Genomic DNA, 72,089 nt, shown 5'->3' with positions numbered 1-72,089 from the left:
CATTATCTTACAAACATGTTTGATACACATACTATTTTACAACTTTTTCACCTCATACAAAACATAGATGTATTTAATTTGTAATATATTAGTCTTAAAACTTATATTTTTATGTTAGTTAACCATTTCTAAAGTTTCACAAAGAATTCCATGCTTTACTACCAGTTTTTGTTATTTTTTCAAATTGAAATCGAAATTTCCGTCAAAATTTTCATACTTTTGGAGCTTCGAAATTTGAGTCGAAATGGCCCACGTGTAGATAAGAAGTACGTAGGTGCCTGTGTGGGCCACGTACTAATATGTACCCAGTTGCTCTGTGTGGGCCACGTACTAGAACATTGGAAGACGAAGTATAAGTTGCGTGATTCTTGTGTGGATGTGTTGTGCATGTGAATTTAATTAAAACATAATAGTAATGGTGTAGCATATTGTGAATGCATGTGTGTGCATGCGACGAGGTAAACATACCACCGGGAGCTTGCTGAGAAAGGCGAGTGCTCTGTTAGGTAGTTTCTTGGTGTCAGTGCAAAGGGATGCTACTTGTATGGGCAGGTAGACATCCCAATCCTCAGAAACCTTCGCCTTTAAAATAATAAAGATGTGTGTACTGGCGGCGAGGTAATACTTCATTTGAGGGCTTACTGAGTAAGGTGAGTGCTCTGATAGGTAGTTTTTAGTACTAGAGTAAAGGGAAACTACTTGTATGGGCGGGTAATCTTCCCTATTCTTGGGAACTTTCGCCTGCATAAAAATTGTGTACTTGTGCATATTGGATGTGGGTATGATGTTAGATGTCGGGGATGTTATTAATGGTACATTTTCTCAGTTGTTATTGATATTACATGTAAAGCAGTTTATTTTTTATATGTAAATATTAAAACTCAGTTGTCACACACTGTTATAATTTATTTCACCCTTACTGAGAAGTGTCTCACCCTAGTGGATTAGCAATTTTTCAGGTTCTTCTGGAGACCGGGTTTGAAGGCCTAGGCTGGGATTGTATTTGGTGGTTTCTTTTTGGGATATTGTGAGATACTGAGATATATATATATATATATATATATATATATATATATGTATTTGTACTGGGTTATGTTTTAAATGCTGGATGTGGATATGGATATTTGGATGTTGTAGTATTCGTTTTTGGGTTGTTATATAGAACTCTGGTATTTATTTGAGGTTATTTATTTATGTTCCGCTGCGTGCATGTTAATTATGGTATTAGATGCAGGTGATTGGAACACGTAGCACCCGGGCCCCACTTGGCGGGTTTCGGGGTGTCACAAAAATTACATAGTACTTGACTATATTTATACAAGGCGAGAAGCTTAACTAACTATGATAATTAACTATAACTATAATAACTAACTCATCTTCTCCTCTTCCAGATTAACATGTGTAGCCTTAGATTTTAACTCCATTTGTTAAATTCGTGAGGCAATATTCCAACATCCCCCCTCCGCCCCTCTCAAGATGAACATGTATATTGAGAATGTTCATCTTGGAGAAATTATGATGAAATGGAAGAGAGTCGAGAGGCTTCGTGAAGGAACATGGAAGAGCTTGATGATATTTTGTTGCAGCTTTTCTCTAATAAGATGACAGACTATCTGTATGAGCTTTGTTCTCTCGTGTTGGACTGGATTAGTTGCAATAGACAACGCTGATTTACTGTCTATGTAAACCAAAGCTGGTTGTTGATGGTTGATACATAAGTCCTGTAGTGCATAAAGTCATTGAATTTCACAAGTTGTTGAAGAAAGGGCCCTATATTCTGCTTTAGCAGAAGATCTACTTATGGTAGCTTGTTTTTTACACTTCCAAGAAATTAATGAATCGCCCAAGAAGATGGCAAATCCAGTTACACTTCTACGAGTGTCAATACACCCTGCCCAATCACTGTCTGAGAAAGCCTTAAGCTGCAATTCTGATGAAGCTAGAAAAAATAAGCCTTGGTCAGGGGTTGCCTTTAGATACCTGAGAACTCGAATGGCTGCTTGGAAATGACTAACAGCTGGTTTGGCTAAAAACTGACTGAGAACTTGGACTGAATAGGCAAGATCGGGTCGAGTTAATGTTAAATATAACAACCTCCTAACTAATCTTCTATAGGCCGAAGGATCTTCATAAAAATCAAAATCTGAAGTAGTGAGCTTTAAATTCAATTCCATTGGAAAAGTTGCAGGTCTTGCACCAAGAACTCCAGCTTGTTCAAGTATGTCTAGAACAAAGTTCCTTTGACAAATTGATATACCAGTTTTAGATCTTGCTACCTTCAATCTAAGAAAATATTTGAGTTCCCCCAAATCTTTAATTGTAAACTTGTCATGTAGAAAAGTTTTAAGCAATTGTATTTCAAGCAAACTGTCACTGGCCAAAATAATATCATCGACATATACTAGTAAAGCAATGAAGGATGATTCAGATTTCTTGATAAACAAAGAACAATCTGAGCTACCTTGAGTAAAACCATAAGCAAGCAATGCTATGGACAGTTTAGCAAACCATTACCTAGATGTTTGTTTCAAACCATATAGACTCTTCAAAAGTTTACAAACTTTATTTTCTACTTTGACAACCAAACCAGGGGGCAACTCCATATAAACTTCTTCATGCAAGTTACCATGTAAAAATGCATTATTAACATCCAATTGGTGAAGATGCCAATTTTTAATAGCAGCTATAGCAAGCAGTAGCCGAATGGAAGTAATCTTTGCTACTGGAGAAAAGGTGTCAAAGAAATCCAATCCTTCTTGTTGAGTGTAGCCTTTAGCTACCAATCTAGCTTTGTGTCTTTCTATAGTTCCATCTGCCTTATACTTGATTCGAAAAACCCACTTACAACCTATGGTCTGTTTATTTTTAGGAAAAGTAACAAGTTCCCAAGTCTTATTTAACTAGGCATTTATTTCATTTTGCATTGCAGCTTGCCATTCAGGAATTTTCGCAACCAATTTGTAACTTTTGGGTTCCGTGGAGGCTGAAAGGGATACTAGAAAAGGTTTAAGAGAAGTAGACAATCGATTTGCAGAAAGAAAATCAAATATAGGATATAGAATACCTTTATTAGGAGAGCAATCAGCAATAACAGATGAGTGAGTTGCATGTGGAACCTGTGAAGTGTGAAGCAATACCACAAAAATAATCCTGCAAGTAATTTGGCATTCGTTTAATTCTTGAAGATCTTCTAAGTTGTGGTGAGGCAATATTCAGAACAGCATCATTGGGCAAAGATGGTTGATGGTTTGTAAGAGTCTGATCTGAGACGAGGTGTTGATTTGATGGTGGATGTTGATTAGAAAGAATATTAGAAGAATGAAAGAATGAAAATAGAAATTTGAAGTAGAATTTGTTAGAGGAAATAAGAAGGTATGTGTTTCAGGATTGGATGGAAAAGCCTTGAAAGGAAAGACATTTTCAGAAAAGACGACATTTCTTGAGATGAATACCTTATTTGTATTAAGGTCCATTAATTTGTAGCCTTTTATGTCAGAAGGATAATCTAAGAATAGACATTTGATAGCTCTCGGGTCAAATTTATGTCTATGATTTGTGAGTGTTGATGCAAAACAAAGACAATCAAACACTTTGAGGTAAAAAAATTAGGTGGTTTATCAAATAGCATTTCAAATGGTGTTTTGTTGTTGAGAAGAGGTGTAGAAACTCTACCCCGAAAAATAAGAGAAATAAATAAGAAAAAAAGAAAAGAAAATTTAAAAGGGCAAAGCAGCAGGACTCATCGACGAATCCCCTGTTTTCGTCTATGAGTTTCCTTCTGTGACTCATCGATGAAGTTCAGGCGTCGTCGACAAAGAAATCCAGAATGACAGGAAATTTCAAGCTTAAGGTTCGTCGACGAACATCCTTTTACAACTCATCGACGAAGGCTCCATTTCGTCGACGAACTCGGCCGAGTCAATGGCCTATAAAAAATTTTTAAGATTGCTTCTTCATTAAGAAACCTAAATACCTCTCTCTCTCTCTCTAACCCGCGCACCCCACCCCTTCTCTCTTCAATTTCTCGTCGTTCGTCGTCCGAATCAACGATTCGAAGTCACCACGAGGATCTGGGGGTAATTCTCTACAAGTTCACTGAACGAAATCGTGTTTAGGGGTTTTCCAGGCATCACTCCAAAGTTGAGGTAAGGGTAGAAATTGGCTATTTGTTTAGCATTTAACTGATTAAATGGAGTGTATGGGTCTGGGGTGTTTAATGATTATTATATTGGGATAGAGTTGTTTAAACTGGGGAAATGTGTTTTTAGGGTTTGGAGCCCGTGTCGTCGTGGGTTGGGCTTTAGGAGCGTCGTAGGAACTCTCTCAGCAAACAGGTAAGGGGATTAAGTTAAGTTAGGATTTTATTCAAGTTGAACCGATTAAATTGAAATATATATATATATGTATATATATATATATTTATGAATTCAAGGGTTATTTCGAAAATCGACCGTTCAAAATGAATTTTATAAATTTAGGATATATGATATGGTATTTTGGATAAAACGAACGGTGGAAAGCTAGGTTTTATCTTACGAACTTCAAACTATGTTTTCTTGGTTATTTAAATGGCTATATTCAAATATTGAAATTGTGGCAGGTGAATAATCGGTATAGATTATGGTATAACTGAATTTGGGTATGGATGTGAAATATTGAATTGTTTGTAAAAATACTGGAATTGCCTTTGTGAAATACTGGGTTGTATTTGATGGCTGTGAGTCGTGTTTTGTTTAACGACAGAGGGTTGGGTTGTATTTAATGGTTGTGAGCCAGGTTTTATTTAACGGCCGAGGGCTGGGTTGTATTTAACAGCTGTAAGCCGGGTTTATTTGACGATCGGGGGCCGGGTTTTGTGAAATGGCAGATTTTATGCAGAATGAATTTATACTACAGTTTTATTACTTAAATTGCATGATATGGTTTAAGAACCCTGAGGACCAGTTGTGAGCACGGTACCATTGCTAGGGTATTATTATTTGGCCATGTGCGCCCACACCGGATAGAGAGGTGTAGGGTGGTTTCAACCGATTAGCCTACGTAGAGGTGGTATCTTCCCTAGGGTCCGGACTAGGAAGTGGTAAGGCAATCGGACCTGCAATTGGGTTGCGGATGCCTGCAAGTGTATATTAGCAGATGGATACTATGACTTTGTTTGGGTTGATCCCCCAGGGCTAAGTTCAGCCTTCAGGCCGCACAATCCGTCATGGGGGTTAAGCAGGACGTTAGTCCTAGGGAGTGTCTTTTGCGCATATATGCTAATTTATGTACATGCTATCTCTAATTGTTGAACTAGTTTATACGGTGGAAATGAAAAGGGTATTTTCAAATGTGCAAAGTGAGTATAATGTATAACTGTTATTTTTGGCTAAATGGAGAATGGGATATTTTTTGTATACTCTAAAACTCATGTTGGCCACACACTGATATTAGTTTAATCTGCCTTACTGAGAAGTGTCTCACCCCAATATTCAAATCATCTTTTCAGGACCATCTCGAGGTCGAGTATAGCGAACTCTGGGGCAGGGTGATAGCCAATTTAGTTTTTTGTGAGTGTCTGTAAGAACTCTACTGTATTTAAATTATGTGTGAAGTTTTCTAATTATGTAATATGGTTGTACAGTAAGTTTTCTTTCTTTTGGTTGGAATGTAATATGGATACCAGGAGACTTTTATATATGTTAGCAGTTACAACTCTGGTAATGGATTTTGGAGAATGTTTTATTTACTCCCGCTACATTTATATAATGAATATGATATCTGGTACATAGACGTCACTAAAGTAGCACCCCGAGCCCCACGTGGTGGGTCGGGGCGTTACAAGAGGAGTAAGAATTTTGTTTATAATGTGTGCTACAGTTAACACACAGTCACTCCAAAAACTTATAGGCATGTTTGCTTGAAACATTAAGGCCCTAGCAGTATTTAATAAATATTGATGTCTCCTTTCCACAACTCCATTTTGTTGTGGAGTTTCCACACAACTTCTTTGATGTATAATGTCATTGTCATTATAGAATTGAGTCAAAAGGAATTCAGGGCCATTATCTGACCTTACTGTTTTGATAGGAATACTAAATTGTGTTTCTACCATTTTGCAAAAATTTTTAAGGATAGAAGGAACTTCAGATTTCATCTTGAGCATGCATACCCAAGTACAACGTGTATAGTCATCAACTATAGTAAGGAAGTATTTGAAACCAGAATAGGAAACAACATTGAAGGGACCCCATATATCACAATGGATCAAGTCAAACTTTTTATTTGAACTGGTTTGAGATACAGGAAATGAAATCCTTCTTTGCTTTGCTAACTGACATACATCACAAACATTTGTAGAACTGCAACATACAGATGACTCTAGCTGTCTAAGAAAAGGTAATCTTGAGTTAGAAACATGGCCTAATCTGTAATGCCAAGTATCTAATTGATTTAAGTAATAACTGAGACCAAGGAGGAAGAATGAAACTTAAATTGGTTGCAGGTAGCAGCTTTTGAAGTAGCTTGAGATAGGTGGTACAGTCCATGTTTCTCAAATGCAATCCCAATCATCTTCTTTGTCGATTGGTCCTATAAAAGGCAGTAGGAGTCAAAGAAAGAAGCACAAATATTAAACTGCTTCGTTAGTTTAGAAACAGATAGTAAATTGAATGAAAAACTAGGAACACATAACACATCATGCAAAGATAGTGTGTTTGAGAGACAAATATTGCCAATATGTGAGGCTGGAACAAAGTTCCCATTTGGCAAATTAATAGAAGTATTGATTGATTTAGGTGGAGAGGACTATAATAGTGGTGAACAGATCATATGATCCGTTGCACCTGTATCCAGAATCCATGAGGATACATCTTGTAAAGGTGAAGAAACATAATAGTAAAGGTTTGAAGGTTTACCAGAAAATTGAGAAGTAACAATGTTTACAGCTGGTGAAGTTGCTTGGGTGAATATTGGAGATGAAGTAGAATTTTCAAGTGCTAGCAATTTATTGAATTCCTCATAAGTGAAAGAAATCTTTTGATCCTCGTTACTGTGTTGAATGGAGACCTCAGAGGTTGACATAGCAACATGAGTAGTGGGTGGTTTCCGTTTCCCTTTTGGTCCAGTCCATCCAGGAGGATAACCATGAAGGTGGAAACATTTCGCTACTGTATGTCCATTGTATCCACAATGAGTGCACTACAGAGAAGATCTCTTTTGTTTGTCTTTGGAAAACTTCGATGGAACAGATGGAACAAATGGAACAGATGGCTGAATACTCTGTTTGGCAATCAGAGCATGAGTTTCATTGCTAACTGAATTTTTAGTTGTCTCTGACTTTCCTCTTGTAGTAAAGAGAATACTTTTTCCATACTTGGTAATAGTGAAACCATAAGCAATTGGCTTCGAATTGAAGCGTAGGAGTCATTTAGGCCAACCAAAAATTTTAACACATAATCAGACTGCTGTCTAATCAGCAAAAAATCAAACAGGTTGTAGGTACATGTTGCCATCTTTCCACAGCTACAGGTTGGGAATGTTCTGTAATTAACATACTCATCCCATAATGTCTTGAAAGAATTAAAATACTCAGTAATTGATAAAGAACCCTGATTAATAGAACTTAGAGATTTTTCAAGATGAGAAACTCTCGATTCATCGCTTCTTAAGTATCTTGTTTTCAACTCTTTCCAAAGATCAACAGTAGATGTAACATAAAGAAAACTATTCCTTATTTCCTTGGAAATAGAATTCATTAACCATGAGAGAACCAGATTATTGGCACGCAGCCAAGCAGTATGAAGAGTACACTGATTAACAGGAGGAGCAAGAATCGAACCATCAATGAACGCTGCTTTATTCTTGACTGTTAGAGCAATGATGATTGATTGACTCCATGCGATATAGTTATCACCAGTAAATATTTCAGAAACAAGTAACGCACCAGGATTGTCACTTGGATGCAAGTAGTATGGACTGAATCATCAGAAGGATTGATCGTGTGATGAGAAGTATGAGAACTAATAGAATTTTCGTCGGCAGAAGTCATTTTTGGAATTTCTCCAAGAAATGCAAGATAATATGTATGAGGAAAATACAAGAAATATTTTAGAACAAAATCTTTCCTTACAAAACCAAAGAAAGATTTCAGAGCAAAAATTTTCCTTTCAAAAATAGTCACAAATCCAATTCAATATACACTTAGGGATAATGCTTGCAGCTCGATACAAAGCCAATGCCAAACAGCAATGTCTTTTCATTTGCAGAAAACTTTAACTGCTAAACTATCATCTTCTCTACTTTTCTTCAGATCCTTGTGAGTATTGCATGCGGCTCAGTTGTTTTGCTCTGATACCATGTCAAATTTTAGATGATTTGAAAAAGAACTTCTAATATTAAAATTACAGAGTACTTGACTATATATATACAAGGCAAGAAGTTTAACTAACTATGATAACTAACTATAACTATAATAACTAACTCATCTTGTCCTCTTCCAATTTAACATGTGTAGCCTTAGATTTTAACTCCATTTGTTCAATTCGTGAGGCAATATTCCAACACTAACATTCTCCTACTTTGAACAGACAACACAACCAACAGACAATAAGGTCAAAAAGTCACCCCCGGGCATAAGATCGAGTGGCAAGGGCCCGTCTAGGGGGGCCGCTTGTAGGTACCCCAGGTTCGATTCCAATTGATACTTTATGGAGCCAGCAGTAGATGGTAAAGCAATATATTGTGGAGCCAGCTCTGGATGGTAAAGTGATATGTGTCCTAGAGTCAGGTTGAGAAGAGCCACTTGTCGATATAACCCTGAGTTCGATTCCTACCACTCGTGTTGCATAACTGCAATTTACTTCCTATGCTGATGGAGGGCACTTTTGGCATAGGCGTGAAATTAGTCTGATGCGTAAGCCCAGGACACCCAACGTTGTCAAAAAAAAAAAAAGGTCAAAAAGTTCTATCCAAAACATTCATTGAGAAAAATTGAGTTTTTTAGGAAATATTAAGAAAAAATAAAAATATATGGTAGGTGGTCCTAAATTTACAATTCTGAACTCAATCAATTTTTGGAAAGTCGGTTGAGTATTTAAAAAAAAATACAAAAAGCAACAGCTAGACTTTCCAAATTTTGATTCTGAACAAATCTATCCCTGCCCTTGCCGCTCCTTCCCGATGTCACTCTATGGGAAAAAATAATCAATAAAAAGCAATTGAACCGACTTTTGGAAAGTTGGTTCTGAACACGCCTCCCATGCCTCCCCTTCCCAAGGTCACTTTGTGGAAAAAAAAATTAATGAAAAAATCAAAATTGACTTTTGAAAAATCAATTTTGACATGCACTTATTCACTGGTTGGTTTTGCTTCCCTGCACCCCTCCCCACTGGCTCCCCGCGTACCCCCATTCCTCCACCCGTGTTCTATTTGTTCTCCATCACCCTCCCACTTCCCATTCATCCTTTCTCCTCACTTCTTTCAATCCCTTTTCCTCCTTTCTTCAAACGTATCAACATCTGGTAGCGAAGCTAAATTTTCTCAAAATCGAATATCAAACAGTAAATAAAAAACCAAAAAAATGAATGTTCAAATCCGAAAATGCTCAAAATTCAGAAAAATCGATCAACGCGTGGTTAAGATCAAACAATGAACAAATATAATAGAGCAGTAAACTGACAAACCAGACATTTCATAAAATTCAGAAATTAAGCAATATAAACACCGTAGACTTAACAGAAAACACTACCAAAATTCAAATACCCGAAGCGCAATTCGCACAAACACGCCACCGAGTACGCGAAGCGATGTCAAAGAAATCAGAAACAGAACAGGGTGACCTAACGTTGCTCACTGCACTTGTCTGAATCTGAAAAACTGCTGCCCGCTTACCATAGCTGTTTTTTGCTTCCCGCCACGCCACCTTTTTCTGTAAATTAATTAATTTTTCTCCAAATTTTTTTAATAATGATGTTTTTGGCTTCCCGCCACTTCACCTTTTTCTGTATCAATTAACTTTTTCTCCAAATTTTTTAAATAATTTATACTTACTTTTTCTTTGAAATTTTATAAGGTATTGAGTAAATGACTCCTCAAACTTTAATTTTGAGGAAAATAAAAAATAAAATATTAAATAAATTAATAAATATTTTTTTTTTATACACACGTATATATCTAATATTTTACTTTTTTAGCTTTAATTAAATAAAATAAACTTTTATTTTTTAATAACTTTTTATATCAAGAAAAAAATATAATGAAAAATGAATTTATTTTTTATTTTATTTTTTGGCTGGTCCGAACATTTCTTTTGAATCAAGGACTTGTTCGGAAAAAAAATAATAAACTAAAAAATATATTATTCAATATGTTTTCTCTCTATATCAGTATTATTAAGAATGAATTATATTTTAATAAAATCAAATCTACTAAAAAACATATAAATGATATGTAAAATTAAAATTTTGTAAGTTAATTTTTATATAATTCTTGTTCTTTTTTACTTTCCTTGTAACCAAATTTTATTTATTTTTTTAAATTGTTATTTTTTTATGTAATGAACAATGAAATATAAGATAAAAAATACTAACCTCCCCTTCGACAAAAATATAAAGATCTTTCTTGAAATTTCAAAATTTTTACAAACTTCTCTTGAGATTTTCCAAAAAGAATACATCTTTTAAAATTTAACAAAAGAATAATTTTTTTGACAAGTATGCCCTTCTTCTTCTTTTTTCATCTTTAATATCTAATCTATTATTAACCATTATATATGCTATGTTAAGTTTCACTAACAGCATTTTTTTGCAAAATTTCTTGTACGTACTTTTCAAAATTTTATATTTTTATATTTTTCTTAGACCAAATTGTTTTTGCTTTAGGTGTTTTTTTTTTTTTTTTTGTCTTGATGCTACCACTTTCTTTATTTGATATCCAACTTTATTTATTTTCATTTGAGACCTCTTTAATTATTTTTTTTAATAGAATTAAGTATCTTATTTCTTTTATCTCTATTATCTGCTGACCATTTCTTATCATTCTATATTTAAATTAGTTTGGGTGATAATTTTTATTAATTAAAATTAATAAATACATATCCTTGATTGTACAAATTAAAAGTAGGATAAAAGACACTAATTTTTCTCTGAAATTTGGTAAAAAGATAGGGACCTTCCTTGAGATTTCAAAAATTCATTGACCTCGCCTAAAATTTCAAAAATGTTACAGGCCTTGCCTGATATTTTATTTTTGAGATACTTACACCCCTCAAATGCTCTTTTCTTTTTTAACAAAATATAAGGAGAGATATATGTTTTTCCAGAAAATATCAAGGGAGTTTCATAAAGTTTTTAAAACCTCGGAGCAGGTTTCTAAAATTTTTAAAATGTCAAAAGAAATGTCAAACTTCAGGAAAAGTCCGTATTTTTTTACCCTTGATAGTATAAAAAGTAAAATAAATTTTAATTAAAAGTACAAGAATTAACTAATCTTTTCACTCTTTTTCCATTTAGGACCTACCATCTAGTTTTCTTACATTCATCTATGTTACCAATTCTCCTCCATTTGTTAATACATAAACACTAATACTTCTACTTTTCTACGAAACTTTATGGAATAACTTTATAATCCTTACATACTAAATACTCTAGCCTCTTATTAAAAAAAAAAAAATCTAGTTAATTTTTAGAACAAAAGAAACTAATTTTTCCTAAAGAGACCGTTTCTAAAATTTCAAAAATCTTATTGATCTCTCTAAAGATTTAAAAAAATCCAACAAACCTCCCTTAATATTTTTTTTACACCACTCAAAAAAATTATCTTTTCACCAAATACAAATGAATGCCTGTCTTTTTAACAAATATCAAGAAAGATTTACAAAATTTTTAAAACCCTAAAAGAAGTGTCTGTCTTTTTACTGAACTTTAGGATAGGTAAGTCTTTTACCCCAAAAATATTTTAAGATCTATATTAAAATATTAAAATTTTAAAAATGATTAAGAAGGATATACAAAATTGTAGTAACTATAGGAAATTTAAACTTTGAGATAGAATAAACTTTGAGAAATGATAATTGAATAGATTGAGATAAAAAGGAGGATGTCAGGAAATAAATTTGGTTTTATGGCTAGAAAACGGAAAAAGTTATATACCTATTTAAAAGATTCATGAAAAAATATAGAAACAAAAAATAAAGACTCGCACAATTTTAAACTCAGGAAAAGCCTGTGACAGATTATGAAGTCATGATGTTACTTAACAAATGAGAGACAAAGCATTATCTAGGTATATAAATGTATGTAAATAAGAATACACACACACACACACACACAACTAGGGGAGGGTATAAAATTTCGTATTGACATTCATAAATGGTATTTGATCATAATGTGTTTTGAGGCCAACTTTATATCAAACGTCATCAATGACATGTTAGATCTCCACCACTTTTTTGCTGAAATTAAAACGGCCAATGGTCATGAATCAATGAGAAAAACCTAGCTCGATCTTGGTATATCAGATGGAATAAACTGTAGTTGAAATAGAATGAAAATTTATATGATGAATACGTAAAATTATAAAGATTAATTTATTTCATTTCATTCTTTTATTCAGTGATCACAAAACAAGAGGCTAAAGACTTCACACGCTTAGACATACTATGTACAATTTCCATCGTCAATCACATGGAAAGGCTCCGCAACATATTTTAACCAAACAAATCCTCCGCACTGGCAGAGGAATCCCCCTCATCACCTGAAGAGCCATCTGAATCAGAATTAGCATTAAAAGTCAATAAGAGCTCCAGCAGTTCTCGACCTCCAGGCAAGTTTCCCCCAATGCGCTCCCGGCTTGTCCTCCGCCTTTGCAGTGAAAACAATTGCCACATCATTTCCTCAGGCGAAATGTGGGTAATCAATCGCCTTGCCTTGCACTTCAACTGGACACAGAATTGCAAAATAATCATCATCATTTACACAATCATCATTCATCCGCATCAACATCATCATCATCATCATCATCATCATCATCACCATCATCATAATTGTAGAAGTCATCATCGCCACCATCATCAACAAATTCATAGTCAACATCATCATAGTCATCATCAAAAACAATTTCATCATCAACGCCATCGTCATCATCATCATCGTCAGTATCATTGTCGTCGTCGTCGTCATCATTGTGGCCGTCATCATCGTCATTAGTGTCATTGCCATCATCATCATCATCATCAAAAATATCACCATCATCGTCATAATCATCATTGTCATCACCAATGAGAAAGCAATGTATCAGAACCTTTTCCAAACAAGTAACAGCAGAGAAATTAGAGCTTCCTCTGCTGCCAATCTAGTTTAAAGCATGGGTATCTTAATCTTAAATAATCAATACAACATCAAAATATAGGCATCCTGTGGCTGTGATAATGGCACCCAATTGTAGATGCTGGGAAAAGAAGGAGCCCCTCAGTTAGGGCTGCTGGGATGATGCCCAGGGCGAGAAACAGAGAAACCATACCAGACAATTTTTAGACTTTGGACCAAAAAAACAAAAGGCTTCCTTGAGACTATCATCTAAAATTGCTGTTTAACAGCAGTGGAAGTAAAGCAATTGATCAAGAAAAATAGAGGCTTCTTAAAATAGAGGATGGGCAAATGGGGAATGTCACAAAGTTGAGGGCGTCAAATGATTAAAACAAAAATTGGAAGGCCAAAGTCCCCTCTAATTCTTACTTGATACCTTATTCTTGCAAATCTTTTTGTGGTTTTTTCACTAGATATGATTCTTCTTTTCCACTCTAAAAACCCATTTGGAAGGCCAACTTCTCCCCTAAAATCAAGGATTTTATTTGGTTGGTTGCGCTCAATAGAATTAATACCAATAACTTGTATCAGGAGACCTTTGAAGGCTCGCTCCCTAGATGTTTGTGTACTTTGTTTTAACTGTTCAGAATCTGCTTAGCATTTTTCATATATTGTGATTATATTTGGCTTGTTAGGTGAATGTTGGGTAAGGAGACAGTGGACAACTTTTTGGAAGTTTCTTTTGTTGGTTTTGGCAGGAAAAAGGAAAAGCCAGCGCTCTGGCAATGTGCTTTCTTCACAATATTTTGGGGGGTGGATGGAGCGCAATGCACGCATTTTTTCAGGGAAGAAGTTGTCATATTTGCTGGTTTAGGAAAAGACGTATTATTTGGCTTCTCCGTGGTGGGTGGGTCAAGGGAATTTTAAGAGGGTGAACTTTTCAGATAGTGCAACTGGATGTATTTGCTTGATTGTTAGATTGCGCTGGTTTTATTTGTTCTCTTCAGTTCCCAATTTTTTCTCTGTTTTTGGTTGGATTTTTCCAGCCTTCGCTAAGGAGATGCCTTGTTGTCCTGGTTTTAAATTCTTAATTCATGAATAATATTCTTTTTTTCTATAAAATAAATGATTAAAACAAGAAAATAACTTGCACAAAAAATAATTGGAAACTACAACAATTAATTATCGGAGCATAATATATGAGGGATGCCAGCCACATAACAATCACCACAATCAATGCCCCAAACTCAACTGGTTTTAAACCCCAGTGAAAGTCTATCAACACAAACTAATCATCAGAAACTAACAAACAGATGTTTACATCCCATCCGACAAAGTTGAATGGCAGAGATTCAAAACAAAGACATTCATTAGTTGGTCTAATTCCTGTGTGTTCCATTGTCATGCATAAGTCACCGAGAAAGCATACATAATGACATCCTTAGTTCTTACTTTCAATCAAAATATAAGTTTGTAGTCAAAAGTTCAACAATAAATAGCCTGCAAGTCTGACACAAAGATTTTCTGAATACTTAAAACAAAATCAAGGATGTCAAAGCATACCTCCTGTTCCCGTTCAATGTTTGCGGGCAGCGTAGCTCTCTCCATGGATTTTGGTGTCCAAATTTTAATGTCACTATCAATTCCACTGCTTGCGAGCACAGTGGTATGAGGATGAGATTCAATACAATTCACAATTTGTGTATCTGCTTCCATAACCCGAATGAGCTCTCCACCCTTCTTCTTCCAAATGAATATCCGACCACAGTCTGATCCGCTCACAACATATTCACATCTAGGACCAATGAAATTCACACCTTTCACTGTATCACAATTTCTGTGCCCCTTGTAAACTTGGGGACCAGCTTTTTCATTTGCATGCATATCTGACAGAGATGCTGTTGATAGATGCTCAGACCCCATTTCACCTGCATTGTTCATTGACACTGAAGAGTTTGAAAATAAAGCGGAACCCGTTCCCATATCTCTTGAGAAAAGGTAGATGAACTCATCATAGTAGGAGATGAGAAGCTCGCTCTGGTCTGAGAAGGCCAATCCTGTTATTCCAATTGGATTGCAATCACGAACACGACCAATCAAATGTCGAGGGCAAAAGTAATCTATAGGCTGATCAAAATCTGTTGATGCATCCCATTTATATTTCCGAATATCATAAAGCCGAGCATACACATCTGATCCTGCAACTGCAAAGAAATTTGGATTCCTTGGATCTATCACAATTGCATTTAGACCAGTGATTGAGTGAGATCTCCCACCATCATCAATTGCATGACATGTGAAAAGTTCTGTAACAGCACTGGTCCTGAGGTCAAACTATAAGAAGACTGACTGCATTACAACAGTGTAAAACCAAACAAAATGTCTAAAATTAAAAATTAAAGATCATATTTATGAACCAGAGATGGTCCACAAGCATGATACAAGCGAGGTTACATTTATGCCAGTTCCATAAAAGAAAATCTCTAGGCTGAGAACCAATTGACCAACTGATTTTGAAGATTTGCACAGATGGAGAAAACAAGAAAAATAAGAATAGTAACAAAATACTTCTGGGAAAAAAAAATTCTCAGCGAGGTTCAAAATGAAAGCAATCAAATGGTCAACTATACCCTCACTTATTCATGACAGCATTTTTTTGCATGAAGTATTTAGGAATTCATTAAAGGATACCTAGACTGTCTAATAAAAAAATATATAATTTACAATTCAAAATGTCAAGGGGAATCATGACTTACATGCTGAACTAATCCATCTTCACCGCATGTATAGAATACATGTGGGCTTCCAGGCTCAATAGCCAACTTGTGAGCTCTTCCTCGATGTTTAGCCAGCAAAGAAGAATCCAGTCGGCCACAATCTGAAATCTGTGCATGTCTCACCTAAAATTGTACATTGGCAACTAATTAAGAAACACCTTAACATCAAAATATACAACAGACACAAATCTATATCAGCATTATGTAAGCAGGTCAAAACAAGATGTTAAATCCTTTTAGAAAAAGAGATACATGAACCAATAGCCTGTGTAACAGGCATACCAGATAGTTATAAATATCATCAATTGGTCATACCAATCTTCAAGTCCATCAGCTCATATGGACCAAGGCATTTCCTCTATTTAGTGTACAATGTTCTTTACAGTATAAATAGAATCTCAGCTTGTGTAATATATGGTCAATACCACTATTTTGATGAAAGGAAAAAGACAAAAAGTAGAACAGACCAACAAGATTTACCAAGAAAATCTGTAATTTGGTAAATTCCAATTTCCTTAACAAGTGTGGATTCTTCAAGTCAATTTGTCGCTCCTTGTTTAATCAAAAAAATTACCTGACCATCTGCGGCACATGTTACGATGCTTCGTTCATCAGTGTATGGCATAATCTTTGCTTGAAATACATTGTCATGATGACCTGAATGGAATGAGAGCTTTACTTGCCCAGTTTGCCAATCCCAAAGTATAACACGCCTATCATCAGAGCCTGATACAAGAATGTCGCCATCTGCACTGAAACTTACTGTGTTTACACAGCCTCTGTGCTTCTCCAGCTTCCTAGAAACATCAAGTCGAAGCACAAGATCCTGAAGCAAAGGAAGAAGACGGTAACTATTTAAACTTTGTACATGATGAAAAAATATATTCTCAATTAATAATTGAAACTCAAAAAATATAAACATTAGATTTGGAGTATATTAATAACTGATGGGCCTAAACCAAGGTCCATACCAAATCCCTACCTTTTAAAAGCAGCTATGGCAGACATAATAGTAGTTTGATATTTAAGTCTCATGATGTATGTGTTTGCTAATGACATAACAGTCAATGAGACTAATAGAAGAAACTCAAAAATATGAAACATTAGTGATGAGGACTAAAATAGTATATAAAAAACGTAATAGTAATAACACAAAGCATTAGAACAAAGAGGACTAGAAGATGAAAAAACAATTGACTTGGGGATCAAGGGATACTTAAAATGATGGCTTCCATTACTGATGGAAGGATTGGAGAAGACATTCCATATAAAGCTTAAAGGCAGATAAATAAGAGTACAATGCAGTATAAATATTATGTGATTGCAGAATATCCCTCAAATTGAAGATAAAATTCTATCAACAAACCAAATTGTTTGCAATTAGGAAAAGATTCAAATAAAAAAATAAAAAGCCACAGAAATGAAAGTTTCAAGATGGAAGAGTGGGCATACAAAACAATATATTCAGAATTGTAATGAAAACCAGCACATGCATCCACAGTGAATATTGGAGTAAGGGAAGGTTATAACAAGGACGGGAGGACACTAGGATAAATGTGACAAAAGATCAAACGAAATCTGATTTACAGAAGAAAGAACCTAAATTAAGTTAAATTGCTCAAAAGTTCCATGTCATCCTCTCTCAGGATAGCAGACTAATGTCCACCAAGAAAATTCGTCTCGCGATTGAACCGAAAATCAACTGAGTAAATTCTAAGGGTTTCTGCTGAAATCTCATCAGAGCAGAAGGCAAAGAAAGAGCCAGAAATGAAATGGAGAAATCTGTTCGCCGATGATTCAAACTCTGTAAATGATATGAGATACTTTCCGCCAGTTTTAAAGATGGAGACCAACTGCTGGTTTATCCACCTGCAGAAATCTTTCAGAATGGAGAAGATAACTGGAAAGATACAGTTATAGGCCAATTTTTTGGTAAGCTACCACCTTACACTTATGTTCATAAAGTAATTAAGAAATTAGAAGAAGGCAGGTACCTTTGACATTTACTCCCTCGCTCATAGATCCTTTATCTTCAAACTTTGAAGTGTTGAAACAAGTAATTGAATTCTAGGGCAAGAACCATGGTTTTTTGGAAATTCACCAATGTTTCTAACAAGTTGGGATTCTTATAGTGAAAGACAGCCTCTGAGAAAAGAGAAAATACCAATCAGGATTAAATTCCTTAACATTCCATCCATCTAATGAACACCTGAAAGATTGAGCTGTATTGCAAGCTCTGTGGGTGTCCCATTGACAATGGATACCTTCACAAGGCAGATGAAGAATCTCTCCACTGAGCGAATCTGTGTTGAAATCACACAGAAACAAATATAAATGATAATTTGCCTGATATGATTGAAATCTTATCAACGGAACAGATTTTATTCCAATTGAATTGAAATATGTTTGGAAAACACTAAAAGGCAACCTATGTGAGGAATTTGGCCAGGCTGGGAAAATTGAAAAAGCAGAAGAAAATGGATTGTAAAGGAACAGAAGAAGGGAGCTGTGATGATGGAAAATCCATTCTGCAGGATAATAAATTTGAGAATCTACATAAAACTGGGAGCAGCTCTGATGAGATTCTACAAGAATCCCAAAAGAAGGTTGAATAAGCTGTAAAGGACAAGGAGGAAGAGTTGCATAATGTAGATGAATAACTCAAAAGAAATTTGAACAAGTAGAGCTACCAGAGAAAATAAATCCTGTATCAGAAGTAGTGTCATCTGAAGCTCAAAAAGTGGATAAAGGAAAAAATCTTGTCAAGTTTCATCTTCACCTACAGCTAGTCACTCTGCAATACATGCAGACCTTTGGTAAAGGTACAGGTAGTGCTCAATCTTCAACTGCAGAGAGTTCAACTTCAAAAAATCCTGAAAACAAAAGGAAAGGGCACAAAAGCTGTAAAAAAGCTCTAATTCAGAGGGGGAAAAAGGCAAGAAGAAAGGACGGCCTTCCTAAAAACCAAGCAAAGCTTGAAGCAAAAGTTCTGTAAAGAACTCTGAATAATATAGCAAAATATTGGATGTTGGAACATAAGGGAATTGATTATTTCCTGTAAGCAGAAAGAAGTACCAAAACTAATTACAGAGAAAACTCTGAGCATGTTGGGGATTTGTGAAACAAAGGTGAAAGCTGTAAACTTCAACCTGATTTCTCAAAAAATAACCACCCGTTTGATTGCAAAATGAAACTGAAGCGAGAAAGGAATCAGGGAGGAATGGAATCAAGGTAGGACTGGGATTGCTTCTGGAATGCAATTACCAAGTTTGGTTAGTAACACAGGAATGTCAGTAGGAATCCAGTTTCAATTTCTTTCCAACATTTGGTATCCTTCAATGGCTTCTATAATGGAATCAATTTCTTTCCAACATTTGGTATCCTTCAATGGCTTCTATAATGGAATGAAAAATAAGTCATTTTTTAATTAAAAATCCCTAATAAGTAATTATTTATTTTATATTATTATTTTGTTTTATAATAGTGATTTTTATTATTTTTTAATATTTTTATTATTATTGTTATAATTATTTTTTATTTTTATACTAATTATTATCCTTAAAATAATTATTATTTTTTCCTTCTTTTATTAGTGTTTTCTTTGTTATTATTATCTTATAGTAATAATTATTATTGCAATTGAAATTGTTATTAGTTATTATTATTTTTTATTATTTTTCTAATATTTTTATTATTATTGTTATTATTATTTTTTATTTTTATACTAATTATTATCCTTAAAATAATTATTATTTTTTCCTTTTTTTATTAGTGTTTTTTTTGTTATTATTATCTTATAGTAATAATTATTATTGCAATTGAAATTGTTATTAGTTATTATTATTTTTTATTATTTTTCTAATAATTATTGTCCTTAAAATAGTAACAATTATTATTGCACTTTTTATTATTATTTACCTCATTGTTATTACTAATTTATAGTAATAAATATTATTATTAGTTTTTCTTATTGTTATTTTAACTATTATTAATTTTTATTGTTTTTATAATAATAGGAACAATTAGTATTATTAATGTTGTTTTTGTTTGATTATTATTTTTTTATTATTTTATAATAGTGATTCTTATTAGAGTAATTATTATTTTTTATTGTTGTTATTACTATTTTATTATATTATAATAAGTATTATCCTTAAAATAATTACATTTTTTCCTTTTTTATTATTATTGTTCTTCTTGATATTATTTTACAATAACAAATATTATTTTTGTCATATATGTTATTAGTTATTGTTTTTATGATTTTCATAACAATTACAAGGCTTGGTTTTGTTGTTGTTGTTGTTCTTGTTGTTTTTATAATAATAATTAGTATTATTATTTACTGTTGTTTTTGTTTGTTTGTTATTTTTTTATTATTTTCATAATAGTCATTATTATTAGTGTAATTATTGTGGTTTATTGTAGTTATTACTATTTTTGTTATTTTGATAATAATTATTATCCTCAAAATAATTCTTATTATTTTTTACTTTTTTTATTATTATTGCTCTTGTTATATTATTAATAATTATTATTTTTTAGTATTTTTATAATAATCATTATCCTTGAAATAATTATTATTATTTTGATTTTTTATTATTAATATTGTTCTTGTTGTTATTATTATTTTATAATAATAAATATTATTTATTGTTATTGCAATTATCATTAGTTGTTATTAATTTTATTATAATAGTAATAGTAATTAGCATTATTACCATTTGTTGTCGTTTTTAGAATTTTTTAATTATTAGGTGGATCTGATTCCATGGAATGATGATCAATTCCAGCCTATCTAGACTGGAATCGTGAATTCCCCATTTGCAAGAATTTTATTCTGGTCGGAATATGGTTCCACCAAACGTAGGAATGCAATTCCATTCTTGAGCTTTGATTCCATTCCAGGCCTAATTCCGCAAACCAAACAGGGGGTTAAGGTAAAACCCAGTTTTCATCCATAACCATGAAGCCAAAGACAATAGAGGCAGAATTTGGGTATGCTATGACCCAATGCACTTCAATGTTGAAGAGATTATAAAAAAGTCTGACATATCCCTCAGAGTAGCTCATTAAAAACATCATCTCTCTTGGGTTTCCTTCATATATGCAGAGCTATTGATACTGTAGAGAGAAGGTATCTTTGGAAGCATCTTTTATCCCTGGCTATAAAGGTAAATAATTGCCCGCCCTTCAATTCTGTCAAAGACTACTCAGAAAGCTGCAACCCCATAATTTCTTCTTGCCAAACTGGAATGGAGGATTTAAAGAATTTTTTAATGAGTACCTGCATGGATGACTTCCCTTATAGTGGCCTTATTTTCACATGGTCTAACAAAAGATTTATTGGGCTCATATCTAGAAAATTGGATAAGAGTCAATTACAACTCAGAGCTAAAACATGATATAACCACATACAAAGGTTGAGTTTGTTGCTCCAGGTATTTCTGGCCACTGCCTAGCAACTGCTAATATTGTCCCTGAAGAAGCAGGAAAAACAATTCCATTTACGTTTCTTTATTGCTGGACAATGCATCCTATTTTCTTGAAGTGGTGAAAGAGAGCTGGATCTATCCCAAAACTCAGGGGACTCCAATGTATATATTTTATTAGAAACTGAAAAGGCTAAAAAATGCTCCTAGAATTTTTCACAAAGAGCAATTCTCCGATATATCAAATAGAGTTAAAACTGCTAAAGATGATATGGAGAAAACTAAGCTACACATTCTCAACAACCCTAATCAGGTTAATGTCAGTGAAATCTCTAAGAAGCAGGAAAAGATATATCAATTTCATCAATGCTGAAGAGAGCTTCCTTAAACAGGAATCAAAGATCATGTCGCTCCAATTTGGAGACAAGAATAATTTCTTTTCAAACTCACTAAGAACAGGAAAACTGGATCTCACATCAGATATCTTGCGAATAATGAGGGTCAAAGGATTGAGAGCAAGGATGAAATTAAGGAGTTCATTCGCTATTTCCAGGCATTATTGCAGATTGAAAATAAGGATGTAACGAATTGTAATATAAACTTCTAGGCAGAGTTCATCAACTTTGAATGGGCAGATACAGAGAATGTGCTGCTTAGTAGCCCTATCTCTAAAGAGGAAATAAGGAAAGCAATCTTTTCCTTTCTAACAATAAGGGTCCAAAACCAGATGGCTACGATGCAGAGTTTCACAAGGTTTGTTCTTCTATAATTGAAGCAGATCTATCTCAAGCTATTTTGTCATTCTTCAAGGATTCAAAGTTGCTAAAGCAAGTTAACTCTATACTATCTTTGATTCCTAAAGTTAAGAATCCAGAAACCCCAGCTGACTTCAGATCAGTTTCATGTTATAATGTACTTTACAAGTGCATTTCAAAGATCTTAGCAAACAGGCCTCAAGGCTGTCTATCCCAATTTGTAAATCCAAGTCGAGCAGCTTTTATAAAAGGAAGAGCAATTCAGGATAATATCATGATGGCTCATGAATTTCTCCACAACTATCATCTCAATAACGGTGTTCCTAAAATGGCAGTGAAAGTTGATCTTAGAAAGGCCTTTTGACTCCATTGATTGGAATTTTCTTAATAAAGATTTTACATAGCATTGGCACTCCTTTGAACTTCAGTAGCTGGATCCACACTTCTACTTTCTCAATTGCCGTTAATGGCTCTCTTCAAGATTACTTTCTAGGAAAGAAAGGTCTTAGACAGTGTGATCCTTATCACCCTGTCTTTTGTGAAGCTTATGGAGATTTTCTAGAATCTACCACCAGCTGAAAGATGTAAATTCAAATTTCATAGCAAATGTAATTTTTTGATAATTACAAATTTAAGCATTGCAGATGATCTTGTTGCTCAAGGAAACTCAAGTTCTGCTTTCCCTATTAAATTTACTTTGGGTATCTTGTATGCTCTATCTGGTTTGAAATGCTATTCTGCAAAACCTGTGTTGTTTTGCTCCAATATATCATCATCTGAGGAACAAAAAATTTCTCAGATCCTGAATATTCCTACTGGTACTTCGCCAGTTAAGTATCTTGGATTACCTCTCTACACAGAGAGTAAAGAAGATGGCAATGTCCTAATTGACAAGATTACTGCCAAGATCTAAAACTGGACTCACAAGCATATCTTGTTTTGGAAGGCTTCAATTAAAAAAAGCAGTCCTTCTAAGCATTCAAGCTTACTGGTGCTCTTCTTTCATTCTCCCAAAATCAGTGATCTCAAAAACTGAGAAAAGGCTCAAACCCTTCTTACGAAAGGGCAATGAATGGAATATTTCTGGTTGCAAAGTAGGTTGGAATAAGGTTTATAAACCTCGTAATGAAGGAAGCTTGGGCATCAACCTTATATCAGATTGGAACTTGGCATCAGCAATCAAGTTAGTTTGGAAAATCTGCTCCTCCTCTGACTCTTTTCGGATGAGATGGTTTTCAATTTATAAACTTAAAGATAAAAGTTTATGGGCAATTAAACCCCCTCCAAATGCTTCTTGGACTTGAATAAAATTTTTGAAAGCAAGGGAGGCGGCATATAGTTGAATAAAGAAAAAAATTGGAAATGGGAAAAAAGTTCTCATCTCTTTTATGATAACTGGCATCCCCAAAGCCCTTGATTTGCAGTTTTGGTGCTGGTATTTGTGCTGAATTTGGGTCCTTCCCAAATGCTAAGGTCTCTGATGTTATAAAGATCAAAGATGGAATTGCCCAAGAATCAGAAATCTAAGAGTAGCAAAGATCATAAATCAAACTGAAGACCTTCCAGATTCTAATGTAGAAGATAGTATATTCTGGACTGTAAGCTCTTCAGGAAACTAAAATTTCTTCTCATCTTGGAACGAGTGGTCTGCAATCTGGTTTAAAACCAAAATACCAAGCCAAGGCTTTATCTGTTGGCTGGCCATAAAAGATAGGCTCTCAACTTTGAGTATAGAATAACTAGATGCAGGAAAGCTACAAGTGGAGTCTGAATTCTATGCGATAATGGGGATGAAAGCAGAAATCACCCATTTTTCAAATGTTTCATATTCAAACGAAGTTTATAATGGAGTTTTCAATTTCTTCCATCCTGATAAAATCTATGCCAGCTGGGAAGGAGAATTACAATAGCTCAAGAACCTGAAGGAAAGAAGGAAAGATGATAAAGCAAAGGTAATATGTTCTGCTCTTGTCTACCACATCTGGAGGGCTAGAAATGGCTATATCTTCAAGAATGAAATGGTTTCTACAAAGGCCACTATCCATAAAAAAATTTTTGAAATTCAAGCAAGAGTTATGGAACTTATATATGGTTCAGTTTTGTTTTGAGGTATAATCTTTGTACTCTCCAGTTCGGCTAATATACTCACTCTTTCTTTCTCCAAAAACAAAAAAACAAAAACAAAAACCATGTCATCAACCCAAAATAGTTGGCATGAAGGCTCTACTAACAATGAGGTTGTTGAGTCAGAACCCGCAATGAAGTATTATGTCTGTCCATCAGATTTGTCAGAGCCTGTCATATTAGTGTTAGGCTGCAACACACATTCATCTCTAAATATAGAATAACTGAGAAGGAATAACAGCTCATAGAAATAACCAAAACATGAGTAACTAGTAATTCAACAGTACATGAATTTAAAGGATACAAGTATGAAGAAAAATGAATACTCATTTAAAAAAGACCTGCAAGACCATCAAAACCACATTTATGCAACATCTTAAACCTTTTTTCCTCCACTACTGAGGTCTTTAACTTCCAGCAAGTAAAACAGCTTCGAGCTTAAATCTTTCCATTTTGACAAAACCCCCAACCGACCACAAGACAAACATAACCCATTACTTTACACTCAAAATACAGAACAAAAGCAAACTCTATGGGAACTTCAACAATGAAGTCCAATTAACCATGTCGCCTGATGGACCATAGAAATACATGCATACACTTTACCTACACATCAATTATAAAAGACAAGGAGCTCCCCTGATTTTCCAAAAGTTTCACAAAAAATCCACCTAGAAATTTAGTTTTGGTCATCACTCAATATCCCTTCTTTCCTTGCCTAAACAGACTATGCAGTAAGGAATTAAGAATGACTTAGCCATGTCAAAAAGTGGCCCGCATTTCAAGTGCCCAAACCATCTAAGTCGTCTCTTCTAATCTTATCTTCTCCCGGTGCTATACCTAATTTATTGCAAATATGCTCATTCATTAATTTATTCTTTAATGTTATACCACTCATCCACCTTAGCATTCTTATTTCGGCAACTTTTACTTTTGGATGCATCGTTCCTTAGTTTCCAAACATTCTAAAGCACGGCTGGTCTTATAGCTGTCCTATAAAACTTCCCTTTTAATTTTAAGGGTATCCTATGATCACACAGCATTGCGTAAAGCACTCCTCCAATTTACCCAACTCGATTTAACTCTATGTATTACATCCTCTCTTCAATTTCTCCTTTTGCTTGCATAAGAAATCCAAGGCACAAGCTCTCACAATGGTCTTCTTTTTCATGCATTCGCCCTTTCATCTCTCTTCTCTCACTAGAGTATGTTTCATGTCAATAGTTGGGTGTGATGGCGGGGGGTTTCTGTATCCATCCAAATCGAAGGGAAATCCTTCAAGTTGAGTTTGGATAAGGTAGGGAAGGTTGGAGCTTTGTTTGTTCTTGAGAAGAAGAGGAAATGCAATCGGTGGGTTCGACTCTCTTCTGGAGCAGCTTTATGGTTTTCTAAGGGGTTCTCGGATCTTGTTGGTAGTTTCGGCATGGGATTTCGAAGATTCAAGGTGGGTTATGTTGATTATTGGATGGGGATTCATGCAACTTGAGTAGGGAAATTCTTGGAATTAGGACAAGGACAAAGGGGAAAGAAGTATTCAATCTTTGTTTCTGAAGGGCTGAAAGGGGAAGGGTGGTCTTGGTTTGGGGATGCCTAGCTACTTTAGAGAGTTTTTGTCAACCAAGCTCGAATGGAGCAAATAGTAAAAAGATCAACGAAAATCACTCTTTGAGCCAAGTTGCTTCTGGAAGCGTAGGCAAAGGTGGAGGTTGATTGGCTTCTAAGAATATAAAATAGATGGTTTGTGCTCATTGTGGGGGAAGGTCGCAAGAGGAGTTCATTCAGTTAGCTTCTCAAGAACCATTGACGGCGTTGAAGGCTACGTTGCCGGCTGGGCAGTTGAAAATAAAGGTGGCTAGGACTTCTCGTGTGGATGACGGAAAGACAAAGAATGATGCAACTAGGGTTTTTTGCATGGAAAACGGGTTGACAACGATAGAGTGGGCTGGGCCTAGCTTGCTATCAATTAAAATTGATTTGGGTCGATTGTTTGAAAATAATAAAAGCCTATTGAACTCTCTATTGGGCATATTGGTTACGGATGAGCAAAAGAAGTCTCTTGATTTAAAACTAGGCTCGGGTAGTGGGGAAGCTTCATCAGAAGGGCAGAAAGGCCACTTAACCAAGAAGGCCCAAGAACTTCTATAGTTCCCTGAACATAAGGGAGTCTCTTCATCTACAACTATGAAGAATATGGGGGGTCATCATCCAGCGAAGCAGCAACAAATCGAATAGCTCTCATCTCCGAATGTTGTACAAGATGATCTAGTATTTATTTTTTTTTTCTTCTAATAACATCTTTGATGGCCATGATGAGGGATGTTTTGATAAAGGTAAAGTGCAGGAAACAGAAGAAGGAAGGCTTGATAGATATGTTGCTTCTCCTTGGCTGGAGGGGAACGACACTATAGGAGTTGTAGGATTGTAAGGGGGGAAACTTGTTTTAAGAATTTTAAATCTTGTGATTTTGAGAAACACGATTTCATTTTTGGTTCAATGAGAAATCAAGCTAGAAAGTGAGTCTATTTCCAAAGGGATATTAAGTATACAAGACAAGCCAATCAATGTTTCGGTCTTTTGGATGAGGACAGCATTAGGGGTAGTGATTTTGAATGTGAAAAAGATCAATTATTGGACCATATTCGGAAACAATGTGGATATTCCTTCAGTTCTTCCATTGATCGTCTCGGAGATTTAACTTATGTGCCGCATGTTCCATTGAAAGGTTTTAGAAGGTACTAATATGTTTGAAGAGGAGGTCCCCAAAGATGTTAAAAAGGCAAGGATGGAATTTTGCCTACTCCCTTTCAAAACGAAATTCGTGAGAAGGGCGTTGAAACTCAGAGGTTGTTGAATGACTTGGGCATCATGTTTTCTGATTGTTGACCCTATTGGTCACATCCCGTTTTCATCATGACAAATACCTTGGTATTTAATATTTGTCAAGTTTGTGTGCAGGTTTATAGTATCAGATCATATGCTGGCACATGAGAAGACTTGAAGACTAAAGACCCTGAAGACTCATTGTAATTTATATTTTGTGTAATTTGGGTCTGTAATAGTAATATAGGAACGGTTTGTAATAATTAATGCATGTAGGAACTAAAGCTCAAGACCGTAGTCTGACCTTAGGGATCACCCTTCAGTCGACCTTCGGTCGACTGACGCCAAGTTTTTTTTTAGCGTACTTAAAAAGGCCTTAGAAAGACCATAGGTCCCAGCACTTGCACGTAAGAAAGTCCTCAATATCACATATATTATCTGGGGAATTAATTGAAGCAAAAATTGGGCTAAATTGCAAAAATTGAGAGAAGTCGAGCGACCGAACCCTAGGTGAACAAATCACCTCGAGCGCCCGAACTATTGAAAAGTCAACAGTTGACCAAGCTCTTGAGCAACCGAACCTGTTTTAAACATATCTTCCACGGGCGCCTGAACCCTCTAAAAAGGACCCCTCACCAACTCGGGTTGCCAAGGAAACAGTTCAAAACAGGCCCGGGCGACCAAACCTCTAAGTTTGAGCTACCGACCCACTAACCAAGCACCCGAAACTCCGAACAAATGTTTCTGACTTTTGTTCAGTCTACCAAACCTAGACTCAAGCGACCGCACCATTTAAAATGCTTTTCAAAGCTCAGTCTATTCGGGCAACCGAACCTCGGTTCAGCCACCCAATCTCTCAGGTAAAATTAAGTTTTACTGAAAATTAAAAGGGGTAAATGGGGTTAATTTTTTTAAACCTGTTTTAAACTTTTTTAATTATTCCCATTGAGTCCCAATGGTCAAAAATCCTTTATTGCCTATAAATACCTGTTCATTTGCAATAATTAGTAAGGATTAGCAAATTGATTAGGCCCAAAATTCTCTCAAAATCAAATATCCCTTTTTAGCCTACACTACTCCCAAACACTTCAGAACTTCATTTTCCTTGATCTTTCAAGTGTTGTGAGTATATTTAGAGTGCTTGTGCTTAATCCTCATTAGCTCATACTCTAATTTTGTACTTATTGTTTTTATTATTTAGAGTAAAGCTTTAAGTTCTCCCATCAATTTTATTTGATAAATCTTGTGTGGGAAGACTTAGTGACTTGTGGTTCTTGCATTGTCATTGCAAGTTACCTTAGCTTATATTTTTTGTGTGCAAAAATCACTTTCAAAGCTTGCATTCAAACATCCATTGTGCGTAGTACATTGAGAACATCTTATTAAGGTTGTTTGAATCATCTAGCTAGCATATTTGAAACCTTGATCTGATACTGTGATATTCAAATATTGTGTTTCAAATCTTGCTTTGATATACACTCTTGTGCTTGATTAGATAAAGTCATTATTCTGAGTATTGATTGCACGCATGGAGCCCCGAGCTTATAGTTCTTACATCATTGAGCTGCATTGATTATACTGTGCTTAGTGGTACATAATCTGCTTAGTGTAAGAAGCATATTTCCGTGTACGCAAAAATTATATTACACATTTGTTGTATTCTAGGCATGGGCTTGAAGAGGGAGACTAGCCCTGTGGAATAGTCCCGGATGGCTTAGACCCGATTAGGAAAGTTAGGTGCGCCATCGTGTGTTGGTTGAAGTAAGCCCCGTTAATTGACCTGGTTGTAACCGGTGCAGCTCCACCCATTAAGTGAGCTTTAGTGGAATCCTCGGGCTTATGAGCTAGAGGCGGGGACGTAGGCACAATTGGCCGAACCCTGATAACATACTGTGCGTGTTCTTTATATTTCCGCAAATTTATTTTCCGCACTTTTATTTTCAGCACATGTATGTTGTATGCTTGATTCATTATATGGAGTACATATGTTGATTGGGTTTATAATTAAATAGAAAGACCCTAGGTTTGTGTAATGCTGTTGCTAGATTAGTTAAACCTAGGGACAAATTTTTTAAATACCCAATTCACCCCCACTCTTGGAAATACACCAAGGTAATGAAGTTAGGCTTGATGGTGTCAAATCCAGGGTGAAAAAGGTCAGAGGGGATTTCTCGGCTGACTTTAGTAGCTTTTATTTTCTATTTTTGTTATGTTTTATTTTGGTTTTATTTTGTTTTTTATTTTAAATATTTAGTATCCTCACGTTGATTGTAAATTCTCTACCTTAATACATTTTCTTTTACTATCAAAAAACAGATCGAAGTTATTGAGATCTACTAGTGCTATTAATTTCTTGACCATCAAGTTTAACCGTATCTCCAATATTCCTTCTTACATGGATGAAATACGTTCATATATTTTGTATTATTTCTACTTACCCTAAAACCAATTATAGATGCCAATCAAATTGCTAGGCTGTGTCTTTTGTATCAATTTTGGCCCCAACATTGGTCCATGACTGTAAATATGACAAGTGAAAAGGCGTACCCCATGTGGGAAGAATCACAAAATGAGTAACAGGCTACTTCTTGTGCAAAGTATGAAACTAACAGATAAGTAACCATTTAGAAGTTCTCACTACGAACGCTCCTCATAAAAATGTGAAGTCATATTGCTTTCTTCTGAAACCAAACTACTGCCATGAATCTCACACTACAGCTCTTATTCATAGTTTTAAAGGAGCGGCCAGTCATTAAAATAAGAGTAGGCGAGTACCCAAAATGACATGCCCAGTCTGTATTACTCTCTCAGCCCAGCAGACACAGGTGATGCAGGGGCACCATCAAGGATCTGCAGCCATGGGGAGAAAATAGAAGAAATTGAAGAGAAGAAGGGGAGGATAGGAGAGAGGAGATACAAGGGGCAAAACTTAACGTTTCACTTCAAATTCAAATTCAACAAACCACCTACAACATGGCTTTTCACACACTATTTATAAGAAAGCCTCTAACACATGAAATTACAGACACGGCCCAAAAATTACATGAAACTACAAACATACCCTTAAAATACACAAATATTACAAATAAGTCCCCCAACATACATAATCCTAATACAAGAAAACTAAACAAACATAATTAAACAACTAATTATGCACATTTGGGTTTAGGACCCAATAAACCATTAACACTATTCTTCGACATAGGCATTCAAATTGGGTTGAAATGATCCATCCAATTACCCGCTTCTCGTCCTACATCACAGGGTCAAACCAGCCACAACATGACTAACAAACCCCATGCCCATGGTCACGAAGACTCGGCCTTCATTTTTGGGGTAAGGGGGGGACTTGAAATTGGTGTCACCAAAACAAGAAAAGTGGATGCTGGATGTTTTGCAAGGAAGCTTTACCATTTAATTACTGAATCTTTTGACAAAGAAAATAAAGCACATATGGTATTTCTAGATATATTTCCTATACAGGTGCAGTACTGCAGTCCCATCCAAGCTGAGGACCAGTCCAGGTTTTAAAAAATTGTTCTCATCCTTATCAGTCACAAACTGTTCCACTCAATGAACTGAGGACATGAAGATTTCTCCTCACATTTGCAATTGATAAAAAGCCTAGATTCTTCTATGAGGGGAACATGAACAAAACAGCTGTAATCACCTACTTCACTGAGGAAATAAAGAACAAAGGCTAAAATTCATCTTAAAGAGTTAGAGCCACACATATAAATAAATAAATACATAACAATACAGGTATAATGGCTCGCACAAGAAACTAGATAATGACTCATACAAAGGCACACAAACAAGAGAACATGAATACATCTGGAAGTGCAATAAATGGAACAACAGCATATAGCAATAATTGCCCAAGTGATTACAAAAGAATCAAAGTTAAACATGAAATTGTAACACATGCAAAAATAAAATAAAAAATTGAAATGAGGGAAACAAAAAGCACATTAAACAATGGATCAAGCACTAAGGGAATCAAAGAAAATACCTCAGCTGCCCCAAGGCGGTGTGCAAAGTTTCTGGTGGAGAGCTCACCGACCTCCCGCTTCCACACATCAACTACCGCCATGTCAAGGTTTGTCCCGGCCCTCTTTCTCATCCTATTTTGCAAAGTTTGTCAGTTTATATATTTTTTACCAAAAACTAGAAGCTTAAGATATGTTCATTATTCACTCACATAATACAACACAAAGACACTGACACAGGCAGAAACCATAAATCCACTCCCAGCACCCGAAGAAGGATGAAAATAAAAAATGTAAAATAAAAAATAACATAACAACCCTTCCACATGTATTGCAAAAGATATCAATTAGTGTTGCAGATAATGAATAAAAAATACTAATCTCAGTGAATCAATCCACAGCTATTGCAAACAAGTAAAGCATGAATAATGATCTTTCTGTTCAATAACAACTATATGACAGTATTTATGTATACTGCAAATATAATTTAAAAAAAAAAGAGGATCAGTTCTAATTGTAGTGAGCACAAAAGGCACATGAAAGTGTGAAACAACTGAAAAGGGAACAATGGCTACATTACATGGACTTGAGCATAGTTGTTAGAAAACGTAGAATCTTACAATTCATACAAATTCCACAACAAATCAATGCAAATCTTACTAGAGAATCAAAAAACAACTGAAACGATTCACTCAATTCTGAATCAATCAGGTCCAGTCAGACCCTGTTTGATTAAGGTTGACTAAGTGGCAATTTCTAAAAGATAATAATTTTTCTTCTTTTTTTTTTCAAAAAATATGATCTCTATCAAAAAAATTATTGTTATCATTAATAGTATTATTACAATTATTAATAAAATTATTGGGGAAATGTGTGGATTGAAATGGAAGAACAGAGATTGAATTTGGACCATGGTTTTAAATCGCGGTAGCGGGTAGCGTAACGCAATGGTAACAGGTGTAACGGGAAGCAGGAGTAGCGGATGTTACATAACGGGAAGCGGGTGTAACGGCCGTGAATTTTTTTGAAGCACGCACAACCTTGTGCATATTAGCGTACTTACATGTTTTAAGCTTTTGGCCATTCTTAGAAAGGGTTTTAGTGTATCTTGGACCCTTTAGTTCGAGTAACTAAGTTATTTGGTAAGGGCAACAAGTTTACATTTGTTTTAAACCATCATTAATAGAAAATTACGTGTGTGCGCGCCCATTCGTAGACTTGATTCTGGGACCATAGGAGGTTCCAATTTGAATTGTAGAAATATGGTCTATGCAGAATGAAGATACTGTGTACTGCGGCTGCTTCAGCTGAGTCCATTTTCCAAAGGTTGTGATTACCCATAAGGGTAATCAGCTTCTTTCTCCATGTAAAAGAGAGAGAAAAAGTGAGAAGAAAAAGTAAAAAATAAAATATTTTTTTGGTGTAACAGTCCTTTAGCGGTTACGTAACGGCCGTAGCGGCCTTTACGTAACGGTCGCGGTCCGTAGCGGCCGCTACGGCCGTGATTTTTCTTCCCACCGATTTTGCGGTGTGTAACGGTATCGGTAACCCAAAAAACCTTTACGTAACGGTCGCAGCCTTTATTTAAAACCATGATTTTGGACTCTATCACCAAATGATGCAAGGGCAGCATCAATCATCTGCAGCCATGGAAGAGATAAGAAGAAATTGAAGAGAGGAAAAGGAAGAGGGGAGAGGGGAGATACAAGGGGGAATCATGCGTTCAACTCAACTCAAATTCATCAACTGCCTACAACATGGCTTTCACACACTATCTATAAGAAAGCCTCTTCACATGAAATTACACATATGCCCCCAAAAACTACATTAAATTACAAGCATACACCTATACTACACAAATATTACAAACAAGCCCCCAAATACACAATCCTAAACTAAAAGCAAAATTAACAACTAACTAAACCTAACAATCCCTTGACCCAATTCTTCTTAATTATTCTCCATCAAAGATCTTTCCATGTCTTGCTTCTTGTCCTACATCACCCTCCAGCGATGAAATTTCACCCACTTATAGATCAAAGGGTTCTGTGACTAGGATGGTGTTGGTTTTGTGGAATATGGAAGGGTTCTTGAGATTTTGAAAAAGACAGCACTGTCCAGAAAGCTTACGGCGACTGTTGATTTTTCAGCAACCTCTAGACTTGTTTTTTATCTCTAGAGGTACGGCTGCTCTTCCTATAATGGCATATTTTCAAAGGACGAAGATTATCGGATCTTGCTCTAATACCATGTTGAAGATTTGAAGTATTGAGTCAAACGAAAGGCCTAATCACAATGATTCTCTTCCTTTATTTATAATATACATCAAGTACATCCCAATGACCATAATACCCTTACTAACTCACACTTATACACATAATACTAAAACATACTAATAACGCTAAATAACTAAAGCAACCATTAACACCAACTAACAAATGATCTCTCCAACATTTATGCACCCTAGACCGTCAATATGCACATGTGTTTACGCCATAATTCGACTAATCGTACAAGTACTTGCCATGTGTCAAATTAAGGAAATCAAATATGTGATAGGATTCTTCACAAAGATTCATCCATGTGGAAGCAATTCCCAAAAATTCGTTAGCCAAATATCTTGCAATAAGGACAATCTCTCAAATTCTTGACCAAAGTGAGACAACTAACTTGTCACAAGATTTGCTCATATAGCCAACAGCAATAAGGATGACAACTAACAAATTTTGAGGGATATGTGGATTTAGATGGAGATGCAACTACCAAGATAAGAATGATAAGTCAAAAAAATTTGGAAGGATCCCACAGAATAAGTGCTCAAGGGTATAAATGTGAGGAGAATAGATGAAGAAAAAAGTCTTTAACCAACATCCAACTAGTAGACAATTTTTTTTTATAGTTAACTTAGGTCAATATTTTAATTTCCAGTGCTCTTTAAATTTTCTATAATAATTTAGGGCACATTTAGTTGTGAAAAACATTTTCATTTCTCTCCTTTAACTTTTCAAAAAATTATAAAAAAACTCATCTTATTTTTAGTTTTCTAAAATGTGTATTAAAAAGGTAGAAAATAGTTTGTTTAGTTGCACAAAACATTTTTCATGTTTATTTCTTGATTTCAAAATAATTACAAAAAAGACAACTTGTTTTTCAATTTTTCAAAAAATTATATAAGGTAGTTTTTGGGATCATATACATTTTGGAGCTTGGATTTGGATTTGTGGATTTGGAAGAAACTCAACGCATAATCTACATAGATCAAAGTCCAAGATATGAATTGCATGCTCCCACGCACAAAGTAAGAAATTAGAAATATAGAAAAATAAAAAAATAAAAGATGTTGTCCAAATTTTCTATATTAATTTAGAAATGTGGAAAACAAGGTGGCATTTTCGTAAGTATTTGAAAAATTAGAAATGAAAAATAAAACTATTGAAATGAAAAAACAAAAAAAAAACTATCTCCACAAGAAAATAGTGCCAAAATCCTTTTATCATTGTTCATTTATTTTATATAAATGTTGTAAAACTGAAAAATTTTCATAATTCTTTGGAAAACTAAAATGGAATATTAAAATTGTTTCCCAAAACTAAATAGGCCCTTTCCCTACAATTGTCCTTTGAATTTCCAACACCATTTTTCCATTGTATTAGTTTAAATTTCTATTTTCACTGTACTTCAAGTTGTTTTTATTCCTCCATAAGCTTTTCAACCTTAGTTCAAGTTGTAACCATTCCTCCATAGGCTTTTCAAGTTGCAACTTAGTGGGACCAGCACGTCACTAGCTACTAGAGTTCTCATGCCCAAGGAGAACAGTTACACATGCTAGTGTGTTGCCCAGGAGTTTGCAATTGCCCATGCTTTCAATTGGTTGAAATGGCTGGCTGATGTGATGGTGCCAAGTTTTGACACACTTGCTTCCCTAGAGATGGGGCTAAATTGATCGGAGTTCAGATCCGTCCAAGGTGTAGGATCACCTACTTGCCCACTTGGGTGTCAATACAAGAGTCAGCCAAAATAAGCTCATAGCAAAGGGGGATGGGTGGATGTGATGCACACTATAGCCTCTCAGTGATATGGACGAAAAATTGCCCCCCATCATATTGATCATTCTACACCATACAACAACCCCTCATTTAAGGTGGCGAGGAGCAAGGATTAACTACATTATTTGAACAAAACCAAGAGCTTGGGGTAGCAAAATCCTTCAAACAACCTCAACTATGAAAATTGACAGTGTTTTATTAGTTGATTACGTCAAAGAAAACAAGGATCCTTATGACAAACAAGATCGTTTAATTGGCTGACTTCATAAATAAAAAAGAGAGATAAACACTATGAACAACTTACCCTCTGGCTTAGTTGCACAGAATGAACCTGTACAACAACAAAAAAACAGCAACGGCCCTCTAGCCATCGCAGCACACGTGTCCACTGGCAACATGGTTCACATGTCGTAAGGTAAATCACATCCCAATGCCTGCTTGCATGGATAACAAAGGGGTTGAAAGGTCAATGGTGCAAAAGTTTTCCAACGTCAATTCCACAAATGCCATTCAATCGCGTTCCCACCGAAACTCATATCATAAGGGCATCTTAGGGTTTGAACGAAGTCCTCTGTGCAACATTCATGGGTTCTCTTCAAGTTCATAACCCATCAAGTATTCGTCTTCACTGTGACCAACATAGGGCCGCACTTGTGTGGCTTGAGGATTGTTTGTCTAAGGGGTTCACAACTCATTCTTTCTCATAGATCCAAAAATGTCACCTCTCTCTATGGGTTTGAACTTCCCAAGTTCAATGAAAGACACCCTTGACCAAACTCCTACAATCATCCTCTTCCCTAAAATCTAAGAGTATCACCTCTGCCTATGGAACGAGGATACCACAAAGTCTCAATAGATAAACATCCAAGCTCCAATGCGAACCAGAATAGGACAAGTCCTGAAGTGTGGCCACAATACCCGCCTCAAGGGCACAAGGTATTCTCACCTAAGTTCCCACAATCAACCCTCATCCCTCATCAAGGGTAAAGGGCACAAATCAAGCAACCTAATATTCACAAGATAGTCAAGTTTCAACTAGATGCCAACTTTTCCTTCATTATTCAAAACAAGTCGCATGACAAGAGGGGAGAGAGAGGCCAACATCCACTAAGAAGGTAACTTGATCCTAACCCCACTCAATGTCACAAACCAAATTCCACAATCAAGTTTATGACCACAGTATCAATCTTGTTTTCCTTCACAATGGAGAGATCCGCTCTGATATCAGTTGTCACTGACGTGCAGATTTCCAAGTCCCCAAGGGATCACCCATGACTTGAACTGCCTAAAGTGTAAAGGAGTCACCTGTGTGACAACAAGAATACACCAAGTCCTACCAAGCCATACTCATCCTTGTCCATGGAAGCATTCAAATATCTAACCTCGTAATCAAGTCTCATAGCTCAAAAGCCCTTGGCCCAACTAAAGGTGATCATTGAGGAACAAAGAATCGAACAATAAGGAAGTTAAACTCACATTCCAATAGCATCGAGGGTAACTCTCATCCCCACAGCACAAACCTCGTGTCAAAGTACCTATCACTTACCGCCCACTAGACAGAGCTAAGTGAAGCAACACCATATATTACTCAAGCAAGACACGCGAATGATTTATATCCCTCAATAGTTCAATCAAATCTAGGATGACACCGCCCAACAATAGCCAATGAGAAAGAAGGGAGAGCATCTAAACCTCCAAGCTAAGAAAACCCCATGGCCACATTCTCAAGTGATTGTCCAGGGAGCTCCCAAGTCCCAATCCCACACGGAAAAGCCCAAGACACCCCTTGAGAATGTCAAAAGGCCGCCCCCTAGCCCCTATGCTCTCCTCAATGTGCTCACTTAGTTCCAAAAGGATACAAGTGGAGGTAGGCCACTCACTTGGTGTTCCCCCACAAGTAACATCTCCAAAGCATTCTCGTTCACATATGAGTAACCACTAGAGATCTAATGATCATACATCTTAGGCTTGAGAACGCCACCATAAGTACTATTCAAATCCACCACAATGTCAAAGTGACATATAAAACCCATTCCCATAACATCTCCATAGTCGAATCCAAGTTCACCAAAATTTCCTCCAAGACAGAGTAACGCACCAAAATAAATGTATCACGGTCAAAAGACTCTAAGACTGTGACACACAGCGTAAATCAAGTCAAGGGTGGTTAGATAACATGCATGACACATGATCAGTTAATTTACTTTAAGAATTCATCTCTTCATTTTCCTTTACAATCAAATGATGCAAGAGTATTGCTTGTGCCATATTTTGACCAATCTAATAAGTACTCGTCATTTGGCAAATTAGGTAAATCAAATACATAAAGGAAGATTTTTCCACGGGAAGAATTTCTTGAAAATCTACCTCACATCCTGCTATAAGGTTATTCACCCATATTCTCGTCCCAAGCGAGATGGTTGACTTTGTGGGAAGATTTGGTCTTATGATCTTTGGCAATAAGATTAACACCTAAAATATTTGGAGGGATACTTGGAAATGCATACACAATAACAAGTAATAAAATCCTAATCTCTCTTCACCTCTATCTTGCGTTTGGGCGACTTATGTAGAAAACCTATATCTATACTCTCACTATGTGTGAATTTGATAAAAGGCATGGATCTAGGGACTCCGAGTAAAATAGTCCTATCAGAAGCACACAAAAAACAAAGGTGAAGAGAAAGAAAAAGATTTTGTTACTCAAGCTTTTGGAGGAATTAAAACTATAACATGGGTGAGAATAGAAATTTAAACTAATAAATGGAGATGTAATGTTGAAAATTTAAAGGACGATTGCAAGAAAAGTAGATTACAAGAAATTAAAGCCTACTAGAAATTCAACCACAAGAAATTAAAAGATAGGCCTACAATAAGTTTAAAGAACAAGTTAGCCTCATGTCAAATGCTAATGAAAGAACCTTCTCTCCATCTCTCCTTCTCTATTTATACCCTTGATCTGATTTTCCAAGATCTTTCCAAATCCTTTGACTTTTGACTTCTTGCTCTTATCCTCTACATTTAAAAATACCCCTCCAAACTCATTATTTTTCCTTATTGCATGAGACTGCATGAGCAAATGTTTGCACAAATCAACTGTGTCACTTTGGCCAAGAATCCAAGAGAGTGATCTTATTGCAACATATTTAGCTTATGAATCATAGGAAATTCTTCCACCTGGCAAATCCTTGTGATAAAGACCCTTCACGTATTTGATTTCCTTCACTTGACATTTGGCAAGGGGTGCTTATTTGATCTCAAATATGGCATAAATAATGCAACCCTCATCTCTTCACTTCATTATAAAGGAAATGTATGAGATGTATTCTCAAAACCAATTTGTCCTGGCATGTGTTGAGCATGTTATCTAATCACCTTTCATTTAGGCCAACCTAAAACATAGCACTTGCTTCAATAGTTTCGCTAATGAACTAACCAACATTCCAATTAAGATATCTTTAATAAGGCATTGACACAAGGAAATAGACTTGTGCAGCATGGCATGCTCGAGAACCTCATAATCACAGAGATAATTGGCCAACAAAGGATCCTCAAATTCTTCATAGTTGGCAAGTTTAGGTTCTAATTTTTATTCAAAAAATCAGCCAATAAAGGATCTACTTCGTCGTTAGTAATGCTTAGGATCCTTGTTTTCTTCAACGTGATCAGCCAACAAAAGACCCTCCTTGTCTTCATATTCAAGGTTTGCCAATTGAAGGATTATGCTACCACCTGGCCACTGATTCATCAAACAATGTAGATGATCCTTGCCCCTCGCTGGCTTAATGAGGGGTTGTTGTATAGCAAAACTCAAATTGATCAAGATCATAGGCGATAGGTTAACCATATCCTTGGAGGATTGTGGAGCGCATGACATTTAATCCCCCACCCCCACAAAGCCGAAAAAAAAAAAAATAGTGTGGGTTGACTCTTGCATTGGTACCTAAGTCGAGGCTAATGGGGACAAGTTCATGTAGATTTCAAAATTTCTGGTCAATTCCATGGTCGGTCGCTTATTCAAAGTACTATCACCTACCCATACTACAACTCCAGCCAATTTTTCATGCTCAACAAAGCTGACGCTGATGGATGGTAGGCTCTACGGCTTGAGTTGCACAAGTCGGAGATCCACCCTATGTACAACAAGGACACTTATGTGTTTTGATTTCAGTTGGTTTAGCCTCATCAAAGCAAGATTATCAAAAATTTGCACCATTGCATTGGTCACCCAAACCAATCATCAAGCATGATCTGCATTGCAATTGCTATCTCCCAGCAAGGTCCAAGGATGATAGTCGTCAACTAGATGCTCCAAGTAACTAGCAGCATGATGGTCCCACGTGCCAAAACTATTTCTAACGATTAATTCCCAAAAATTAAGGATGGTATGAGGGATGAGTCCAGGGACTTTTGGTAAGTCGCTGCCACCACACACACATACACATGAAAAATGTGAGAGAGAGAGAGAGAGAGAGAGAGAGGAGACACAGAGAGATTTTATTACTAAAGCTTCTAGAAGAATGTTTACAACTTGAACTATAGTGATAACAGAAATTTGAGCCAACATAATGGAAATATAATGCTAGAAATTTAAAATATGATTCTAGGAAGATTAAATGATCATAAGAAATCGAAGAGTAATTGAAATTAAATGACTGGAAATTAAAGATAAGATCTAAGATAAATTGTAAAAATAGAAAGGCTTCCAATTGGATGTTGGTGAAAGACCCGATTCTTCATCTCTTCATCTTTATACCCTCCTAATCTATTAATTGTCATTATTATTGCCCTACATGGCTACATAATAGAAGCAAATCTTGCTATAAGTCAATTGTCTCACTTTAGCCAAAAATCCAAAAGTCTAACCTTATTGAAGGATATTTGGCATACATATATTCAAGAAATTCTTCCATGTTGTAGAATTTTCGTGACAAATGCTCTTCACATATTTTATCCCTAACTTGAGATGTGATGAGTACTTACTTGATTGGTAAAAAATTATTGCATAAGCAACAAGAAATCTAAAAAAGAATAGGAAATTAAAATAAAGAATAATAAAAGATAAAAGAAACTTGAATCAATGTAATATAACCTCCTACTCAAACCCCCCCCCCCCCTTTGGCAGCCGCATACAATCTCCTAACCATCTTCTCAACGCTTGGATTCAAAAAGAACAAGACTCTAGGTTGCCACATAATAGAGCACTTATTGAATGGACAACAAACCCAGCCATAACTGCAAACCTATATAAAAAACCTTCTTCTAAAGTAATGCCACCAGCTCACCCATGACAACAGTAACCTTTAAACCATAAACTTTGTCCAAAACTTGTAAACTCCTCACATCATCTAACAAAAAAAGAACAATATGATCCACAAACTATAAATAAGAAATTACAGCATCTTCATACCCCACCACAATCCCCCCAATCTCACCTCTATCCACACAAAATAAATCACCTCATTCAATTTATCAACCTCATAATGCAGGCAAACAAAAATAACAAGCCGCCTTGCTAAACAAATCTAATCACTCCAAACCAGGATTTAGGCTTGCCATTAACTATTAATGCAAAAGCATTCGAGAAAGACACCCCCTAAACCACTTTCTCCACCTACACTCAAACCTCTTCATCACTAAAATTCTACCAAGAAAACTTCAAGAAAACCAATCATAAGCCTTCACAAATTCAACCTTTAGAACCGCTCCTATCTTATGAGATCTCTTAACATCGCATACAACATCACTAACCACTAAAACAACATCCAAAACTTTATCACCCTTAATAAAAGCACTTTGAGAACAAGACATTGTATCGCCTGAAACCCCACAAAATCTATTAGCACATACCTTCGCTAGAATCTTTAAAACCCATCATCAAACTAATGGGTGAAAAATCTCTCACCTCTATAGCTCTATCTTAGACACAAAAAATAATGAAGGTACAATTGGCATTCCTACCCACTGCACCAATAGTATAAAACTCATGACAAATCATCCTTATTAGTGTACAGACACTCATTGTCTCATCTCTATTTCGATCATGTAATAAATATTAGATTTGGTCTACAATAAAGTCTAAATTGCTCGCTTTACTAGCTTTTTAGTTGACTAATTTTGCAAGGCCCAAGTGTCAAGCCCTCCATACGTATTCTCAAAATTGATCATGGGATAGAACGCAGGATCCAACCACTCCCAGCCTTAGGTCCTAAGACACTGCATAGAGATTTGGCTTGGTGGCTCAATCTTAAAGGCAACTTAACCCCTTTAACCCTTCCTAAGCTAGCTTATGCATAGCCCATACATATGTCCTTTCCTTATTTTATTCTTATTTTATTTTTGGCCACATGTTATCACGTCATTGGTTTATTCAAATCTTTCTCTTTTATAGTTTAGAGTGTTATATAGCTTAATTTTATTGGAGGATGACCCCACCTACCCCCACTCTACCCCGTTTATTGACTTTAGACCATCACTTTCACAAGAGATTCCTCTATCACCTAGACTTCTCTCTATAAACTTTGTATCATAGTTACCTAGGTCATTCCCCCCCCCCCCCCCCCCCAAAAAAAAAAATAAAAGCACCCACAAAAAAAGAAAAGGAGATATGATCCAGCTTGTGCATCCCAATCTGCAAGTCAATCATGTCACAAATCAATGGGATCAAGATCCAAATTCGAAAGATGGCATATATTTTTTAACCATTTTCAAATCAATAAGCACATGAAAATATTCAAAAATTTCAAAACAAATTGTGAAACAAATACTAGAATTTTGAAGAAAAATTCACAAAGAAACTTGCAACATTTGTGTGAATTTGTATCAATCGAATATGATCATAATCTTCTTTGTTAAATTATATGAAACATCATCAAAATTGTTGTAGAGAAAAGAAATGGTAGAGCAGGAAATCGTTGCCCCAAATCTACCAGAACCTCTTTCAAGTTCAAATTAAACTTGAGAAGTGTGAAGACAGGTTAATCAATGGTGCGCCTTCAAAGCTAGATGATGATTTTAGAGAGAGAGAGAGGAGGACATTTGCAATGGTGACTAAGTAAGCATTACTCCAACAAAAGTTTTTTCTTTCTTTTACCAACAATGGAAGGAAGGAATGGCAACAGTTTTCCAGTTGTCTTCCACACCTAAAAAGATTTGTTTATTTGTAAAATAGTAAAACCCCATTTATTGACTTTAGGCCATCACTTTCACAAGAGACTTCCTCTCTCACCTAGACCTCTCTCTATAAACTTTGTATCATAGTTAACTAGGTCACTAACTCCCCCCTCCCCCTCACCCCCCCGGAAAAAAAAAAGGAGATATCATGTATCCCCATCTGCACATCCATCATGTCCCAAATCAATGGGATCAAAATCTAGCAAGTGGCGTAGATTTTTTAACCATTTTTCAAATGAATAATCATAGGAAAAAATTCAAAAGATTTAAAATGAATTGTAAAAGAAGTACTAGAATTTGGATGAATAATTCGTAAAGAAACTTGCAAACATTTGCATGAATTCGTACTCATCGAATTTGACCATGATTCTCTTCGTTAAACAATATGAAACACCATCAAAATTGTTGTAAAGAAAAGAAATGGTAGAGCAGGAAATTGTTGCCCCAAATCTGCCACGATCTCTTTCAAGTTCAAATTATGCTTGAGAAGTGTGAAGACAGGCTAATCAATCGTGCGCCTTCAAAGCTGGATGATGGTTTGATAGAAAGAGGGATAGAAGAGGATATCGTGCTGCTGCAATGGTGGATGGGTTCGATAGGTGGTGAGAGAAAGAGACAGATTCTAGTGACTAAGTGAACACTACTTTAACAAAAAAAAAAAAAGATTTCTTTTACTGACAATGGAAGGAAGGAATGCCAACAGTTTTCCAATTGTCTTTCACCCCTAAAAAGATTTGTTTATTTGTAAAATAGTAAAAGATATTTATCAAGTTACAAAAACAAGAAGAACCAAGAGTCCTCAAGAAGAATAAAAACAATAAAACATATCCTAAATACAAACCTATACTTTTGACACAATGCATAATTGGAGGAGTGACCAACCATACCCTAGATGGGAATAGCCATCCCTTTTTAATTGAACTCCTTTATGGGTCTAGGTGAATTATTAAGACTTTCTTTAATGGTATTTTATCAGAGGACAAAGTGCATTATCTAATTTTCATTCAAAATACTGAGTCGAAAAGAAACAAAACCTGAGTTGCAACGACACTCCCTCCAACATGATTAAATCACATTCATTGTTTCCACATGTAGCCACATCCAAATCAACATATTTCATATCAGTTATACAAATTCATTCACAAAACCCATACAAATATTCTACCTCAGAAAATGGTTTCACATAAAAATTATCCAAAAGAGCCTTGTCATTAACTTCAGTGACTGCAAAATAGTAGGGGGGAAAAGAGCTATACTAGCTCAAAACACTTTTCATGAAAACCTTCCCATTCTCAATCCTTTTGAAAAATATTTTATATATACATATATACACTAGGTTAACTTAGATAGCTCAATGTCAAAACCACTTCATCACAAAATAAGCTAAGAACCAATCTTTCCATTAGAAAGAATATAAAATAAAACTTTCAAGGTTGGTTTTGGACTAGAAACACATTTACTTGAACAGACAAACAAAGAATTTTCCTTTTCCAAATATAAAATAGCTTTCACTATTATTTTTTTTGTTACTCAAATCTCCCATATCAACATCACTTTTTTCCCCTCTTGGGTGATCAATTCAACCAAAGATCAAAGAACCAATCCTTCATATAAATCATGATATGAGACCAGACTCAATATTTATTCCCAACTCAGCCTTCACATTATCACCTTTCCTCTTCAAATGGTCAATTAACCCATCAAAATCCTCTCAGAGAAAATTCTCACCCCTCTAGGCCTGAGAGGTCCCTGCACAGTCATCCACATCACTCTCACTCTTCTAGGCCCAGCAAGTCCCCACAAATTAATCAATGAACAATCCTCATGATTTTCCATCTAGCCCACTCTCACCTTGAATCAATCAATGTCTAGCATGTCCTTGCATACTCAAAATTAAAATCTAGCCACTTCCTCTTTAAATCATAGTATCCAATAACGCCATAGTAACACAAAAATCATAATTCTTATCAAATAATTCACACAACTAAATTTAAATTAAATCGTGAAGCCATAAATTCACCAAATTTCATATCTTACACAAATTGTCCATCATAGAGTATGTATGTACAAAATGAATGAACTCATTTATTTGGCCATTAAATCCAATCAATCAGAGTATAGCAAAAACCATATTTTCACCAATTTTAAATAAACAAATTATCCATAATTCCTCCAACAAATAACAAATATTTACCAATGTGTGTGTGTGCTTAAACAGATTTCTTCCACGAAGCCAAATTCCCATAACTTCAAGCTTTTCTAAACACTAACTTTTCTTTAAGAATATAACTATATATATTCCACGGCTTTTGCCCACAACACCAAAAGTTCACCGACAACAAACACCTAATAAGTACTCAAAATCTGCACATACCAGTGACAATTCCAAATACTTCCTAATTCGAACTAATTCCAACATAAATTTAATAACAGACAATCTAAAATTCTAACAACGAACATTCTAGCAATAATCGTAATTTAAAAAATTCAACACAATTTCGATAAAAGATCGTTTCAACCAAGTAATCCAAATAAATCTGTTAATAGAATAATATTTTCATAAAAAAAAATCCTGATTATCAAGTGTATAACCCTAAAACGTAAGCTTGCACAAATTCCCAAATCTTGTAAGTTATCAGTTTCAAGAAAAACCTACCTCACTCAACGTACTCAACCCTAGAATCAATTGGGTATATTTATTTCGTGATTTTGGCGAGTTTGGACTATTGTAAAATAGGTTTCAAGTAGAGGAGTGGAGCATTCGAATCTTATTTTCCGTCGTTCCTTCTGTGAGCGACCACCGCTCCACCCTTCTCTAACTTATCTCCTTCCTTCTCTCTCCTTTCATCATCTCCCTCCAGAGTCCAGACCCTCCCTCTGGCATCTGAATCCTCAGGCATCTCCTTTCACTTGAGAATATATATATATTTATATATAAAATATTTTTTAACCTGGACAAATTATTTTAATTACGCTTTACCTCATCAGCGAGTTAGGGCGGAGGATGCTGATTTCCTATGTAATAAAAAAAAAGACTAATCTAATAATATATAATCAAAAGACAAAAAATAGGAGACTAATTTATAAAATTAGTCTTTGAAGTTAAAATAACTTTAAAAAAATATGAAAAGTAAAAATTTTATAAGACCACATAATATATCAATTGAAATTTTTAAATGTTTTTTAGAAAAATAAAATATGTGATTAACTAATCTATTCTAACATTATTATTAAAATTAAGAAAATACTAATGAAATGAAGGAAAAATACATTCATATCTTTGTACAAAAATAAAAGTGATATTTAAAATTATAATAACTATTGTAAAATTAAGATTATGAATCATACAATGGGATTATCGGAGAGGGTAGTTGAACAAAAAATATGATTAGAAACAATAGTTCAAGAAAATTAATTTAGTTTTATGTCTAAGAAATTGACAATATAATTTATTTATCTTTTAAGAAGGTTAATGAAAGAATTAAGGGAAGAAAAAAAAAAAGACTTGCAGGTTTTTATTAACCTTGAGAAAATTTATTACAATACCTAGAAAAATTGTCTTAGAAAATATGGGGGTATCGTATTGTGGTGATTATTGTAGAGACTCAAACCGTAATAAGTTGGGTTCGTCGACGAAGGAGTCACGTTCGTCGACGAAGTCCATCAAAGCCTCACTGAAGAAATTCAAAGTGTTGTCAACGAGCAAATACCGAGCGGGTTAGAGAAATATCCGAAATTTGGGCTCAGCGACGAAGGAATGGCTTCATCAACGAGTTATGTGGTGGATTCGTCGACTAATACGTCGCCTCGTCGATGAGTTTGACTCGGTCAAAGGCTCTATAAATATCCATTTGGTTGCTTAGAAATTAAGTTTCTCTCCAAACTCTCTCTCTCTTTCTAAACCAACGAAATTTTTCTCTCTCTCTCGCAAATTCTTCGCCGTTCGACATCTGTTTCTAAAAATGAAAGTTCCTGCGGGGATCAGAAGAGGAAGTTCTACAACTTTAGCGAATCAGATCGTTGTTTTAAGGATTTTTGGGTTTTCCTAAAAATCGAGGTAAGGATCTGATCTCAATTTTGATTGGATATTTGGAAAGTCCAAATTATAGTAAGGTTATGTTTTGTGGTTTTTAGGTTTTGAGGATCCCGGGTTGTCGATTTGGATCGGTTTCGTACGTAGTTTTGTTTCGAGTTTAAGGTAAGGGGAATTTGATTACAACAACATTTTTTGAAAACTAAACCGCTAAGAAGCTAGTTTATACTTATATGTATGATTTAACTGCTTATTTACTAAATTCTACCGAGTAGAAATGTCGGTTTTACGATTTTACGATTTTTGGTAAAAACGAGGATTTTGACGTATGATCTCCAAATTTTATGAAAATCACTTGATTGCATTTATACTGTAGTAGGAGATGCTTGAATCCTTTACTTTTTCATTTAAATGATGTTTACTGGATTTTTATCATTTAGGAGATTTTTGGATCAAACTCGTGTGATATATGTTGAAATGGAAATGTATGAATTTTCTATATTATTGATGGATTATGGGAACAAAGTTCCAATTTGTTATACTAAAAATGTGAAAAACAGAGGCCGGTTATACAACGAGCTGTATCAGTGAAACAAAAAAAGGGGTAAACTAAGTGGATAGGCGCTGTTAGCTTTGATGTATTCCCAAAATGGGGGGTGAATTGAAATTTAAAACTTTTTCCTAGGTTTGATATAAATAGCAACAGTATATTCACAACCTAAAGTCTTTATATACAGTCTCAAATGCGAGATAAATATAATATGCGGAAATTCAAATCTTGTGCATCATTCAAACTATAACATACACATGCGATAAATATAAAGTGCGAAAATATAAATAGACACACGATATGTTATCGGGGTTCGGCCAACTGTGCCTACGTCCCCACCTTGGCCACACCAACACAAGGATTACCACTAAAATACTCACTTAAACGGGGCGGCACCTAATACAATCAGGTCAATTCAAGGGGCTGACCTTAATTGACACGCCTTAACAGGATGGCGCACCTAACTTTCCTAACTGGGTCTAAGCCAATCTGAGACTATTTCAAAGGGTTAGTCTCCCTCTTTAGGGTCGTTCCTAGAAATACAATAGTATTTGTTCACAATAAAATGGTACGATGATTATGCTTTCATGTAAAGCATATATGTACGCAAATATGCGCAATATAATCAATGTACCTCAATGATGTATGAACTATAAGCTCGGTGCTCTACGTGTGCAATCAACACTCAGAATAAAGATTTTATCTAATCAAGCACAAGAGTGTATATCAAACAAGCTATTCTTTGAAAACCAGATAAACTATATCTCAATCTCAGATTAGGGTTTCAAAGATGTTATTAATAATATTCAAATAGACTCAAAAATATTTTCTTCAATGTATCTAGCACAAAAGTTGTTTGAAATCTAGCTTTGAAAAATATTTTTGCACACAAAAGAATAAGCCCAAATGAATATTACAATGATAACGCAAACTCACTTGGCTATATGATTTTTCCCAACCACAAATTTATCAAATGAAATCGGGGAAAAATCAAGCTAAACCCTCAGTACAAAAATCACACACACAAGAACAAGTGAGGGGTTTTAGCAAAATGGAATAATCAATAAAACACTCACCAAGCAATATTTCTCAAGGGAATGAAGGTATTTTGAGTGTATGGGCTTGGAATGAGCAAATAGGGTTTTGGAAATTTGAGAGATTTTTTTTGTCTAATCCTATTTGCTAATCATCACTAATCAGAGCAAATGAACCCCTATATATCGAGAAAGGGTAAATTATGATCGTTGGGGGACACACAGGGTATTCTTAAATTTGTTTAAAAAGGTTTAGCAAAATCAACCCAGTTTACTTGATTGTAACCCTGATAAAAAATAATTTTAATAGTGAGATTTGGTTGCCCAGCTTAAGGTTCGGTCGCCCGAACAGAGACAGTCACAAAAGGCATTTTAAATAGTTTGGTCGCCCGAAATTATCCTCGGGTGGCTGAAACAAAGTTAGTAGCCTTTGTTCATAAGTTCGAGTGCCCGACTCACAGTTCGATTAACCGAACTAGGCAATTTGATCGCCCGAACCTATTTTGAACATAAACGTTCGGTCGCCCGAGTAGTTGAAAAGTGCTCTAATAAGCTTTCAGGTGCCCGAGAAAGATACATTCAAAACAGGTTCGGGTGCCCGAAGACCAAGTCAACAGGTTGACTGGTTCGGTCGCCCGAGTCATTTTACACAGCATAGGTTCGGTCGTCCAAACCCTCTCATCTTTTCCCATTAAGTTCATTTGAGCCTTATTTTGATTCCCCTGATTATGATAAGTGATGTTGGGGACTTTCTTATGTGCAAGTACTGGGACCTAGGGTCTTTTCTAAGGCATTTTAAAGTACGCCAAAAAACCTGGCGTCGGTCGACCGAACCTAAGGTCTTTCTTAGGTTTTGAGCTTATAAGTTCCTACATGCATGCAATGCAGATTATTACAGACCTTTACCCTATATTACTATTATAGACCCAGATAATATAAATTACAAGAAGAAGATAGACTTGAGGGTTTTCAGTCTTCAAGTCTTCACATGCCATCAAATGATTTTGTTATTATAAACCTGCACACAAACTTGACAAACATTAAATACTAGAGTATTTGTCATTATCAAAACTTGGAATGACCTATAGGGTCAACAATCTCCCCCTTTTTGATGATGACAAATACTTGCCTACTTCTCTCCCTTTTGGCAACAGCAAAAAGGGCCTAGATAAAAATTTAAGCATATATAGGCAAATAAGAGGAGAATATCATTCATATACAAGATATGGTTTGGGAAATTTTAAGAAAATTCGGTAGCACACCGTTTGAAAATTGAACATTTTCCCAAAAATTCCTGTATTAAAATGACCTATTAGGAGTTTTAAAATTAACAATTTATCCACAACATTCAACTCAAACAGTTCAGTATTCTCAAAACATAAATATAACTATCAATCATGCAAGAGATATGATAGTCATGCATTTCATAGCACACAAACTCTATAACTAGTCATTTAAAGATTTAAATGACATGAAAACTAAATTAAACCATAAATATGCACAAACCATGGCAATTGAAATATATCATAAGACTCGTGAAAGATTTGAGTTTAAAACACACGGCATATGATACCAAAAAGAAGGTTTGAGCATAAAACAGTCTAACTAGTTTTCATGCATTTTCATGTGGAGTTGTTGAACCAGTTATGCAATTTCAAAAACATATATGAATATAATAATAATGAGGCAAGAAAAAAAAAATTTAGTTTTGAAAATAGTTTTTGCCATAAAGTATTACAATAAATATATATGTATATCTATATAAATATATATCCCCTTATGATGTTTGCTTAAAGTATCAGGGGTTGCTTGCCAAAAAAAAAAATTTGAAGATCATGCAAACAAGCAATATTTTTCTGGTTTGTTAATTAAGCACGCAAACTGAAATATAACCAGAACACTACAACCATGGTGATCCTAATAATTTAACAATCGCATGCAAGATCATATGGCAAATCAAATGACTATGGCAAATTAACATATTTCAGATTATGATTTTCAATAAAACATTTCATTCAATATATGCCACATTTGATTCAACAACATATCTAAACTAAAAGGTCTGTGAGCATAATATGATAGACATTGTAATTTTAGATGCTCTCCCTATCAATTTGAATTCTTGCTTAGATACTTTAACTACTTATACTAACCAAATATTAATTTCATTTTGCTCAGTAGTATAAGCCATCATTTTAAATCTTTTGAAATAAATATACTAGCAAAGATTAATTGACTCTTCTATGCAACCAGTATAGTTATCCTATGTATTACACATGCATCAAAAAAAATATATTAAGGCATGAAATGATACTCATAACCTAGAACAATCCATATATATTCATAGACCATTAAGCACATGATATGATGGTTAGGGTTTTCTAAAGAGCCTCGATATTCAAAAGATGAATTGAAATATATGAGATCATTATTCTCTTTCTCTAGGGATGGAGCTGGGCTCCTTTAAATATGTGATGATTATGCAAGGATGAAAGTTTAATTATTCAATTGATTTTCACTCATTCTTTCAAAAAGATTTTAACTCTCATTTTATCATAATCATCTTTAACACAAGGTTTTGGTTTGGAAAAAATCCTATCGAAATTTCGGCAGCATGTCGTCTGTAAATCGGACATTTCCCAAATTTTCATGTACCAAAACCTGATAGATTCAAGCAATCAATTTAAGCATGCAAGAACCTATAATCCACTACCAGCATGCAATTCTCATCAACTGCATCCGTCATGCAGGAGACATTCTATACTAAGCATGCATTCCAGTAGTATAATCAATAGTCCATATAAAATATAAACCATCCAACCAGATAACATGAACAATAAATTACCATGGATAGTTAGGAATTCAATGAAATACTCATATGGACATTTAGGCATAAAATAAGAATTATGAGAGCATTTTAATTTATATAACCATGAAGAATAAAAGCTCCCCCTGAGTTATGCGCTTATTCATTTTACGCATTTTCTTATTTTTCAGGTTCTTTAGCCAAGCGTTGTAATATTTTCAATGATTCTAGCTTGGCTTTGAGTGAATAGGCTTAGAGGACCAAAAGGTCACAATGAATATTTGTTGAGATGATAAGCCAATGTCTGCCTCTTTTCTTATAAACCTCAATGCATGTGAGAGGCACAAGTTGGAATGACTTTCAATTTAAACTGCATGGGCACAGGTCTACTTGAATTTTGTGCACTCATCTAGATTGAGACCTACTACAACCAACATAACCATTCAACTCATCTCTAAGGATATGAAGCTCTAAAGGATATAATTTTATGAATTGAGAGCTTGTGAGAGAAGTAAGGAATAAATACTCTTAATAGTTGAATTTCTATTAAGTTCAGAAGAGTACTTAGGAAAGGTAGGACATTGTTCAAAATGTATTCATGCTAGCTAATATGTCCTAATAGTTAGACCAAGAGCTACTAGAAGTATATGAAATTTTGAACACTACTCTTTGGTGATTGGAAAGTATCCTTTAGATATGATCACATATAGGAGCAAGGATACGAACCAAGGAATAGATGAAACCCTACCGAATATGATTGTAGTTTGGTAAGGATTTCTTATGGATGAGATAAACCAAAATTAGAGGATTTTTATATTTTTGGTTCAAAGGGAATATTTTGATTGGATCAATAAAATTTGAATCTTTTAGTGGTTGCCTCCAATCTTTTTTTTTTTTTTTGGATTATGCACCGGGTTTCCACGTGTCCGTTTTACGGTCCACGTGACTAATCTCGCGCCCCTTGAAGCCAACCCCACAATTCTAAAGGAAGGTAAATTTCAGGAATTTAGGGGCGGAAACGAACCCGGGAGGGTTTGAACACCTAACCTCGTGAGAGGCACTCCCGCACCCTAGGAACTAAGGAAGAATTAACTAAAAGATAATTTCAATTTAAATCCATTTTTCCTTAGGTCCTACGAGGTTCGCTTTCATGATCACCCATATCATTTCTTTGCTTAAACCTCTGGCACTTCTAGATGGATAAATGTACATGATGTGCCCTTTTCTTTCACCGTATAAGCATACTTTATGTGCATGTGAAAAATTTTGCTTATTTACACTAAATGAGGCATGCAGACGAATATAAGTTTTAAAAGATGAACCATTTTTGAAAGAAATAATTCTTTTTACTCCAAAAGGTTTTACATGATTATTCTTTTCATTTTTAGCTTTGGGTGTAAGTTTAGAATAATCATCTATGTCTTCTTCTAAGCAGATAATTTTCTATATTTTCTTAATATTTCTCTTTTCTAATGTGGCATGATAGTCTTTTAGATTTTCTAATTGTGCTGCCAACTTTTTACTTTTGTTTTTCCGAAAGATTTTCTACTTAGACATCCTAACTATAATCTTATGAGCATTAAGGATTTTTCTTTTCGGTTTCTCATAAGATGTCGTGTTTCCAAAATTTGATGCAAATGATTCAACATAAGATTTAATACAATCATTTTCACATATATCATTGCACGCATCATTAACAGATTTATCACAAAATACAACAGATGATTCATTCCATAATATATTGCAACATTCAATATAAGAATCATCACATGCATCATTAACAGAATTATTGTGATATTCAACAGATGATTCAGCATTTGACACATCACATTATTTGGCACAAGAATCATCACAGTAAACATCACATGAATTAATACATACGTCATCGTCAAAGCAATCATTAGAGACAACTAATGATTCAACATAAGATATATCATAAGTTTCAGTATAAGAATCATCACATGCTTCATTACATGAATCAGTAAATGAGACAGGGTAAGATTCATATACCTCATCATCTACTAATGCAACCTGCTCATGATTAGCCATTACCTGATCATCGTTTGGAGTGGCAATTTCTTTTTCCTACATCTCTCTATACTTCTTTTCAAGCTCAACCCAGACCTCCTGTGCACTACTACATGCCATAATCTCATGAAGAAGATCAGTATCTAAAGCACAGTACAATAAATCCATGGCATTAGAATTAATCATGTTAAAATTATTTTCATTTATTTGTGCACATCTTCCTTTAGCAATCACAAGCCAAATCCTCCAGTCCATAGATTTTAAAAATATAGTCATTCTAAATTTCCAGGTGGTGTAATTGACACCACATAATAATGTAGAACTAGTAGGTGATTGTCCCTCCCCGAATGGGGATACACCAATATGAGTCATCTCGATATTTTAGCAACACTTAAGTCAATGCCACTAGACTCTGATACCAATTGTTAGCTTTGGTGTATTCCCAAGAGGGGGGGTGAATTGGAATTTAAAACTTTTTCCTAGGTTTGATCTAAATAGCAGCAGTATATTCACAACCTAGGGTCTTTCTATACAGTCCTAAATGCGCAGATAAATATAATATGTGGAAATTCAAATCATGTGCATCATTCACTCTATAACATACACATGCGATAAATATAAAGTGCAGAGATATAAATAGACACATGATATGTTATCGGGGTTCGGCCAACTCGCCTACGTCCCCACCTTGGCCACACCAGCACAAGGATTACCACCAAAATGCTCACTTAAATGGGTGAATCTAATATAATCAGGTCAATTCAAGGGGCTAACCTCAACTAACACGCCTTAACAGGATGGCACACCTAGCTTTCCTTACCGGGTCTAAGCCAATCCGGGACTATTTCAAAGGGCTAGTCTCCCTCTTCAGGCTCGTGCCTGGAAATACAACAGTATTTGTTCACAATAAAATGGTATAATGATTATGCTTTCATGTAAAGTAGATATCTACCCAAATATGCACAATATAATCAATGCACCTCAATGATGTATGAACTATAAGTTCGGTACTCTACGTGTGCAATCAACACTTAGAATAAAGATTTTATCTAATCAAGCACAAAAGTGTATATCAAACAAGCTATTCTTTGAAAACCAGATAAACTATATCTCAATCTTAGATTAGGGTTTCAAAGATGTTATCAATAATATTCAAACAAACTCAAAAATATTTTCTTAAATGTATCTAGCACAAAAGTTGTTTGAAATCTAGCTTTAAAAAATATTTTTGTACACAAAAGAATGAGCCCAAATGAGTATTGCAATGATAATGCAAACTCACTTGGCTATATGATTTTTCCCAACCACAGATTTATCAAATGAAATCGAGGAAAATCAAGCTAAACCCTCAATATGAAAATTACACACACAAGAACAAGTGAGGGGTTTTAGTAAAATGGAATGATCAATAAAACACTCACCAAGCAATATTTCTCAAGGGAATGAAGGTATTTTGAGTGTATGGGGTATTCTTAAATTTGTTTAAAAAAGTTTAGCAAAATTAACCTTGTTTACTTGATTGTAACCCTGATAAAAAATAATTTTAACAACGATATTCGGTCGCCCGGCCTAAGGTTCGGTCACCCGAACAGAGACAGTCACAAAAGGCATTTTAAATAGTTTGATCACTCGAAATTATCTTTGGGTGGCTGAAACAAAGTCAGTAGCCTTTGTTTGTAAGTTCGGGTGGTCGGCTCACAGTTCGGTTAACCGAACTAGGCAATTCGGTTGCCCGAACCTCTTTTGAACGTAAACGTTCAGGTCGCCCGAGTAGTTGAAAAGTGCTCTAACAAGCTTTCAGGTGCCCGAAGAAGATACGTTCAAAACAAGTTTGGGTGCCCGAAGACCAAGTCAACAGGTTGACTAGTTCGGTCGCCTGAGCCGTTTTACACGGCATAGGTTCGGTCGCCTGAACCCTCTCATATTTTCCCATTAAGTTCATTTGAGCCTTATTTAGATTCCCCTGATTATAATAAATGATGTTGGCGACTTTCTTATGTGTAAGTGCTGGGACCTAGGGTCTTGTCTAAGGCATTTTAAAGTACGCCAAAAAACCTGGCGTCGGTCGACCAATAAGCGTCGGTTTGAACCCGATGTGATTGCCTAAATTTGTGAAAATACTGGAATTGCACAGGTTACTATATTTTGCTCTAAGTTGTATATATGATATTGGAACCACAACTTGTGACCAAAATAAGTTGAAAAAAACTTCAGTGATGGGGTTGAAAAATACTCTAAACTATGATAAGCACGGTTCCGATGCTAGCAGTGCAGTGCAACTATACATAAGAAATCAGTATGGGTATGTTAGATGGTCGACCTACGAGGAGTTAGTAAGCTGCTGGTAAAAATAAACCAGGGGGCGGTCGGACTATAAAAGATGCTTGGCTTTGTCTGCACAAATAGGACATTGTCAGAGGTATCAGTGCACAACCCGTGCCACGGGGGTACACAGGCAAATTGTCATACTGAGAGGTGTCTCACCCCATTATACAACCTTTGTTTCAGGTCCATCAGTACGTCAGTCCTAATATCTAGAGGGACTGGAAGATTGTTTTTTGTTTAGGATTACATATTTTTTTTTTAGCATTACGTATGCGTTCCAAATTATGTACAAAACCTAGATGAAGTTCCTTTGTGAAAGGTTGTAATAACAAGCCATATTCTATGTTTGAATTTGTATACTTGAGGATGTAATAGTAAACTATGGTATAAGTCTAGCAAAAATCCCAATGAATGTTGATGTTTTTTCGCAACATTTACATTGTAATTATGTGTGATTTACACCTGTTTGACCCTGTTTAGGGCGGGTTGTCTATGTATCTTGAACAGGTACAGGTATTTCGTATTAGGGTTAATGATGCTGGTCCATATAAAGGGTTGGGTTGTTACAGTTGGTATTAAAGCCCTTAACCAGTCGGAAGTGTGTTTTGATGCATGTTGTTTGGTTAGGGATATATTTAGGACTTAAGAGTTATTAGTTCTACAGTCTATAATATACCAGAGTATAGGATAAGGATAAGACCTTTGATTTTGCTTTGTATATCTGGCGATGGAAATTCATTGATAGAATTCTATGGTTTTCTAGATCAGTCAAAAGGTTCAGAAAATCACGGCAATCCATCAACGATTTCGTTTCCTAGTAGAAGGGCAAAATTCAAGTTAGAATGATAATGTCAAATTAATGGAGTATGTCAATATCGGGAATATGAATCTGAGGGATTGAGTCTATAGCATGATAGTACCAGTTGATTCTTAGGCTATTACCTTTCTAATGAATTCTCGTAATTGTTTTTAGGATGGAATCCAAGCTTACTACTGCCAACGTTGGAGGCAGTAGTAGTGAGGGTGTCGGCCCTGAGGCTGGTAATGACTCTACTAGGGTATTGCGGGAGTTTGCACAACAGTTTATTGCTGAGGTGGTGCGAACGAATACGGGGCAAGATCATCCTACGACTGAGTTAGGTTGCTCCATTGAGCAATTCACCAGATTAAAGCCTTTGGTTTTTTATGGCAGTGCAGATCCAATTTGTGCTGAGAATTGGATCTAGGAGATCGAGAAGATCCTAGACGTTTTGAACTGCACCGAGAGGCAGAAAGTCACCTTCGCCACGTTCAAGTTGGCAGGGGAGGTTGAGAGATGGTGGGTGTCTATAAAGAAGATGGAGGAGCACCGACCGATACCAATAGCGTTGACGTGGACCCGATTCAAAGAGCTCTTCTTTGAACGTTATTTTTCGGCCATGGTTAGAAACGCGAAGATGGAGGAATTCATGAATCTGAAGTAGGAGTCATTAACAGTGCAACAGTACACTGCCAAATTCCAGGAGTTGTCCCGATTTGCTCCATTCATGATATCGGATGAAGCGAAGAAGGCCTGAAAGTTTCAAAGGGGTCTGAGGAGTGAGATCCGTAAGCAGACAACGATCTTGCAGTTGTAGGACTTTGCTATGTTGGTTGATAAAGCAATGGTAGCAGAGGAGTGTTTGCTAGAAAACGCAGAGGTTCAGGTCTCGAAGAAGACGCTAGCATCTCCTAATTCTTCGTCTGGGGAAGGACAAGGTAAGTGGAAGAAGAACAGTAGTGGTATGTCTCAGAATACCGCATGTATTCAACGTTGCTCTTTGTGTGGTAAGACACACCATGAGCAGTGTTGGTTGTCTACGGGGGCCTGTATGCGATGTGATAGGCAAGGACATCAGATGAGAGACTGTCAGATGCAGAGGAATAGTGGAACCTTGTAGCAGCCATACAGGGGTAATACTTAGGCACAACGTGGTGGTCAGCAAGGGGGTACGACTCAGGCGAGGGTGTATTCTCTAACTCCAGCCGACGCTGAGAACGCGGATGATGTTGTCATAGGTATCATTTACATGCTTTCTAATAAAGCTGTTGTATTATTTGATTCTGGGACAACGCATTCTTTTATTTCCCGCGGATTTGTGAAACTATGTGGATTAAAGGTGCAACGATTAGATTATGAACTGGTAGTAGCTACATTGTCTAGGTCTGCGGTTGGGTGTAGCAGTGTAGTTTGTGACTTCCCGATTGAAATTCAGGGAAGGATACTACCAGTTGACCTTGTGATGTATGACATGTTTGGCTTTGATATCATCTTTGGGATGGACTGGTTATCATCCAGTTATGCTAGAATGGATTACCACAGGAGGGAGGTGTTGTTCAGACCGCCAGGAGAGCAGGAATTTCAGTTTTTAGGGTCGTGTGTGCATTATGCACCACGGACCCTTTCTGCTATGCAAGTTAGAAGGTTACTCTTTAGAGGGTGCCAAGGTTATCTGGCGTTTGTGAAAGACACACTAGCAGAAGAAAATAAACTAGAGATGATTGTTGTAGTGTGTGAGTTCCCTGATGTGTTTCCAGAGGACTTGCCAGGTTTACCTCCGGAACGTGAAGTGAAATTTGCCATAGAATTAGCTCCAGGTACGGCGCCGATATCAAAAGATCCGTATCATATGGCTCTAGCTGAATTGAGAGAGTTGAAAGAACAACTTCAGGAGCTGCTAGATAAGGGGTACATTCAACCCTGTGTTTCTCCTTGGGGAGCACTAGTGTTAATTGTAAAAAAGAAGGATGGGTCGATGAGGATGTGCATCAACTACCGAGAACTAAATAAGTTGATGATAAAGAATAAATATCCGCTACCTAGGATTGATGATTTGTTTGATCAGCTCCAAGGCACACAGGTTTTCTCCAAGATTGACCTACGATTTGGGTATCACCAGCTGAAGGTGAAAGCGGAGGACGTCTCGAAAACTACATTTCGAACCTGGTATGACCATTTTGAATTTGTGGCTATGCTTTTTGGTTTGACTAATGCACCTACAGCATTTATGGATTTGATGAATAACGACTTCCACGAGTATCTAGATAGGTTCGTGGTGGTATTTATCGATGATATCCTAGTGTATTCTAAGAGTGCTGCGAAGCATGAAGTTCATTTGAGGCTAGTATTGCAAATGCTTAGGGATAAGATGTTGTATGCTAAATTGAAGAAGTGTGATTTTTGGCTGGAATAGATTGCATTTCTGGGGCACGTGGTGTCTAAAGAAGGTGTATCTGTGGACTCGAGTAAGATTGAAGCAGTAGTGGATTGGGTGAGACCGAAAAATGTTCAGGAGGTCAGAAGTTTCCTGGGTCTTGCAGGTTACTACTATCAGTTTGTGGAAGGATTCTAAAGCTTAGCAGGTCCTTTGATGAGACTTACGCGAAGAACATGAGGCATGATTGGACGGATGAGTGCGAGCTGAGTTTCCAGGAGCTGAAACGGCGACTGGTCACTACTCCGGTTCTAACTTTTCCATCCAGTGATGGTGGCTTTGTTATTTGTAGTGATGCTTCGAAAAAGGGCCTTGGTTATGTTCTAAGGTAGTAGGGCAAGGTCATTGCTTACGCTTCTTGTCAACTCAAAGAATATGAGAAGAACTACTCGACGCATGATATGAAGTTAGCAACAGTAGTGTTTGCACTGAAAATTTGAAGGCACTACTTGTACGATGAAAGGTGTGAGATTTTTACCAACCATAAAAGTCTTAAATACTTTTTCACCCAGAAGGAGCTCAATATGAGACAGCACAGGTGGCTTGAGTCGATTAAAGACTACGACTGTATTATTAGCTATCATCTAGGACAGGCTAATGTCGTAGCTGATGCTCTGAGTCAGAAGTCTGTTAATGCATTAGTCTCGGCAGTGGAGGTTCAGCATCAGATCTGTATGGACCTTGAAAGGTTGACTTTGGAGGTAGTAGAAGGAAACCATCAGGCTGTCCTTGCTAGCTTGGTGGTACAACCAACTTTGCAGGAGAGGATCCGTGTGGTGCAAAAGGAGGATCCCGAGTTGGTTGAGGTTACGAAACGAATTCAGAAGGGGTTGAAGCTGGATTCAGTGTCTCTAGCGATGGGACATTGAGATTTCGCGACAGGGTTTGTGTATCGAATGATGTCGTGATTAAACGAGTCATTCTAGAGGAGGCACATCGTTCACTTTACACTGTACATCCTGGTAGTACGAAAATATACCAAGATTTGAGGGAATATTTCTGGTTGTCCAACATGAAAAGAGAGATTGCCCGATTTGTAGAGCAGTGCCGACATGTCAACAGATCAAAGCAAAACATCAGAAGCCAGCAAGACCACTTCAACCACAGGGCGTCCCTGAGTGGAAGTGGGAACATGTTTCGATGGATTTTGTGACGGGTTTACTTGTGGCGGTGCATGGGCAGAATGCTATATCGGTTACTCTCTGAATAGGTTGGAAAAACTTTATGTGCATGAGGTGGTACGACTCCATGGTGTTTCTATTTCTATTATTCCATATTAGGATTCGCGTTTTACATCTCGTTTCTAGAAAAGCTTACAAGATGCCTTGGGATCACGACTAATGTTTAGTACGTCTTTCCACCTGCAGACAGACGGACAGTCGGAGAGAACTATTCAGACGTTGGAAGATATGTTGTAGTTATAGTTGGATACGATATCTACCGCTTGTTGAATTTGCATATGACAACAGTTACCAGGCAAGCATAGAAATGGCACCTTATGAGCCTTTGTATGGTCGTCGGTGTCGATCTCCGTTGTACTGGGATCAGGTAGGTGAGCGACAGATACCGCGTCTAGAATTAGTTCAGCAGACCTCTACAAAGGTCGAATTAATCAGGGAAAGAATCAAAGCAGCTCAAAGTCGACAGAAGAGTTATGCCGATACTCGTCTACAAGTGTTGGAATTTGAAGTAGGAGATATGATATTCCTGAGAATCGCTCCGATGAAAGGAGTGATGAGGTTTGGGAAGAAGGGGTAACTAAGTCCTCGGTATATTGAGCCTTTTGAGATCCTTGAAAGGATAGGTTCGGTTGCTTATCGAGTGGCTCTACCTTCAGCATTACCCAGAGTCTATGATGTATTTCACGTGTCTGTACTGAGGAAGTACGTACCAGATCCATCACACGTACTGAGTTACGAACCTCTAGAAATCAGTGATGCCTTATCGTATGAGGAAGTACTAGTGCAGATATTGGATCAGAAGGTACAATAGTTACAAACTAAGGAAATACCTCTCGTGAAGGTATTATGGCATAACCATGCAGTGGAAGAAGCTTCATGGGAATTAGAATCTGAAATGCGCCAAAAGTACCCACAGTTATTTGATGGTACATAAGTATGTATAGTAGTGAGATGGTATAGATTAAATAATATGATCTTTGGGAGAGTCTTGTTTATGTATGTAATCTTCCGATGTATCTTTTGTGTAACGATGGTATTCCTCCGCCATATGTGAGGATATGTAATGAATTTGGGCCGAAGTCACTTTGTAGGTGACTGTCGATTCTCTTGTAAAGCAGGATTATAAGAAAAGATTATATTTAGACATTGTTAGTAAATTTTGAGGACGAAATTCTTATAAGGAGGGGAGATTGTAGAGACCCAAATCGTAATAAGTTGGGTTCGTCGATGAAGGAGTCACGTTCGTCAACGAAGTCCTTCAAAGCCTCATCCAAGAAATTCAGAGCGTCATCGACGAGCAAATATCGAGCGGGTTAGAGAAATATCCGGAATTTGAGCTCGGCCACAAAGGGATGGCTTCGTCGACGAGCTTGACTTGGTCAAAGGCTCTATAAATATCCATTTTTGTTGCTTAGAAGCTAAGTTTCTCTCCAAACTCTCTCTTTTTCTCTCTAAACCAACGAAATTTCTCTCTCTCTTTAAGATTCTTTGCCGTTTGACGTCTATTTCTAAAAACGGAAGTTCCTGCAGGGATCAGAGGAGGAAGTTCTACAACTTTAGCGGATCAAATCGTTATTTTGAGGATTTTTGGGTTCTTCCAAAAATTGAGGTAAGGATCTGATCTCAATTTTGATTGGATATTTAGGTAGTAGTCCAAATTATAGTAAGGTTATGTTCTGTGGTTTTTAGGTTTTGAGGATCCCTGGTTGTCGGTTTGGATCGGTTTCGTACGTAGTTTCATTTCAAGTTTAAGGTAAGGGGAAATTGATTACAACAACATTTTTGGAAAACTAAACAGCTAAGAAGCTAGTTTATACTTATATGTATGATTTAACTGCTTATTTTCTAAATTCTACCGAGTAGAAATGCTGGTTTTATGATTTTACGATTTTTGGTAAAAACGAGGATTTTGACGTATGATCTCTAAATTTTATGAAAATCACTTGATTGCATTTATACTGTAGTAGGAGATGCTTGAATCCTTTACTTTTTCATTTAAATGATGTTTACTGGATTTTTATCATTTAGGAGATTTTTGGATCAAACTCGTGTGATATATGTTGAAATGGAAATATATGAATTTTCTATATTATTGATATGGATTATGGGAATGGAGTTCCTATATGTTATACTGAAAATGTGAAAAATAGAGGCCGGTTATACACCGAGTTGTATCAATGAAACAAAAAGAGGGGTAAACTGAGTGGATAGGCGCCGGCTTGAACCCGATGTGATTGTCTGAATTTGTGAAAATACTGGAATTGCACAGGTTACTATATTTTGCTATAAATTGTATATATGATACTGGAACCACAACTTGCAACCAAAAGAAATTGAAAAAAACTTCAGTGATGGGGTTGAAAAATATTCTAAACTATGATAAGCACAATTATGATGCTGGCAGTACAGTTCAACCATACATGAGAAATCAATATGGGTACGTTAGATGGTCGACCTGTGAGGAGTTAGTAAGCTGCTGGTAAAAATAAACCATAGAGCGGTTGGACTATAAAAAATGCTTTACTTTATCTGCATAAACAGGACACTGTCAGAGGTATCAGTGCACAATATGTGCCACGGGGGTAAACAGGCAAATTGTCATACCAAGCTAGAAGCGTTCTAATAGTCATATACATGATTTAAATACTTGATTGTGTAGATAAATTTGATATGTTACAGTATTATAAGCAAATGTTCCATATGTATGAGTTTTTAAGAAAATGTGCATATACGCAGTCACACACTGTTGTAACACTTTCTTCCTTATTGAGACGTGTCTCACCTCATTATACAACCTTTGTTTCAGGTCCATCAGTACATCGGTCCTAATATCTAGAGGGACTGAGAGATTGTTTTTGGTTTAGCATTATGTAAGCATTCCAAATTATGTACTAAACTTAGATGAAGTTCCTTTGTGAAGGGTTGTAATAACAAGCCATATTTTTTGTTTGAATTTGTATACTTGAGGATGTAATAGTAAACTCTGGTATAGGTCTAGAAAAAATTCCAATGAATGTTTATGTTTTTTCGCAACATTTATATTGTAATTATGTGTGGTTTACACCCGTATAACCCTATTTAGGGTGTGTTGTCTATGTATCTTGAACAGGTATAGGTATTTCATTTTTGGGTTAACGGTGTTGGTCCATATAAAGGGCTGGGTCGTTACAATTATACTAATAATGATTAGTATTAGGATTATAGGAAGGGAATGAAAAAATTTTCCAATCACAATAAATGCATACTAAGGTTCTGCTTTAAGTCAATATATTTTTACTCTAGTGATTGATGAACTCACGATGAATGTTTAAAAAAAAATCATTTGATATATGTTTTTTTTTTTCAAATGTTATTATCTTGATTAATAATAGTAAGAGTGGAGTGAAATTTAAATTAGAACTTAAATAATTGTTTTAAAGTCTAAAGCTTTTAGGATAAGTAGAAATATGACAAAATGTGTAAAATATAATTTCAGTAATGTAAGGAGTAATGGAGAGAAGATTAAATTTGATAATTAAGAAATTAATAGCGTTTGTAAATTTCAATATCTTAGATTTATTATACAAGTAGAACGGAAAATTGAAAAGGATATAAATACATAGAATCAAAGCAAGTTGAATGAAATGGAGAAGTGCGAGAGACATTGTTGACTTTGGTGTGATCTCAAGAGGGGGGGTGAATTGGGTTTTAAAAACTTTTCGACTAATTAAGCATTTTTTCGATTCACCACTAATCACATCTCATTTATAATGCAAACGTGTAAGTAAAATAATAGAACTGTGAGTGCAGGCATACACGTATGCAATATATCTCATTTAAAATAAAAGTGTGCATGCAACTAATATAACAGTAAATAAATAGGCATACACATACTGAATTTAAAGTGCAGGAATTAAAATAAGATAGCGATAGAGTGAGATAAGATATTTTTCATCGAGGTTCAGTCAAATCAGCCTATGTTCTCGCCTTGGGCATATCCCCCAGGGATTCCACTAAACCTGCTCACTTAACAAGGCAAAGCAGAGACCATTTACATCCTCTCCTTACGGGGTGAGGAAAACCTCAACTCAATTACTAGGTTGAGCCAAACTAGTATCACTTACGGGGCTGAGACTCTCCAGTTCAATTTTCGGGCTGAACCTAACCGGTCTCATTTACGGGGCTAAGACTCCCTAGTTCAATTAATGGGCTAAACCCAACCAGTACATGAAAAACATTTTTGTAAATGAAAATGTTTCTAAAACAAACAAGCAAAAATGTACACAATAAAGCTCAAATATACACACTCCAATGATATGAAATATGCTTAGGGAGTAAGGGTGTGTAAATATATTTAAACCCTAATAAGAAATTTTCTCCAAAAAATATTTTTCAAGAACAAACAGGAGAACCTAGGGTTTTGGTTTCAAATGATTTTGTACAAGACAAAAATGCATGCATTTGAAAATCTATGTGCAAATCAAAACAAGTAAAAGCCCAAATAAAATATATGCTCTCTTTAAAAAGATTTTCTAAAGAATAATAATAATAATAAAGAGATATTTGGAGAGTAAAAGATTTGCCTTAATGAAAGAGTTTTTCCAATAAAAATGTTTTTGTGGGAACTTTGATTAGGATAAAAATTAGAGAGAAAATGAGCTAATCAAAGTTGCTAATTTGAGTTATGAAAGGGGTATATATAGACTCAGGGAAATTTTTTACCGTTAGGGACACACTAGGTATTATTAAAAGAGTTTAATTAATTTTTAATCCTAATTACCCTAGTTAAAAAATTGCAACCCGAGAGTTTCGGTCGATCTAGCCATAGGTTCGATTGCCCAAACGGATACAATAGAAAAAGTCAATTTTGAAGTTCGGGTGTCTGAAAAATGGTTCGGTGGCTGAACTAGGCGATTCTCAAAATGTCCGAGATTTGGTCGCCCGATATCAAGTTCGGTCTACCAAACTTCTCAGTTCGGTCACCCAAGGGTATTTTGAACGTGGAGTTCGGGTGCTCGGGGAAGGTGAAAAGTGATCGCTCTAAGGTTCAGTCGCCCGGGGACACTCAATTCAATTTGGTTCAGTCATCCGAATCAAGTCAAACATGTTGACTAGTCAACCATTTGGTCAACCGAGGCAATTTGACTTGCTTGGGTTCAGTCGCCCGAAACCTCACAAACTAAAACCTAAATCCTGTTTCAGTTAAAAATTAAGTGCAGGGACCTAAGGTCAATCTAACGTCTAGACATTTTAATTTACCTTAAAAGACCTGGTGTCGGTTGACCGCCCTAAGGTCTTTTTACGGTTATGTTCGAGCTTACTTTCATATCATGCAAGATGAATGCAGTTATTACAAACCAAATTAAAAGATAAATGCATTACAAATAAAATAAACAAATGTTTTCGTCTTCCTTTTACTCTTCGAGACTCCATGGATCGCGTCAGAATGATGATAAACTTGAAGTTCTTCATATATTCCACTTTCCTTTATGTGTGTGTTGAATTATAACCTGTTCAGTCACTAGACTACACACGTAAGTAACACGTGTGTTTGTCAGTATCAAAACAGATGTCCGACTCAAAGAGCCAACAGACATGTTTTATGATCATAAAATACCCTTAAAATTAAAAAAAAAAATTCTACAAGATGACTATAAGGTCAACTATGTTTCATGGTTCAAAATGTCGAACAATTAAGAAACATGTACAAAAAGTAAAAGTTGTCTAAATGCAAATATTAAGTTGGATGTATAGTATAACATTAAAAAATAAAATAATAAATGAGCATAAGCGCAATAAATTAGGCATAACACCCCAAAGACAATATAAAGGGGTGGACAACTTAAATGGTTTAGGCATTTGAAATGCAAGTCTAATAACGCACCTATAAGGAGGATTGAGTTATAGTTCTAACATGAAAATGGGTAGGGACATGCTTAAAATAACTTGAAATGAGATAGTGAAAAAGGATTTAATAGCACTTAGAAAAAAAAATACTCTTGATTGGGTGAATTTGTGAAAAGAAATCATGTAATTGGCTTCACCTAGGGAGATTTGAGGCTTATTTTTGTTGATGTAATTGTTGTTTTCACCTTAGCCACTTACCAAATTAAAATTTAGGCTCTCATAACCTTAAAATTTGGGCTCTTATAGCATTTTGGAAATTGATCTTTTGAAAGTATTTTAAGCACACAAAGCGGAGTGAATCTCAAAGCCAAATAAGGGCCATCCATCGTTGTGTGCTTGAAATGCTACTAAGAAACTATTTCAAGAAGTCTAGCGTCTTCTTTCAAATTTAGTTTTATTTCACAAGCCGCTAGTAGTGAATTAAAATTTCTTGTTCGACCCTCATAGACATTCAAAATATATTTATGATTTTTCAAATTTCTAAATATATTAATTATACAATTAATTTATGATTGATTGATTGATTTTTTTAGTTCATTAAATGCTATTGGTTTATTTACCTCGAACAAAACAAGTCGTTTCGTTTAAACATATGGGATCAAAAGTACAAAGCACACATTATTATGGAAGTGATATTCTCCTCCTTTGTCCCCCTTTTTTAGTTGTGCAAGTGACATGAATAACTCTACCCAAAAAGGAATGCTTCTTGCGGTTTCACTTAATTTTTGAGTTTTGATCATATCATTTTTTTTTTCTAACATTCATAATTTATCAATTATTTAGTGTTAAAAAATAAGAGTTTTGAATATCAATTTATGGGTTTTGATTGCAAACCTATAATCCCCCTATTTTTTTAGTTGTTGTTGATAAAAATAGTATAGAATATCCTTTATTTTTATTTTTGAGTGCTCTTATGATTTTTTATTCATTTAAGTTAATTACCTACTATTTTTTTTATCTAGCCATTTAATTATGTTTATCTACAATGATATTGTTATTCTCGCATTCTATTTATTTTATTTTATTTCTAGGTCATTTAATCTCATTTAATATTTGTTTATTTAACTTGTTCAATGTTTTGATTAATTTGGCTCTGAGAGTTATTTTTATTTGCTTAACTTTCTTAGCTATAAAAGTGAAAATTTGATGTTTTTGATGAGTGCATGTGTTTAGTTGTTATGTTTGTGACTATATTTCAAAGCTTCAAAGTTCATGTTGAGGTGTTTGTTAACTAAAAAATGTAAAGAAATGAAATGTATTATTACATTTATGTTTGATTTTTTTTCATTTAATTTGAGTTCGTGAGAAAATGATAACTCAATGATTTGGAATAACATGCATTTTTAATTGTTATATTTGTGATTATTAGCAGATGCCCCATTTTATACACATATTTAAATATATATATATATATATATATATTAAATTAAAATATAATTGTCTCCAATACTATAAAGGAGATTCTCCTATTGCTGACATATTTCAAAAATGTCAAATTTATCCCTATAACTACCAATAGTTATTCCAAAAAATTCCTTTAATTACCTACAACTATCCTAAAATATCTTTATAATTATGTCAAATTTATCTCCATAACTACTTATAATTATCCCAAAATACCCTTCTAACTATCTACAACTATATCAAAATGGCCTTATACTTCAAAATTTTTTGTAATTTTTTTATAATTTTTAAAATAATATTAAAAAAATAGAGCCTGGAGCACACACATAGTTCATGCCCATTGCTGGTAAGTATAAAATTGAATACAGTTTTTACAAGTAAATATTTAAAAATATTTATACAAAAACATTATTAATATCTTTTTTATGGATTATTATTAAAAGCATATTAATAATTTATTTATTTATTTATTATTTACATTAATTAATTAGCATTAGACATTACAAATTCATTAACTTAATTACTAATAGCTATTACGATAAACGTTAAGTCTTCTATTATTATAACTAAAAAATAAATTACATTATTATAAGGAGGTCTTAAATATTAATTAGTTAATTTACAACATAGTTTTAAAATATTAAATCTTATATGCTATTATTTCATAAAGTTATTCAATATTTATTAGCAATTACAATATTAATCAATTTATTATAGCTGTTAAAAAATCTTAATTCTATTATCATTGCATGTTAAAAAATTAAATTATAGATTTATAGGGATATTTCGAAATAATAATAATTTTGTTTATGAGTTATTTTTAAAATATTAATCATTTTATTTGTTATCTTGTAAGTTGATTGATTGATTAACAACTATTAGAGAAATGTTAGCTTAATCACTATTGAGTTATTAATTCATTATCAATTGATTTAAAAAAAAAAATTGATTCAAAGAATAATGATTGTGGCAACGCCACGGTGAAGGGTCCGAAATGACGAAGAATAGTAATATTGAAAGTTTGATGGAGTCGCCACTAACTTGTTATTTACCTAAATGCGGTTAGCTGACTTAATTACTATGTGTTGATTAGTCTCTAAACAGTAGTCTGGGTGTAACAACCCGACTATCCATCTTATAGTTATATATATTAATAAATCTGTTATGATATCAAACCATAACAACCCTATGAATTCTACTAAAATATGCTCCGATACTAATAATAATAATATCTATGGAGTCAATCCAGACCCAAAGTGGGGTAACGAGGATACACCTGTCTATAAATACATCCTATCAATGTAGCAGAAAACATAACACACCTAATCCTTATATACAATACCAGAGCTATAAAGTCTTCATAAATATACATATAAATCCCCAAAAATCCATAAAATATCCCCAATTCCAAAAACACATACCCTGAACTACAGTAACTAGGCTTCCTCTATTTCAGAGCTCGCTCCGCTTAGATATCTGGATTTCTTGAAATGTTTAAGATTCTTGGGATGAGACATCTCTCAGTAAAATGGGATTGATTATCATCAATTTGTGGCAACATGAGTTCTAATGTGTTATAAACATGTCCTCTAAATAAATAACTGTAACATAATTAACTGTAATTGATAAATCATGTAAAATTGTACTCATACTTATATAATAAGACTAGTAAAATCATATTTTTCAACATAAACTTACCTTGGCATAGTAAATTTCTATATACATGTAAATCATCTGCTATATCTATATAATACTGAAATTTTCTCCTAAATGGATAGCTAGCCGATATCATGTATTACCCTCACATGATTGGGTTGTGCAGCCCGTGGCGGGACTTAGCAACGGTTGGTCAACCACGCTAAGCCAAAACTGACTTGTCTGTAAGAATGATTGGCCACCCCAACCTGGTTCGGACTTCCAGAAGAGATATACTACTCTTCAATGGCCCACGTCTACCATACACTAACACTCTATCTAAGAAATGTGGTGACACTAATCTGAAATAATAGTTACGGTACCCTGCTCTGAATCTAAACTAATCCACCAGGGTTCTACTACTATATAATACATAATATAATTGTAACATATCTCGTTTTCATATTTTTGCGTAAAAGCTGTCATATCATAATTTTTTAATAAATTGTTATATCATAACTAATCACGACATAAAGTCGGCTGAACTGTCACAACACTAGGCCGGCTGAACTATCACGACACTGGACCGGCCGAACTGTCATGGCATTGGGCCAACTAAACTGTCACGACACTAGGCCGGCCGAACTGTCATATTATACTAAACAATATCATAATTTATGTAATGTTTATATCATTTTCTAAAAATCATTATCAAACCGTACTTGTTCTGTGTAATCATAAAATAATCTGGTCGGTTTATATATATACTGTAAAATATTCATACTCATGCCACACAAGTGAGTATTACTCTATAATATTCTAACTGTCTAGCAAGAACATATTTTGCTGAAAAATAATATTAAATCAACTTCTAGTGTTTACTCAACACTAACACCTAATTTCCCAAAAATGCACATTAAATTATGGTGGCTTTGTGAACAAGTTCATATTTCAACACACACATAAGGATTAAGTGAAATAAAGGGCAAGACAGATCTTAATGCACATACACCTGGCGTACTCTTTGAAGTGAAGAGCAAAAGATCAAGAAGAAGACATTTAATTTTATTGTAAATGCATTCTTGTTTTTAATTTGGTCTGTAATAATGCATGACATGCATGAGATGCAAGCTCAAAATGACCATAGTCTGACCATAGGGAAATCAAAAGACCATAGACAGACTTTGGTCGATCGAAGGTTAACTAATGTTGGATTTTTTGGGCTTAATTAAAAAGTCTAGGCCATAGAATGACCATAGGAACCAATACCCTTAAACTAAAAAGTCATAAGGTTGTTCACACAGGATTAAAAAAGCACAGGGGCCAAACAGGACATAAATACTCATTTTTGAATAGCCTCAGATGACCGACCTTAGGGCATTATAAACGCTTCGGTTGACCGAATCTGTTAGAAGTCAATTCTTTGATTTGGCTCGGGCAACTGACCCAGATTTGAACTAATCGTCCACAGTCGACCGAACCTTGAAGCTGACCTTTCCTACCTACCCTAACTGACCAAACTATTAGTTCAAAATACCCTCAGTCGACCGAACCTGTTCTCTCAGCAAACCGAACCTAAGCCTGGGCGCTTGAACCTACGAAGGTTTGGAAAATTGCCTTGGCTCGGCCGACCGGTACTGTGCTCAGCCAACCAAACCCAACTAAAATTCCAAAAGCTCACTTGTTTTTATTGCAAAAATACTTTTGAGCGTAAAACCCTAAATCTTCGGTACTTTATTTTTTCAAGAATATATCTGGGAGATATCATTTGGGGGTTTTTGAGATATCTAAAAAGCATATATTTCATACTTTATTTTTTTATCAAAGATCATATTAGTTTATTGTTGGGAAAAAAATATTTGAAAGCTAATATCCTAAATTCTCTTATTCTTATTTGAGATACTTTTTTTTTTTGTGAGAAAAATTATATTAGGAATGAATCTTTGAAGTGCTTATCATATCATACATGAGTGTATTTGTGCTTATTGTTATACACATCTGCTTATTATAGAAGTATCTCTTTGTACAAAATTATTTGCATATCTATTGTATTCCCGACGTGTGGTCGAAAGAGGGAGACTTGCCCTGTGAAAAGTCCCGAATTACTCAAACTCGGTTAGAGGAGCACTGGATTAGTTCAAACCCAGTTTGGAGAACTAGGGGCACCATCCTGTAAGGTGTTGTATTCGGTGTCGCTCCACCCGTAAGTGGGCAAAGGATAGTGGAATCCTCTTGCTTGTTAGCTTGAGGAGGGGACGTAGGGTGTATTCGCCGAACCCCGATATCATTTCTTGTGTTGCGCTTTATCTTTCCTTGCACGATTTAAATTCTGCATTTGAATTTCTATATTTTTATTATTATGAATGATTGGAAAGCTCTGAGTGCGCTATAACTATTAGAACTTCTACTCAGTTTTATTTTGGTGGGTAATTGGTATTTGCATAAACTGGCCCTAGGTTGTGAAATATTGATTGCGATTTGGATTGAACTTAGGTAGAATTTTTAAATACCCAATTCACCTCCCTCTTGAGAGTACCTAAATTCCAACAAATTATAAACACCATTTCCGTATACTTGATTATCCAGAAAAATCAAACATATAATTTCTATAATTAAATACTGCATTTTAATTGATAATAATAATATTAAATCAACTTCTAGGGTTTACTCAACTCTAACGCTTGGTTTCCCAAAAATACACAATAGATTATAAACACCATTTTCGTATACCTTATTATCCAGAAAATAATACATATTATTTCAGTAATCAAATACTATATTTTAACTGCTAAATTTATTTTTAAAAAAACCTGACATAATCTATCCCCTTACATGTTTACTGTGTGCCTACAAGGATCATAAACCGATGCCTGTGACGTTTGGAGCATAAAATCCTGCAATCATATATTTTAGTTTAATCAGCTAAATTCCGAAATAATTACTATCCTAACATCCCTAGGATCATACGCTCCCGTTAACCGATTAAATTCTAAAATGATAGACATAATTCATATTTCTTACCTTAACTTTGGAGTGGTGCCTAGGATCCCCAAACCATGAATCTACTTCGATTAAAATGACGAAGATCGAAGTTAGGACCCGATGATGGTGTTCGTTTTTCAATTTGGCTTACGGATGGAGAAAAATTTTAGAGAGAGAGAGAGAGTGTTTGAGGAGAGAAAGAGAGAGTGTGTGTGTGTGGCAAGAGAGAGACGTTCAGGGGGGGTTGATTCAATTAAATTGAATCCTTTCTAAATCAGGAAGGATTTGCTCATATATAATATTATATTATGATATTATGATATTATATTAATATATTAATATATTATATTATTTAATTAATTAAATTTTTTTTTCAGAATCACTACATTCTCCCCTCCTTATAAAAATTTCATCCTCGAAATTTGCTAACCGTTACTTATTGCAATCACCTCTGAAAATTACTGAATTGTTTACCCAACTATAGAAAGAGGCTGTGGCCACCTAAATAGTAGCTCCATCCCAAATTTATTAATAACCCTCACTTATGGTTGAGGAATACCGTGGTTACATAGACGACCTCTGGGAGATTACAA

The 72,089-nt window shown here is 35.3% G+C and overlaps 2 protein-coding genes and 1 long non-coding RNA gene across 4 annotated transcripts; all 3 read right to left on the bottom strand.

The window, feature by feature from the left end:
- Nucleotides 1-1,736: 1,736 nt before the first annotated feature.
- On the bottom strand, nucleotides 1,737-3,473 carry LOC131153924 (uncharacterized mitochondrial protein AtMg00810-like). Its single transcript, XM_058106368.1, has 4 exons — nucleotides 3,453-3,473; nucleotides 2,997-3,116; nucleotides 2,627-2,855; nucleotides 1,737-2,488 (listed from the first exon to the last, which is right to left on the bottom strand). The coding sequence occupies exons 1-4, from the start codon at nucleotides 3,471-3,473 to the stop codon at nucleotides 1,737-1,739; spliced, it is 1,122 nt and encodes a 373-aa protein (XP_057962351.1).
- Nucleotides 3,474-6,235: 2,762 nt separating this feature from the next.
- LOC131152603 (uncharacterized) lies at nucleotides 6,236-9,882 on the bottom strand. Its single transcript, XR_009136061.1, has 2 exons — nucleotides 9,728-9,882; nucleotides 6,236-6,570 (listed from the first exon to the last, which is right to left on the bottom strand). It is a non-coding gene; the product is annotated as an uncharacterized LOC131152603 (long non-coding RNA).
- A 2,669-nt stretch (nucleotides 9,883-12,551) lies between these two features.
- Nucleotides 12,552-45,415, bottom strand: LOC131153193 (uncharacterized). Of its 2 annotated transcripts, none has more exons than XM_058105337.1 (6): nucleotides 45,056-45,415; nucleotides 31,204-31,315; nucleotides 16,635-16,886; nucleotides 16,040-16,183; nucleotides 14,847-15,617; nucleotides 12,552-12,916 (listed from the first exon to the last, which is right to left on the bottom strand). In XM_058105337.1, the coding sequence occupies exons 2-6, from the start codon at nucleotides 31,312-31,314 to the stop codon at nucleotides 12,686-12,688; spliced, it is 1,509 nt and encodes a 502-aa protein (XP_057961320.1). In that variant the 5' UTR covers nucleotide 31,315; nucleotides 45,056-45,415; the 3' UTR covers nucleotides 12,552-12,685. The 2 variants fall into 2 exon arrangements, with proteins under 2 accessions (XP_057961320.1, XP_057961321.1); XM_058105338.1 differs by having other exon boundaries at nucleotides 12,552-13,278; nucleotides 45,056-45,302.
- Nucleotides 45,416-72,089: the final 26,674 nt, after the last annotated feature.

This window comes from Malania oleifera, chromosome 4 (assembly GCF_029873635.1).
Source record: "Malania oleifera isolate guangnan ecotype guangnan chromosome 4, ASM2987363v1, whole genome shotgun sequence".
Lineage (NCBI taxonomy): Eukaryota > Viridiplantae > Streptophyta > Magnoliopsida > Santalales > Ximeniaceae > Malania > Malania oleifera.
The sequence above is the reverse complement of the archived record's forward strand: the minus strand, read 5'-3'. Positions and strand labels throughout refer to the sequence as shown.

Coding starts and splice junctions, on each gene's coding strand:
- LOC131153193 (XM_058105338.1), bottom strand. CDS start 31,314: ATGAGAAAGAGGGCCGGGACAAACCTTGACATGGCGGTAGTTGATGTG. Junction 16,887..31,203: donor ACCGCCTTGGGGCAGCTGAG/GTATTTTCTTTG, acceptor CCTTTGCTTCAG/GATCTTGTGCTTCGACTTGA. Junction 15,618..16,039: donor AAGATGGATTAGTTCAGCAT/GTAAGTCATGAT, acceptor GTCTTCTTATAG/TTTGACCTCAGGACCAGTGC.
- LOC131153924 (XM_058106368.1), bottom strand. CDS start 3,473: ATGGACCTTAATACAAATAAG. Junction 3,117..3,452: donor TGGACCTTAATACAAATAAG/GTATTCATCTCA, acceptor CACACTTCACAG/GTTCCACATGCAACTCACTC. Junction 2,856..2,996: donor CTTCTCTTAAACCTTTTCTA/GTATCCCTTTCA, acceptor AAAAATAAACAG/ACCATAGGTTGTAAGTGGGT.